General features: G+C 39.9%; 3 protein-coding genes across 3 annotated transcripts; 1 reads left to right on the forward strand and 2 right to left on the reverse strand.

The window, feature by feature from the left end:
* Positions 1–468: 468 nt before the first annotated feature.
* TRAPPC3L (trafficking protein particle complex subunit 3L) lies at positions 469–60,398 on the forward strand. The gene is made up of 7 exons (XM_053664833.1): positions 469–1,095; positions 13,524–13,597; positions 16,192–16,352; positions 19,185–19,282; positions 22,935–23,034; positions 54,663–54,848; positions 60,190–60,398. Exons 3-7 carry the CDS (start codon positions 16,311–16,313, stop codon positions 60,307–60,309), a joined length of 546 nt encoding a protein of 181 aa, XP_053520808.1. The 5' UTR covers positions 469–1,095; positions 13,524–13,597; positions 16,192–16,310; the 3' UTR covers positions 60,310–60,398.
* CALHM4 (calcium homeostasis modulator family member 4) lies at positions 4,738–9,098 on the reverse strand. Its single transcript, XM_037158124.2, has 2 exons — positions 8,541–9,098; positions 4,738–5,405 (listed from the first exon to the last, which is right to left on the reverse strand). The coding sequence occupies exons 1-2, from the start codon at positions 9,096–9,098 to the stop codon at positions 5,013–5,015; spliced, it is 951 nt and encodes a 316-aa protein (XP_037014019.2). The 3' UTR covers positions 4,738–5,012.
* Positions 48,182–52,472, reverse strand: CALHM5 (calcium homeostasis modulator family member 5). Its single transcript, XM_037158116.2, has 2 exons — positions 51,851–52,472; positions 48,182–49,326 (listed from the first exon to the last, which is right to left on the reverse strand). The coding sequence occupies exons 1-2, from the start codon at positions 52,388–52,390 to the stop codon at positions 48,937–48,939; spliced, it is 930 nt and encodes a 309-aa protein (XP_037014011.1). The 5' UTR covers positions 52,391–52,472; the 3' UTR covers positions 48,182–48,936.
* Positions 60,399–66,807: the final 6,409 nt, after the last annotated feature.

The raw sequence follows: 66,807 nt of genomic DNA on the forward strand, positions 1-66,807 counted from the left end.
CTCTCTCTCCCTCCTTCCCTCCTGCCTTCCACCCCCTTTCTTACTGGGTGTTTCTTGTAGAGGCTGCAGAGGAGAATCTATTTCCTTGGTTTGGCCCGTGACCCCCTCCATCTTCACAGCCAGGGATGGCTAATTTCCCAGGCATCACTCACAGTCCTTGACACTCCTCTTCTGTTGCTCCTTTGCCTTCTCTCTGACACTGATTTCTCCCTCAACGCTCATATAGGACTCTTGTAATTATATTGGGCCCACTAGGATAATCCAGAGGAATATCCCTATCTCAAGAACCTTAACTTCGTGTCTGCAATGCCTCTTTTGCCATATAAAATAAAAGGTGATGTTCACAAGTTCAGGGGACTGAAACATGAATATCTTCGGGAAAGCCGGTATTTAGTACACCACAGTATGCAAACTCTGAGGTACGTGGGCCTGTATCTCTGTGTGTGTGTGGGGGTTTTCTGGGTATTTCCTCAGAAGAGCTTTCTCCAGAGTGGCTCTTCAAAGGAGTCTGTGACTCCGTACACCCAGTCCCACAACTCAGTTGCCCTGCCCTATCTCTTCTAAGGAGTAATTAAAGTCCCAGAGATTTGTGTATGACCATATGGCTGATGACAGTGTGATTTCCTAATATTCACTTTGACCCTTCATAACTATGACCTACTGAAAACAAATGGATGGATTATTGTGGTGTTCTGCCACTCCCTGAATAAGGAAGAGAAGACCGAAGCTTCCTGGTCACACCTGTCTGTAGCTACAAGAATCAGTGCCACTGGCTGTTATGTAGCCCAGATCCAAAGTTGTGCCTCGGTGAGCATGGAAAAGTCACTTTGCTAAGAACCACAGTACCTTGAAGGGAAGCCCTTATATGTGCAGGAACAGTGGAAGTAGAAAAAGAGGGATTCAGATGTGACACGGCATCTTATTGTTGGAACTCAGGATGTTTTAGTTATTCATTGACAGGAGTAGGAGGAGAATTTTCCTAATGCCTCCAAGGCCCTGGAACTTTTATAGTCTGCCTCCTGGCACTGTATTGCAGTGGAGTACAGGGTCAGACATCACACGACAGGGATTGGCTTCTGGCTCCATCACCTGTAGGTATGTGACCTTTGGCAAGCTGATGGGCTTCTCCATACGTCAGTGACCTCCTCAGTGAAATGGGGGAACTTATTTTATTGGGGTCAGGTAGGCCTGGATTCCATGATTTACCAGTTATGTAATGAAACATCTCAATAGGAAAGCATTTCATTTGTCTAAGACTTTACACAAAGTTCCTTCACATTCTCTATCATTATCTAATGGTATTTCAGGAAATTCATTTTATAATATGTGAATCTGCATACCAGTTTGTTAGAAGTAGTAAATGGGGTAATTTGATTCCAGTAACTGGCATGTAATAATAAACACCATATTATTTTTACCACTACTGCCATCACTGCTACAGGTGGATGTGGCCACCTGCCTGGACCTTTGGGAAACAGCAGAGGACACACTACGTGAAACCCATTTCTTACCGGAGTTCTGGTAAACCGAGATTAGAGAACTTTCACTGTACTCGGTGGTTAGTACAGAAAAATAATTCACGTCAAGACTAACGTGATTTGTCCCTGGAAATAAAACATTCACTGTTCGTTAGTCCATGGATCACGGTTATAGGTTTGCGTCCCATAGAGCAAGGAGCCAGTTGTGTAGCTGTTCTGAGGACAGTCTGCTTTTTTTGACCAATGCCAAATTTCGGTAGACTTACTTAGAAGCTAAAATTATATCTTTATACTTTACATTTTGAGGTAACTAGTAGCTTTTTAGTCTTGCAGTTGGAAGGCTTTTGGTTGGCCATGACATTTCAAAGTTTTAAGGTAAATGTGATTTCCCTCTGTGCTACAAACAGAATGCAAGAAAACATTTGTAAAGTCATATTGCTGTTCCTTATTACAGTAGTGCTTTAAAATTTTTTAAATGGAATTGGCAATCAAGCACAGAGAAAGAAAAAGAAGATAAGTATAAATATAATTCTGCAATACAAAAAAACAAACCAAAACAAACAAACAAAACCAAAAAAAGTCAAGTAAAACACATCTAAACAGTGGAGTTGTATCTGTCTCCTGGAAAGGAAGTAACTTAAATTGTGGTGGGGGGCAGGGGAACTGAGAAAGTTGTAGTGAAAAATGAGCAAGTCTGTGCGATACCAGGCCACGGCATTTGATGTAGTAGTCAAAGGTTTGGTAACAACGTATAAGAAAGTATTAGTGCTTAATTGATTTAATTATGTTTTAAAGTTACATAAATCCATTAAACATGAAGAGGAAAAAGTACAATATTACTAATAAAAAAATTTTGTCTAACTGGATGTCAAACAAAGAATACTCTGGACAAGAAAGTCTGTGAGTTTATTTTTTTCTCAATTACAATTTACATTCAATATTATTTTATGTTCTGGGTGTACAGCATAGTGGCTAGACAACCACATACTTCACAAAGTCCACCTGATCTTTCCAGTTCCCACCTGCTACGACACATAGTTATTAAAATATTATTGACTATATTCCCTATGCTGAACCCTACATCCCCGTGACTATTTTGTGACCACAAATTTGTACTACTTGATCCCTTTTTCACCCAGCTCTTCAACACTCCCACCCCACCCCCACTCCTTTTGGTAACTATTAACTCTGATCTCGTGTCTATGAGCCCATTAGGGAACTTATTTAAAAGGGATACATACAATTACATCTCAAGAATGTGTACCATTTGATATTCACTGATGGTATAAAAACCTGTGAAACCACGTGGAAAAGTCAAAGAATACTTAACAAATTTTTGCTACAAAGCTATAGTAGAAGATCATGATTAAATGGTTCAAAATGTAAGTTGTATATTTCATACTCTGAAAGAATTTCCTATAGAAAGGGGTCCCAGGAACTAGTGGAAAGAAAGTTTCCTGGTGTTAGTATATAAACAACTCCTATCTTCTTTCTGATGATGTAATACTTGAATTTGATTTTGCTGTAAACTGAAAATCTTACTGAAGAGTACTTACTTTGGTACAATCCTTGAAAACTATTAAAATGATTCTGAATATGATATAAAGTGTTGCTTTAAGTAGTGTGTCTCAATATAGAGGAATTTCAAAATGTTTCAGGTAAATGGAGCCATAGAATTTCAGAGTTGGAGGAGAGCATAGTGAACAAAGTGGATGTGATCGTCTCTATTTACATGGCTCATTTATACCCAAGCCAAACAAGGACCCAATTTGCCTTCCACATGTACTTCTATTTTTTAAAGATCCCTTTGGTAATGTCACATAAATACTGTACACAGAGTTAGGTGCAAAGTGGAATGACTTTCCTTGGCCACTTGTAAAAGACCAGTATGTTAACATTCTATCAAAAGTGGAATGCCAGCAAATGTCTTTAGAGAAAACTCAGAATGAAATCAAGGATGTTTTTCTTCCAGTAGGAACAACCTGGGCCTAGTACAGTTCCAGAAGATTGTACACACACTGACCTGTATACATGTATATATGTAAACATAAACATAAAAATCCTATTAGATTTAGAAGGGACCTCAAGAATTTGTTCATTTCTCTGCCTTCCGGCAGGTAAGGTCTCATTATCCCTCTTTCATAGAGGAAGAAACTGAGCGTCAGAAAGACTGAGCTGCCCAGTAAGAGATGGGAGGAGGGACAGGTCTCCGGTCCTGGCAATTTGCTACACTATGCATCTCTCGTTGGTTAAAACAAAAATTGGTTCCCTTAAAACTTACTTTCTATTTGCTTCTATTAAGTTTGAGGGACCTATAATTTCACACAAAATAGACTTTCATTTTCATGATTATGTAAAATTAGATTACCGAGTAATTGATTTTCAGATAGTTCAGTTGCCAGGTGTTCCTGAAAGTGAATCTTGAAAGTCAGCTTGACTATATTGGCAGTTGGTCCATTGCTTAGTAAGCAGTCATTGTTTTGGTTTAAAAAAATAATTAAAGTTCTCATTTTCCTTATTTTGGCCAATGAACCAGTACTTTAATGTGGCAAAAATCAGGCACATACACTACATATATCAGAAATAATCAGTATAAACTAGAAAGCTGTCAAATCTCAGAAGTGCAAAGTCATGCAGAAAAAAAGTCAGGCAGGTCTCCTTTTCTGGAGTTCTAGATAATGGATATACAAACGTAGTTTACAGCCTTGCCTCCCCAAGTAGACCTTAAGTGCAAGCTGCAATTTGATCGTGAAAAAGCACAGATGGTGTCTCTGTACTGGAGCCCAGAGGGGAAGCTTTATGTGTCATTGCTATAAAAATGCTCCCACTATGGAGTTGCTACAAATAACATTTATGACACTAATGATGATACACTAATGCATCATCTTTCCCTGGTTATAGCAGCATGACTCAAGACCTTCAATGGGCTTCTCCCCTACATCTCACCAGCTTTGAAAGGACTTTTTATCCTGGTTTCCAGCAGGTCAGAGAGGTAAGCGTGGAGGAAGAAGTAGTGAAAAGTTTCTGAATACAGAGATAGGAAAAAAAAAGATAATCAGAAATTAGAGACAGGGTAACTAGTGATACAAGGCAGAGTGCAAAGAGGAAGGAAAGGGCAAGTCTCAGCGCTTATTTTATGGAAGGCACCGTGTTGAGCAGTTTGTTTCTACGGCCACATTTAATCCTCACAGCAGCTCTGTGAAGTAGCTACTATGTGCAGACAACAAAATAATACTCAAAATATTAATTTTAGCACGACTATTAAGTAACAGAACCAAGATTTAAATGTTGGTAGGACTCCCAATTCCGTATTATTTTAGTAAGACCAATATAGGCATTACCAGACCATCAGTGAAATTTCAAAAAGGGAGATTGGCACAAGTGTCAGACAAACTGATTTTGGATATAGCGTTTTGAATGGACTTATGTCAACAAATATTAGAAGACAGAGAAAAAGATGAAGAAATTACATTGAAACTTCATTATTGGAACAGAGTAGGTGTCAAGCAACCTGACTGGCAAAAGGTGCTATAATCAAGGTTTTAATTCAATACCTCTTGATTTGCCTTCTTCATTAACCTCATCTTCATGTTCCTGGTCCCCAAGGAAGCTATAGCGACCTTGCAAGTCATCACCCAAGCAGCGAAGAATGGGTGCTGACATATCTTTCCAGTCCTGACACGAAGGAATACGTACGTGCTTGACATCTTCACATCCAGGAACAAAGCCAAATAGTTTCTTTAGGCGCTGCTGGATGAGGAGGCGTGAGTGCTGCTCTGCAGCTTGTTCAAAGAGCTCCCTCTCGTGGTGCAGGTGGTTGGTCCAGTAGCAGTGCTGCAGAGAGGTGAGGGGCGAGCAGCACCTGACCGCGCAGCAGGAGACCAGGGCAGCGATGCTTGCCAAGGCGATCAGAATCCAGCCCAGCATCTTAATGTAATTATTTAAAAGGAAAACAGAAAACATCAGTGCATCGATTATTCAAGAAACAGCCATGGTCAGAAGGATTCTAATTCTTCCAAATTGAGAACTAAACTGTGGACAAGATACATGTTTTTCTAGTTTTTAACACATTAACAAGGTGCTGACCATTTGATATGGATACGGGTGTGATGGAGGTATAGGCCCAACCATTTCAACTTCATTTTGGGATTACAAGGGATTTTGCTCAGTTAACTTCTAATGGATTCTAAGTATTGTCCTTGAAGTAGCAGATGCTATAGCCCACAAATTACCCTCGCATAAAGGAACACAAAGTATGTGCTTTGCTTTTAGCCCAATCTTACTTTTCAACCATCAGATACAGGCTGATGCATTGTCTGAGGGCTTACTAAGTATTTGATAATGATGGTGATGAAAATGATATAATAGATAATAATGGTAGCCTCCTAAGTACCTTCAATGATGTGCCAACAAGTACTCATTAATATTTCTTCCTCAGTTGCTCTTTCCTTTTATTTTTATAACCAAAGAAGGAAGTTAGCAGACTCTTATGTCTCTAAATATACAACACCTTATTGTTTTCCTCCCGATTTCCTTCCCCCTTCAAATAGTCATTTGCTGACCAGTTTTACGACTTTTTTGAAATGTACCTGGAAACGAAAATGAACTAGATTTTATTTGCACTGTTTAGTCTCCCCCATTAAAGTCTGATGTGAATGGATGTTTTCTACTCTTCCAGTGCTTTTATTTTCTTTTAACTCTTCTTCTTTTTTCCCCACTATTTAGTGGTTGTTATATAAAGTGAGAGACACAACTTTCACACATTCAGGGAAGCCAGCAGTAGGCAGCTGCAGTCTGGGAGGTGGAGGTCTCTCCCACAGTTTGTGACTCACCGACAGGCCTGGAATTGCCCTCCACAGGGGCATAGCTGCACTCAGTGGAGGCTAAATCCTACAAGGTGATACACATCACAATTAAACTAAATGGAGGCTGGCAAGGTGGAGGAAAGGTTATCTTAGATGCCCATAAATTCATCATTATCATTTATTGAGCCCCAGGTTGATGGCTACCATGTGCTGTGCATGGTGATTGGTTATGGAGACTCAGATGTACATAATTCAAGATACATGCATTCTTTCAATGATATTTAAGCCTTAAGAGAGAAACAATAGAGCAAGCCAAGAAATATGGTAAAATATCGTCATTTTTGATACGTGTAACTACAGGCCTGAGGGGGCACAGTGAAAGAAATGAACTTGTTTAAAGGAGAAGAGTATTAGGGAGTACTTCTCAGAGGAGATGATGCTCACACTAAAATTATTAAAGAGGAGTTCAACAGGATGCAAGAAGTTGAGGAGAGGGCCAAAGAGACAGAAAACTAAGAACATAAAGAGTTCAGAAAACCTCAAGAAATTTGGATTCACAGGGTCCTAGGAGTCATGTGGAAAAGTAGTCAGGGGCCAGATATTGAAGGTCTAGTATGTTATGCCAAGAATTTGGATTTGTACTTGGGTTGGTAGGAAATCATTGAAGGACATTATGTGGAGTGTGCGAGGGCAGGCTCATCACAATTTGCATTTAGAAAAATTATTTTAACCTCGGGGTAGAAAGCAGATTGAAATGAAGTGAAACAAAGATCAGGAAGATATTTGAGTGAGGTATGGGTGGAGAAGGAATTTGAATTTGATCTTGTGGTCAACCCAGAGGAGTTCTACTGAAGACAGTGTGTATTTGTCAAGTGAGACTGATGTTTAAGGTAGCCAGAGAAGGCCCTGATGAGATGGAACAGCATGATGTGTCCAAGCAGCCATTTGTTAGCTCTGTGAACTTATGAAAGTTACATAAACTCTTTGAGCTTCGGTTTCCTTATCTCTAAAATAGGATTGCTTGTATCTGTCTCATAAGATTTTGAGGACTGGAATTAATATATAAAATGTATACTATATGATTAGCAACTAAATAAATATTAGTTTTGTTGTCACCAAAACAAAAAATCCACTTGCCAAGAGCACTCAGAACTGCAAAAACATCCTTTCATGGAATCTATATATCATTAAATAAGATATTTTAACCTTAAGAAAATGTTATCATTGCATATTACCTCTTAGTTTTTCTTAAGCAAGGATATTTTTAAAGTTAAAATTTCCCCATTGATTCCTTGACGTTTTGCTTATATTCACAGAGCTCCTCTGCCTGAGTTTTAGGGCTGGTATAAAAAGGTTGAGACAAAGTCCACCTTAGTGGGAATTCTCATTTTGCTTAAACTGGGCCATAGGCAGTGCTGGTATTCTGTGAGCTGACAGTATTTTTTTAGGTAAATATTGTTAGCACTTCTAAATTTTAATAACTGAAGAGTAATGGGTCAAAAATGTCTTTACAATAAGTCATTTAAAAATAATGTTTTTACTTTGTGGCAGTGATTTGAAAATTTGTTGTTTTTTTTTCTCCCTACGTCTTCTGGAGAAAGTGAGGAAAGCCACTGACTCTGTATTGGACTCCCCCGGCCTCCCTTGTCCCACTCCTCACACAGACCTGTCCAAGGACATGGAATTCAAAACCACCACTGGAGTTTTATTTTTAATTATGTTTAAACTTACTGTGATTTTAGGTATTTTAATTTATAAAAATTCATTTTAAGAATATGTATGTGGCTAGGTGAAATTTACTAATATGGTAATATTAAGTTTAATAACAATATCTAAAATTCATTGTTTTTGTGTATATACATTCTGGACACAGTGCTGAGTACTTTATATATATTAGCTCATTTATTCCTCATGCTGGCCCTATGTGGTAGATCTCATTAACATCCCCATTTTACAGCTGAGAAAAGTGCTGCATGGGTTAGTTACATAAGTTGCTTAAGGCTTTGCAGGTTAATAAACAGCAGAGAAACTTAAATCCCAGGGTGTGATTCCAAAGCCCAGTATCCTAACTGTATTTATATAGCTGCTCAGTAGAAATTACTTTGACAAATGGCATCTAGTTTGTGCCACTTGTCAAAGTGTTCTGTGTTCTATAGTCAGATAATATGAGAAGGAGCAGGAGTGTGAAATGATTCCAGGGAGTGTAGACTGTAGTTAATATGGGAAAAGGTAACAGAAAAAGAAATCAAACACTTACCTGTGACTGGTATCTGTGCAGAAGAGCTACCTCATCTCTTACCAGGTTCATGTCAGATGGAGCTGATTTGCAACATGGAAACCCAGCTAAGATCTCTTCCCGTTTGCTGGCATTGATGTTGTCAAACACTGGGTAATGGTCCACTGATACAAATTCACTTGCCGCACATTCGTAGTACGTGCCTGTCATCAGGGTCGTCACCAGCCACGTCAGTGGAGCGATGAGTGCCCTCCCGGTGATGCTGCAGAACCTAAGGCAAACCAGCTTGCGCTCCAGGCGGCTGATTCTCCGGTGTGGAGGGGCACATCTGCAGCAGTATTCGTTGGAAATTGCCCACATTTGGCTTCTCAGAGCATAGCCAGCAACCAGAAGGATCAAGGCAGGGATGACGAGGAAAGCAGAACCATAATAGAAATTTTTCCCAACCTGACAGGGACATCTGAATGTGAAAGAGGAAAATAGCTGTTGCCCACCAATAGTCAAAGCAGCGATTAAAGAGTTGATCAGTGTCCCACTTCTCTGCAGAGAAGATACGATACGGTGGAGGGCTGCACCCATTGTTGGGAAGCTCTTCCACAAATCAGCTGGTATCCCTTTCTGATCATTAGACTCCTCCAGCCATAACCATTTTATGGGAGCTTACTGGTTCAACTGGTTGTGTCAGTCAACCCAACATCCTTACATGTTGAAAGGATTCTAGCATCTTTCCTTGTGCACCCTGGGAGTCCTGACCTAATAAATGCACTTCAGATTACATTAATAGCTGCAAGAAATGAAGAGAGGGGTTCATCTGGTGTGAGGGACGGGGAAAACTTCTTCAGTGTGTCTTTCCGCTGAAGAGAGCATGGCTTGCACGCAGAGCAGACTACTGACAGCATTCCAGGTGCGGCTTTGTGGGACACAGAATGCTCAGCCCCAGCAAACAGCACTGGGAGCAAAACAAGAGACATTCTTACCTTTGGACTAGTCCAGGATTTTCTTACCGTAAAATTACGACATAAAGAATAATGAAAATTATCAAAAAAGAAACTGATCAAATATTTAGAGCTCTCTGGAGAGTCCATAACCCGAGAGTTCTGCCAGAAGTTCCCAAATGCTTTCCCAAAAAGAGAGGATCAAGGCTTGGGTACCCTTAAAACTGAATCACAAAAAAGCATTCCAACATTGTATAAAAATCTATTTGTATTGACAGACTATAATATAATAATGCGCTACTTAATGCAAATTTTTAATGTGACATCTTTTCTATGAAAATATGATATTTATGTATTAATAAAGTTATATATCCATAAAGAAAAAATAATTTGTAAGGTGTTTTCTATGTTTTCTTAATCACCAAATATTTTTTGGATACCTTCTATGTAAAAGCCACTGGACTAGGCCTGGCTGGGCTTATAAAAAGTAAGTAAGATATAGATTTCTGTTTTCAAAAAAAACACTCAACTGGACATGGTTAAATACATAATTAGTGAATTGAAACATAATGCTGAAGAATTTACCCAAAAAGCAATACAAAAAGACAAATAATTAAAATATGTTAAAAGCAAATGAAAGGACTCCACTCCAGGAAGACAAATAATCCAAATAAAAATGGGCAAAGCACCTGAATAGACATTTATCTAAGGAGGCTATCCAGAGGGCCCTGAGACATATGAAAAGATGCTCAACATCACTAGCCATCTGAAAGATGCAAATTAAAACCACAATGAGCTACTGCTTCACACTGGTGAGAATGGCCATCATAAACAAATCAATAACAAGTGTTGGAGAGAGAGACTGTAGAGAAAAGAGAACTCTGGTACACTGTTGACTCACTCAAACAGAGAAAATAAAAAAGGCATATTGATAGGAAAAGAGATAATAAAGGGAAAAAGGTGGTATAAAGAACACACAAAATAATGGTAGAAATGAGACCAAACACACCAATTTTACACACACAAAATTAAATAGCTAACAATTACTGGGTACTCACTACATGTCAGGCCTTATTCTAAGAATTTCATCCTATTCGATCCCCACAATCACCCTATGATAAGGTGCTAATATTATCCTCAGCTTTCTGACAGATGAGAGAACAGAAGTATACAGAGATAAGGGAAATTGCACAGGGTCAGAGATGAATAGGAAAACCAGGATTAGGACCCAGATGGTCTGGAACATGCTCCTGACCACTGTGCCAGAGCTGGACTTAACTTACCTGCAGAGCAATTCAAAAACAGTCTCCCTTCTTACAACCGACATACCTAAAACCAGGCCACACACAAAGCTTGGAAAATAAAGGTATTGAAATACATATTACTGAGAATAGTATTAATATGAGGCAAAACTGAACTAAAGGCAACAAGTGTCCAGCAATTATGAACGCTCCATCATAAAAAAGGGAAGAATCCACCATGAGATATGACACTTGTCAATTTGTATGTCTGCGACTGCATATCTTTGAAATATATAAACACCGATAAAATTATAGACTGAAATTCTTGAAATCATAGAATTTTAAAATATAGTCTTATCAGAAATGATTGATCAAGTGAACATTAGAAATGATATAAAAGATATGGTGAACAATATTAACAAGTTCTAAGATAAATATAGTATCCTATACCCTAAAGATAGACAAAAAACATTTTTACAAATTCCCAATAAATTATTTGCCAAGACATATTGATCATGTACAAAATCACACGAGACATTTCAGAATTAATATCTAATAACAAGGAAACCAATTTAAAAACCATGGTAACAGAATGCTACATACAGATTAGGGGTTGGCAATCTATGGTTCAGGGACCAAACTGATTTGTTGCGTATTTGACATGACTCTTGAGCTATGCATAGGTTTTACATTTTAAAATGACATGTGAAAATTACGTGAAATTCAAATCTCAGTGTTTAGTTTTATTGGCACATAGCCATGCTGGCTTCTGAATATCTATAGCTGCTGTCCCACCACAGCCACAGAGATGAGCAGATGTGACAGAGTTTTGGCCATAAAGCCTAAAATACTGACTATCCCACCCTTCACAGAAAAAGTTTGCTGATGTTTGCTATAGAGCTGTGAAAATAAATAAATTGACTAGACTGTTGGCTATAGATATGTGTAAATGTTAACAAGTAACTTTTTAAAATTATATTCGATTGATTATGCTGTTACAGTTGTCCAGATTGCCTCCCTTTTGCTCCCCTCACCCAGCACCTCTCACTTCTTTCGGCAATCACCCCCCCACCCCATTGTTCAGGTCCATGGTCATGCATATAAATTCTTAGGCTACTCCATTTCTTATACTGTGCTTTACATCTCCATGGCCCCTCTGCAACTACCTATTTGTACTTCTTAGTCCCCTCACCTGTTCGCCCCTTCTCTCCCTCAGGCAACCATTGACATCCTCTCTGTAACCATGATTCTGTTACTATTCTTGTTTACTTCGTTTGTTTTTTAAATCCAATTGTTGATAGATTTGTATTTTTTTCCATTTTGTTGTTCATAGTTTTGTTCTTTTTCTTAAATAAGTCTCTTGAACATTTCATATAATAATGGTTCGGTTGTGGTGAACTCCTTTAGTTTTTTCTTGTCTAGGAAGTTTTTTTATCTGCCCTTTGACTGTAAATGTTAGCTTTTCTGGGTAGAGCAATCTTGGCTGTAGGTGCCTGCTTTTCATGACTTTGAATATTTCTTGCTAATCGCTTCCAGCCTGCAAAGTTTCTTTTGAGGATCAACTGACAGTCTTATGGGAACTAACTTCTGTAGGTAACTAACTTCTTTTCTCTTGCTGCTTTTAAGAATCTCTCTTTATCTTTAACCTTCAACATTTTAATTATGATGTGTCTTGGTATGGGCCTCTTTGCATCCATCTTGTTTGGGACTCTCTGTACTTCCTGGACTTACATGTCTATTTCCTTCACCAAATTAGGGATGTATTCTTTCATTATTTTTTTCAAATAGATTTTCAATTTCTTGCTCTTTCTCTTCTCCTTCTGGCACCCCTATGATACGAATGTTGGACCTCTTGAAGTTGTCCCAGTGGCTGTTTATACTGTCCTAAGTTAGGAGGATAATTTTTTCTTCTTATTGTTCTGGTTGGTTGTTTTCTATTCCTTTATGTTCCAAATCATTGATTTGATTCTTGGTTTTTCATGCACTCTACTGTTTCCCTGTGAATTGCTTTTTATTTCAGTTAATGTATCTTTTGTTTCTGACTGGATCTTTTGATTCTGTTAAAGCCCTCACTAAGTTCCTTGAGCATCCTTATAACCAGTGTTCTGAACTCTGCATATGATAGATTGCTCATCTTCATTTCATTTAGCTCTTTTTCTGCAGTTTTGATCTGTTCTTTCATGTAGACCATGTATATTTCTTTGCTGCCTCATTTTGGCAGCTTCTCTGAGTTTGTTTCTATGTATTAGGTAGAGCTGTCATGACTCTGTGTCTTGGTGGTGTGGCCTGATGTGGTGAGTGTCCTGTTGGGCCTTATCACCAAGCTGGGTACTTGAGGTGTGCCCTTTGTTTGGGCCGAGTACTTAGCAAATAACTTTGAAGGAAAAATTCAAGCGGTAAGGTTTGTGCAATATGATACATTATGCAAAGTTTTAAAATAAAATAATTATTTTAATAATTTCATATTTAAAAATCAGTTTAACAAAGTCTATGGGGAGTGAGTAAGTAGAGAAGGAAACTGTAGACCATTCTTTCAAGGAACTATGTAGAAATGGTGGGAGCATTGATTGATTAGAAGTCATTGTTATGGTTTCAAAGTCTTGATGTAAAGGGGTTTTTTGATTACAAATTCTTAATTTCTTATTGTTGTTTATTGTTGGAAGAAATAATGATTTCATTTGCAGTACCTTTGTGTAACTTATGAAGGATTGTGAATGATTATATCTATGAGTAAACAATTTTCTATTGCGCTTTATAGCCTAATGGTCTCCACATTAAAGATAGCTTGCTGTGGCCTATCCAAGACATATAACATGTCTGCTTCTCAGTAGGTACCTGGACGTGGCTTTACCTTGTCTGAAAGTTTGTGGATGATCTCAGATGGTGATCATCTGGCTGACAGGTTAGTAGATGTTCTACTTTCTTAGCACCTTCTCAAGTCAGTACTCAGCTGCCCAGGTACCTCCCAAAGTATGAGTATAGAGGGCAGCACAGTTCACTATTTACTTGGGTTGATAAACATTGCAGTGCAGGTATGACAAGACTGAAGAACGTTTCACACTTCCACCCCCAGCTCTGAATTTAATTGTAGGACACTGAAAGAACTCTGAATAAAAGAAGAAAAACTTCTCCTCTGCATTATTTTAAAATGACTCCTCTTTCTAGTTTGCTGCCAGAGCAGACACTATTGACTTTCAACCAGTATGCCACAAGAATTTTAAAACATGTGATACCTGAGTATTTTCAGGGGCACTGACCTCTTTTCCTTCCTAATGATAATTTTTTTAAAAAATGATAACAGCCAACACAACAATAGCCATCCAGTGTGAATGAATCAAAATTATACCTTTTTTTTTTAGATTGGCAAAAAATATACTTTTTGGCATGCCTCAGAAATTTAGTAATTAGTTTCTGTGTGCCACGAGATACAAAAGGTTGAAAATCGCTGATCTACATGTTTGAGACAACCTCCATACCTTCTTCCATGTACGTGGAGGGTGGTTTTCCATAAAAAGAATGAGGCTGGGGGACACAGGTCTAAATATGATCATAAGAGCTGCTGAAGGCAACTGGGTTTCTCAGTCTGAAAACCAGCAAACCACTGCCCCAGAGTCAGCACCTACTGCTGTGGTTGTGCAGACTGTGCTGTTGCACAGTAGTCCTGGTGGCGACTCCTTCCTGAAGCCCCATAGTCCTGGCTTCAGGGCTGGGGGGAGGCTGTGCAGCAGGCCTACTGTTGCCGGGCCCCCCAATGTCAGTCTGAAGGAAGAGCTGGCTTTCTCTAATGTGCCCATGATGCCCTGAGTTCTCATGGTGGCCCTGTTGTCACCATAGCACAACCTTTAGAGTTTGGTAAAATTGATTCCTGTATCATCTCTCCCTCCCACCAAGTACACAGGATTTTACTATGCTTTTTTTTTTTCAGGGATTTCCCATGCAGAACTCAGAATTGCCCCAAACTGGGCCTCAGTAGCTTTTGTGAATCTACCCCCCAAATATTTTTTGTGACATACAGCGTGTGTGGTAAAAACACTGTTTTCTTTACTTGGGAGTCAGCAAATTTAGCCCAAATCTCTCTTTGTTGCCTATTGTCTAGTTAACATTGAAAAAATGTCTTAACCTCTCTGACTTTTAGATTCCTATCCTATGACATGGCAATGATTATAGTGCTGACTACTTCACAAACTGTAGGTGGATTGAAATGAGATAAAGAAAATGAAATCAGGTTGTAAAGTATAAAATTTATATAAATAAGAGGTGCTGTTAAACTACTACTGAGAAGCCCCCCTATACCTACAACTCAGCAAAAATGATTTTCCTGAGAATGGGGTCATAGAACATAGGTATTAATAGAAATCAAATATATGTTGTAGAATCCCATCCAATATATTCAGCTTCAAGAATAATCTATGGTAATTATTATTTATGTAGTATATTATAACATGCTTTATAGCACACACGATCTCTTTGATATTCACAATTATTCTGTGAGGTGGGTATTATTATTGCCATTTCACAGACGTGGAAACTGAGCCAGAGAGCAATAAAACGGCTTGCCCAAGTCACACAGCCAGTAAATGGTAGAGCTGCAGCTTAGCCTGAGCCTCCCATATCCTCCCAGGCTCTTTCAACGACATCATGCTCTTCTTCCAAGTCATCAGTGGTCTGTCACTTCACAGCAAGACATTTTCAGAACACACAGAGCTAATTGACTCAAGCCTAAGAAGCAGGAAACTACTTTCTTAAACTTAGTTTCAAGCTTCTATTTCTAGAAATGTTTTGATCCTCCACACCCTGCAGTTGTCAAGATGAGAGGGATTCTTGTTTCAACTTTAAATATCTGGACTTCTGCATAAATAAAGGGAGCTCTTAATAGCCAGAATCTCAAGGACTCTCAAAAGAAAGCTAAGGGCTTGCTTTCTCTGCCAGAATCGTCCATCATCCATTATTCATGGGTGGGTGTAGAACACCCATTCTGAACAACAGCTTTATAAGAAAATATCAGCACCCAAATGTTATCACTCCTTCAAATTACTGGTTATGGGTAAGAAGTTACCAGATATATTTGAATTTTTTAATCACATAAGATGGAGTCTATGATGCCCATTATTTGGGGGATAATGTGATACCCATTAGAGTCGGTTAGGTCTGAACCCAGGATTTAGTGCCGACAGATTGCTGATCCTGTCTTGAGTTCACACAGCAATCAATACAAAGGCGGAATAATGGCAACATTTAGATCTGTCTTGGAATGTGAAGGTTTCTGTTTGTGATTTTAAAACAGTGCTTTGGCATGAGAGCAAAACACCACTCTCATACTCCCTTGGGTTAAAGAATTTTCAGTAGATGGTGCTTCTGATCTGACTTCCCACTCTCAGTTTTTATGCCTCTAGATTACAACTCAGCCTCGCAAGTGAAGCAGTACTTATTTGATCAATAGCAAGGTACGTGGCCACCTCACAGTTCAGTTTGTGATTGTCCTCTTCCGTTCAGCAGAGTAAAATCAGGGGAGCGCATAAGTAGCGCTGGTGTCTCACAGCGAGGAGGAACTGGCCAACAGAAAGCAAGGCCGAAGGGAAGAAGTCGGAGGTACCATTCTCCATCTATCAAGCACGATGTCTCGTCCTGCACACAGAAGACCAGAATACCATAAAATAGTAAGATCTTTTTATGGTCGTGTTCTCAAAGCTATCTTATTCTACTCCAGAAAGAATTTTATAAATGAGTTCTGATTCATTTCGAGAGGCAAGGAAGATATTTCAGTGGAACAAGAGAGTGTGGAGTGGAGTGAATCATAAGTGACACCTCTGGGAATAGTTACAATAATCTCCCACATACTGTAACAGAATAATTGATTCTATATTCCAGGGTCTTATTTTCTGACTGGTTATATCTACAAAAGTGTCCAAGATTTCATAGTTTATGAGATAGAAAATGAAATGCATAGAGAATAGCTGATTATATGTTAAATTAACTAGGAATAGATAATCAAAAACTTGATGTGAAAAGATTGCCTTTAAAAATATATTCCTTAGTCTGAAATGTCAGGCATTATTATTGTAATTTGACATGTGCTATTATTTTTATATATATTTCCAGTTCAGCGTTATTTTTAAAACTTAATTAGTGTAGATCAGATTTGGATATCCTTTCTTGTTATAGGTTTGGACATCCAGAAGTTATGTAAGTGAAAGTTCATCATTAAGTTTGAAGCTCTGCTAATTATTTCAGGAGACTGCTGGGCATTGCATAAAATTAATTAATTTCAGCCGTGAGTACTTAAATCTGGACTATGGATGGACTCATGTCCATCCCGGTTGGAAATTCCTACAGATGCCCCCTCTGACATTCTGGGATCTTGATTTATTTTATGTGGAGCTCTCATATGCTAAAAAATATTGTATGTAGTTCACACTGTACCTAAATCACTTGATATTTATCCTGATATATCCAAAACCTCAAGAAGTAGTTAGCGTCTATTTTTCATATATGAAAATGATTGTTTCAAAATTGATAAAGTTATATTGACATTCTTGTGATAAGTTGTATGGATTTGAGACCCTACTGGACATGCAGTTCAAGGCACGACCTTTGGCCATGAAACCGAATGGAGAAAACTGACCCGATGGGCACTCAATTTAAAACTCAGCTGGAAGTAAAATGTACCTGATGCTCACTCATCAGAGAGAGAAAGAGAGAAATACTGTTTTTTCAGCTTGTCCTTAATTATAAGTGGGCACAATGCTGAGGCTATAGCATGTAGGTGGGTATCATTTTATCTCCTTTTCAAATCCTTTTGGTTTTTTTTTGTTTTATTGCTAATGACAATTATGTTATCTCTCTCTCTCTCTCTTCCCCCACTTCACTTTTGCTTATTGCAGTAATTTATTTTCTGCTGTGGCTCCTTATATACTATGCAGATAGTTCATATAGGCATTTCTTGTGACTTATTATTAGGTTCTTGGAAAATTTAAGTAAAAACAAAATTAAATATATGATGACTTCAATTTGTTCAACAATACTTTTGTTCAAATTTCTTGCTTTGCTTTACAGCCTTTGTTTCCTGGTAGAAATATTAATGTATTTATTACTTTCTTTTATCTTAATTGTATATATTCACATTCTTAATGTAATGCCAATTAATGTATGTAATATATATTCTACATTCATTTATGACATTTTGATTTATATTTTTCAACATAAATTATGTCTATTTGTGTTGTGTAATACTTAGATGCTATCCATTTAAAACTTCTTGGTGATAATAAATATTCTATCTGAGTTTTTTTAATTTGTCATAATATAAGCCCATAGGTATGAGAATGGTATTGGGCCAGTTTTGGAGAATGTGGATCAAAATTATATAACACTTTGTGTAATGAAGTCTCTTTGTTGAATAAAAAATTTTATTGTTTTGTTGAGCCATTTCTGCCCATGATAAAACCAAAACTAAATACATAATAGCAGGCCTTATTTACCCCTGCACATTTAGCTGTCCAAGATACTTGGGCCCAGAGGTAAGGACATCTCTTCTAACCTGGAATCCACGTCTGACCTTTCATGAAAATACAGATTATGCACAAAACAAGATAATATTCAACAGTGGTGATTCTCCCTACCCCCCTCTCCCTCCCACCTCTGTTTAAACATGCCTTTTTTGTGCACTTCGGAGATGTTTGCTGCCAGAAGGGAACAATCTCAGGCTCCATCCTGCCTCTGCCGACTGCTGGCGGATTGGGCAAGTCCCCCATTCCTCCTGAAGCCTCACTCCCTCTTCTGTAGGACTGAGAGCATTGGAACAAATTATCTTCAATAGCCCCTTTCCTTTCTTATATAGTATTCAATTGTAGATGCAAAACAGAGACATATAAATGGACTGATTGCACTTTGTGTTTTCTGTTCCCCATATTTTCAACCTATCCACACTAAACCAAACCTACATTATTCTCAGTTTTAGTTTTAATTTTTAATTCACTCTGAAAATGAGACATATTTTGGAGATCTATAAGGAATGTACAAATTTTCCTGTTTTTATTTTTTAAGTATAAAGAAAAAATCATAAATTTGCTGCTGCAGTTGGATTTTTCCTCATGTTCTCCCTGGCAGATCTGGAACCCATTAGGGAGGGCGCAGACTCACGAGAAGTCTCACCCAGTTATTCCTTCCCACTGCAAACATGGGCATCAGGTACCAAAGGCTATTCTAGAACAACAGCAATTTGTATTAGCAATAGTATTTCTGTAGAAACTTCCTCCATGAAAATATGTTGTAAGTTATATAATACAAGCAAATACATAGAAAGGTGTTCTCTTGTTAAGAAATTAATTTTATTTCACAGCTCTTTCTCCCTCCGAGTGACGTATGCAAATGTGGGTACAACAGAGGGTGGCAGAATGAACAGGTGACCTGGAAGGCTGCGTCTGACTGGAAGATAGAATAGTATGTTACTTGTAACTGCCTATAACACGAAACCATCCATTTTTCTCCAGAACAAAGATCTCTTTGTCCTCACCTATGGAGCTCTGGTTGCTCAACTGTGCAAGGATTATGAAAAAGATGAAGATGTGAATAAATATTTAGATAAAATGTAAGTAGAAGTCTTTCATTCACGTGGCATGTGCATTGTTTCTCAACATTCTCTGCATTTTGACCACCTCCTATTGTCCCGTCTTGCTCCATTTTACCAGCTCTCCTTCTACTTCAATGAATGACGTCTTAAAGCTAGACATAACTTCTTCCAGCTGCCATTTAGGTTGTTATAAACATAAAGTAATATACAAAGGGACTTTTTCCCATGAATATCAAGCATGGAGTATTTTCTTTTTAGTTGGAAATTATTTCTTTGTTAGTTGCTTGTAAGCAAAGCAGGCAGTAACAGTGAATTTTTTCTTTTAACATGACAGATCACCTAATATGATTCTTTTCAGAAGTCTTTTGTTCTAACATAACTCCTTCCAGTGTAAATACATGCTTACATAAGCACAGACCGCCTATGGAAGGATACATGAAAGGCTACTAATGATAGTTGCCTGAGAGAACTGGGAGACAGAGGGTTAGACAGCTAAAAGGCAGATTTGCTTTTTCCTGTTTATTGTTTGAATGCTTTTACCATTACTATGCTTTACTTAAAAAATATATTAGTGAAAACACTTCTTCCTAAAGTCCATTCTACTTGTCTTTATTAATGGGGATTTTTTTTCTGCACAAATTCAGCCTTCAAATTTCTCAGCATAATTATATGAACATCAGATTATTGTCTGATAATAAAATATCTGTCAATATTATCTAATCTCTTAACCATGGATCCTGGAAAGGATTCTAACAGGCAATGACTGACAAATCAGTACTAGTTAGAATATTCAGGTTGAATGGAAAATTTAGCCTAATTGTGTTGAGCATTTTAGCTTTTTAAAAGGCTTCACTATATTTTTTGTCGGAATATAGAAATAAAAACAAAAAAGAAGTAATAAAGTTTTTTTCTTGGTCTTCTTCCTTTCTACATGTTTGTTCTTCTTCTATCAGAAGGTTTATTTTTTCTGTCCTGTATTTATCCTGATTCACATACTTTCGTTTTTTCATTTCTTCTGAATTAGTCAGGAGCACTTCCTCAGGTGAACTCACCGGGTGCTGCTGAAGTCCTTTTACACTGAGGCTGTACTTACACATGTCATACACAGCATTTCCAGAAGGTACAGCAAGTCAACAAAATGCTGCAATTCACTTATTCGACTAAAAAATATTGCTGGTTAGGTACTACATCAGTGCACATTTTAACAAATCTGAATAAAATATTAGTTAAGGAATAAATTTTGAGAGGCTGCCGAAAGGACTTGCCTTCAGAAAAATGATTCACATTTGAATATCCTTAATAGCTTCTGCTGAGAGCATCTTATATTTTTATTTAAAAAATTTTAATATATCTTATTGATTATGCTAGTACGGTTGTCCCATTTCCCCCGCCTTTATTCTCCTCTGCCCTGCACCCCCCAACCTGCATTTCCCCCCTTATTTCATGTGCATGGAATGTACGTATTTCATACGTATAAGTTCTTTGGCTTCTGCATTTCCCATACTATTCTTAACCTCCCCCTGTCTATTTTCTAACTACCATTTATGCTTCTTGTTGCCTGTACCTTTTCCCTCATTCTCCCTGCTTCCACTACCCATTGATAATTCTCCATGTGTGATGTTCCTGTTCTAGTTGTTTGCTTAGTTTGTTATTTTTCTTTTTAGACTATCAGTTGCTGATAGTCTGTTTTCATTGTACTATTCATATTTTTGACCATCTTGTTTTTTTAGATAAGTCCCTTTGACATTTTATATAATAAGAGCTTGGTGATGATGAACTCCTTTAACTTGACCTTATCTGGGAAGCACTTTATCTGCCCTTCTATTCTAAATAATAGCTTTGCCGGTTAGAGTAATCTTGGATGTAGGTCCTTGCCTTTCATGACTTTGAATACTCCTTTTTAGCCCGTTCTTGCCTGCAAGATTTCTTTTGAGAAATCAGTTGACGGTTTTATGGAAACTCCTCTGTAGGTTAGATAGCTTCTTTTCCTTTGCTGCTTTTAACATTCTCTCTTTATCTTTAATCTTCAGTAATGTAATTACAATGTGCCTTGATGTGTGCTCCCTTGGGTCCAAATTCTTTAGGACTCTCTGAGCTTCCTGGACCTCATGGAAGTGTATTTCCTTTACCAGAATGGGGAAGTTCTCCTTCATTATTTGTTCAAATAAGTTTTCAATTTCTTGCTCTTCCTCTTCTGGCACTGCATGATTTGGTTGTTGGAACATTGAGGAGAGGCTTAGGAACCTCGGGGACAACTTTAAATGTTCCAATATCTGAATCTGAAAGCATCTTATATTTTTAATTCAATACAGAAATATAAAAAATATATGCCTTGCAGAAGCATACCCTTTGACCAAAACAATATATATGCATGCATATATGTGGCACTGACTATGATGTCCTGGCTTCTAATCACTGTTCCCAGGGGCCAATCCTGTGTATATGCATATAAGTTAGAAAACACTGGGAACATTTTTTAAAATCCTAATGCAACTATTTCTGTAAAGTATAGGTTCTGTTTTTTAAAAGTCTATTCTGTGTGATCTTCCTGACAAGAGTCAGAAAACATTTTTTTTGAAATGCAAGTAAACTAAACTGAATGTTGCTATCCACTCAGAAATATAAATATCTCATAGATTTAGTGAATGGGTGAACGCTCTGACATTAAATCAATCCATCCCCAACTGCCCAGTCACCAAATATCTGCCCCCCCTTTTAGACCTATGGAGCAAATGTGGCCTCTACAAACCTTGGTGTCTTTATCTTATTGGGTCATCTGTTGCTCTATTCAAATCATTTCACTTGTCTATGTACATGTTGCTGTGAAATTCGATCAGTTTTGTGTCAGTTGTTTGGAAAAGGCAGTCTTATTCTTTTTTTATTTCCACCATTAAGGTTATATTTCCTCACCTAGGCTGGAAGTTCTCAGGTTGATCTTACTGAGGGTGAATGCTCAGTCACCTTAGCCACATACTCAGATCACACCTCGAAAATGCTTTTACAATTGTACTTCAAGTTCTCAAGCTTTTTGTTGTGACGTGGAGCTAATAGAAATACTTTCTCCTGAGTCCCATAGATTCAGTGTCCCTGAAATGAGAAATGAATTCTCTGGACTTGGCTATTTTTTCTTTTTACTAAAATTCAGAGTCTAACTCTTGGCAACTACACTGGCAACAAAAAATTGATTTTTCTATTCCCCTTATCCCCTCCTTTCAGAGCCATGGCAGACATGCCTGCCCTCCTACGTGATAAAGCTGCCACGGGAAGAATGAGCACACGTGACCACACTTGTAGCAGACAAGTTAACTAGATCCAAGTTCTGTGTCCATCAACAGCTAATGATGAGAAAGTTAGTTGCTAATGAGAAACATTGGATCACAAACACCAACCAACGTTCTTTACCTTTAGTGTGCAAGGTCAAGTTCTGGTCAGCCCTGAATCCTCTTTGCTTATAGATTAGTTACTATTCCCTGGATGTGTTCCTTACTGTTTCCGTGACCTGTGGGACAAAGAAGGAGCCCACTGCCAAATAGCCATTTGAATTGTCACCCTGGTTAATTTGTTATCCACTTGGGCATGTGCTAACAAGATGAATCCATTCTTAAACACTGATAATTTTCACTAAGACTCAAATATTATTTCCAGACCACACTCTTCCCTTCATTCACAGGGGATACGGCATTGGCACACGGCTGGTGGAAGACTTTTTGGCTCGATCTCGTGTGAGACGATGCCACAGTTATTCAGAAATTATAGACATAATCGCCCAGGTAAGGACATTTTTAGTTCTGTCAATATGTTTTGGAAATCTTTGATATGTCCTGAGCTTGGTGGGTTTCTGCTCTGATTAAACAGGTTCCATCTGTATCCATTATTAGGTACTAAGAGGGAGGATTCTGATCAAAAAGCATTTAATTTCAGTACAGAGATAAAGCTATTGGGAACAGAGGTAAATGCTTCTAGGCATTTAAACATCTATTGATTTTTCTGACCAAACGGTATGTGTGGAGTGTACATCCCACTCTGGGGAAAGTGCTCTGAGAAGGTAAACAGCAGGGATGTGCAACAAGGCAGACTCACAACATACATGCCCCAAACCAACTTCTTTATGTAATTGTTTTCAGAAATGGTTTTCATCCGTCTCAGAGAATATTGTTCTAGCCATTTCATTCCAGGAACAATGTTTCCCCAAGAGAAAAAAATAAGACTTTCTACGAATGTGTGTGCACTAAGAACTTTCACAGCCCTAATATAGGAAGGACAACGTGGAAGTATCTGGGATTAGCACAGATTTCTGATATGAGATTGGGAAATGCACTTGGCCAGAACTCCTTTAATCTACAGGCCTATTCACATTAGTGGCAATAATAGTTCCATATAGCAGTTTATGATTCATTTTGATTTATGTATCCTGCAACTCATCTGAAGTCATGTTTTAATTTTAATCTTTTGTGTGTGTGTGTGTGTGTGTGTGTGTAGTCCTTAGGGTTTTCTATATGTAAGATCATATCATCTGCAAAAATATATAATTTGACATCTTTTTTCTAGTATGGGTGACTTTTATTTATTTTTCTTGCTTAATTGATGTGGCTAGGCCTCCCAGTACTGTGTTGATTAGAAGTAAAACTCAAAAATTTTCACCATTGAATGTGGCAGAGGGGAAAGGATGATCTCGTTCACAAATGGTTCTGGGAAATGGTACCCACACACATGCAACGGAGTTGGACCCTTGTTTTACAGCACACACACAAATCAACTCGAAGTGGATTCAAAACTCCCACCCCTATGCGAGATGCCTTCTGCCAATGAAGAGAATCTCTTGTTGCCCCCCTTCTTTCGTGAACAGGGGTTGTCCCTGGTCTTTCCACTTTTCTTCAAAGGGCTGACTTCCTCGCTCTTAATAATTTTCACTTCTCCATCAAAATGCTCTTTGGCATTGGGAATGATGTCACCCAGTTCAGGAGCTTTTTAACACAGAGGAAGAGTCAGTTTTTAGTTGTGTATTCACCCACAGATGCTTGGCTTATAATTAGCGGCTGTCATCTAAAGTTCAGGCCTTGGGCAGCTTTATCTCGTTAATCCCGGAAGACTCTCAGAGGAGGCAGGTGTTAAATGTTAGCGTCAGTTTGATGGGGAAGTGGGCAAGGTTAGAGGAAGTTTACTGTGGTCACACTCTCTGTGTGGAGCATAGCACAGGGTCAGGAACAGAACGCAGCGGCTGTGACTTTTGTTTGGCTGCCTTCTGAGACCCTGCATTTAGGCCAAACACTAACATCAGTCATCCTTCTGGGGGGCGGGTTGCGCTTGTATACCGTGGCTTCTGCAGAACTCATGATCTCTGTCCGGGTTCCAGGGAAGTAGAGGAAGAAAGGAAGAAGAGTGAGTGAGTCATCTAAGAGCTAGTTGGTGAAAGACAACACATGGGCACGGGTCTCCTGACCTCATTCTCTGCTCTGCACTTTTCTGCTCTGGAGGAGGACAATTGTGTAACCTCAGAGAGTAATGACTTTCCCACCTCTCTCGTTTTCCTCACTGTGCCTTTTCCACAGGGAAGCTATCTCTATCACTAAGCTTCTGGTAATTTTCTCGACAGGCTTTAGACCTCAAATTGCACCATCTAGTGGTATGAGAAGAAATCCCACGACAGAGACCAAACATTGATCAAAAAAATCTTTCGTCAGCCTTATGTTTTATGTAGAAATGGATGGCAGGCTACTTCGAAGTCATCTTCCTGCAACATTAAAATGTATCCATTTTTATTTTTCTTTAATTTTTCAATTACAGTTTACATTCAGTATTATTTTTTTTAGTTGCACATGTACGGCATAGTCGTTAGACCATCATATACTTTATAAAACGAGCTCCCCCAACATTGCAAGTGCTAACCTGGAAAAGAGGTATTCACTTTTAAATTCTGTTTTATCACCTACAAGTTTACTTTCTGTGGTTGTTGCCTCAAAGTACACCCAGAAATTTTCATTGTTAGCATTATAACGTGATCTTTAACAACTTTAGTAATACAGAGATTTTCTGAAGAAAAGCTCCAAGGAACTTCTGCCTGACACCTGTTCTCCCCTGACAAGAGCTCTGTGAAACTGACAGTTGGAGACGGGGCTGACCTTCTGTCCCTCTCTCATCAGCTCCGTTTTAGTGAGGATGACATCACCATGGATGCTTAGAAAAGCCAGCTTCCAATTTATTTCTTGTGACCTGATTCCAGTATTTTAAAATAATTGTTACTTTACAATATACCTTTGAAGATATTCCCATATTATGGTTTGTTGTTTTGAGAAAAAAGGGAAAAAGTGGAATTTGCAGTAGAGTTACCTTGGCTGATTTTAGTTGTAATAATGAAATATTAGAGAATTTAACTTTGATTTAACAGGAATAAATCTTTTTAAGTTTGTTATAAGGACAAGTAGAACATACAATTGTACCTCTCTCTAGTAAAGGTCTAAAAACACCTCATTAGGTAGGCAAAAATATATTTCATGGTTTTCAAACATATTGAAAATAAAGTTTTATTATTAGGAGAAGTTAATTAGAGATGAATTGATCATTCAAATAAAAAATTAAGATCGACAAGAACTATTATAATGTTGCCTTTTATATATTTTTAGAGAGGGAGGGGGTGGAGGGAGAGAAACATTGATCGGATGTCTCTCACACAAGCCCTCACTGGGAACTAGGCCAGCAACCTTGTGGTTTGTGGGAGAAGGCCTGACCAGCCGAGCCACGGCAGTCAGGGCCGTTTGTTGCCTTTTAAACATAATTGAAACACAAGGAACTCTGGTCTTCATCGGATTCAGAGCAATGGTCTAACCTAATCCAGGCGTTCTCATCCTGCTCAGCCACCTTCCCTCTGTGTGACCCTGAGAAAGTCTTTGAGTCTGACTGCATCTCAGTTTCCGTATCTGTCAGGTGAGACCTCTTTCAGCTGAAGTTCCTCCTGAATTTCGGGTATTGCTTTCTCTAGCTAAAATCTGGACATCGAACTATAGTTGTAAATAGCCGGGTGTCCTGGTGGGCGCTTCCGAAGTCTCCTTCACGGCATTCACACTTTCTAGCTACTGACTGTGTGAACCACCGCTTGGCCTAGCGCGGTGCCGCTCGTCAAAGCTGGGAAAATTCTTACTTTCCGGCCAGTGTCACGATGATGGCTGTTCCGAGGATAGAGAGGGGCTTTATAATTTGTCAGTGTAAACGTCACATCATTGCTATTGTCACAGTAGGGTGAAATGTTAAAAGAGTGAAAGAGATGGTATAAAATATGTTTAAAATATAAAAATACTTCGAAAACTTGAAATGCTTATCTTAAGGTTAAAAAACTGGAACCTGATCTTGTCCATATAGGAAATTCTACAAAACAAAAATGAAATATCTTCCTTTTGATAGTGAAGATTGAAATTTACCTTAATTAAATATTATAAGCAATGGTTTTTTTGGTGAGTGATATAAAATCAATGAAATAATTGAAAGGCAATGTTCACAGAAGGCAAAGAAGAGAAAATGCCTAAAGCAGGGAAGGAAATTTGAATGATGGCTGTCATGAACATGAACTCTAGAGCAAACACTTGGGACTATAACACAGAGAGGAATCTAAACACAGAGGGATTTTTTTAACTGGGGGAATCATTTTTATTTATAAAATGCTTCAGTTAAGATTAGAGTTGAGTCTATACAGAAGAATCCCAGTAAATCATACTGATCAAATTTTTTTGTCCTCATTCTCATCTGCATGCACAAAACTGCCCAGACTGAGCTGACACAAATTACTCAAATATTTTGAAGCCTGACCCTCCCCCGCAGTCACTTTAGAGTGTTGGCAGCTCCATGGCCATAGAATTGCAATCTCCATACAGGTTTGTACTCAGAAGCACTGATTTCATCCCTGAACAGGGACATTCACATCTGACTTAAGTAGACATTTTCAGAGGGGTGTGCCTGCATTGGAAGGAAAATCAGTGGGTCTGGTCAGGAAACAGGCATCACGCAATCATTGCAATGAACAAGGTTTAATATAAACATTATGAACTATTTAGAGGGTACTAGCTACTAAGAAAGAAAAAGATGCTAAGGAATACCCTATTGCTGAGAGAGAATTCCCGAAGAAGAAATATTTTGAAGGGGTCCCACATCCAAGGCTGCGGTTCAAATGTCTTTGGAGAAGCTATGATCATAGCTCATGGAAGGTGCAAAGGCCTCTGGGTTCCTAGGTTGAGACTGATGGACAGGAAATTTTGGATCAAAACTGAGAAGCAGGAGACCCTCACTGGAGCATAAGGGCTGAGGCTAGCAGTGAGGAAAGCATGAGCTGGAACATGAAAGCTGGGCAGTGAGTGCCGTGGGGTGACCTATGTGCTGCCAGTCATTTCCAGCAGGAGTAAGTTGAGAAAAGGCACTTTAGAGCCAGGAAAAGAAGTACCTCCCTTCCTTCTGCTCTATTTCTGCAGAAACTTCTACTGGCAAAGGACAAATATTTGCAAGATCTAATTCCAGCATTAGAAGCAAGGTGATGTTTGGAATTGAGAGGCAGTAATCCAACGACCAACACAGAGGCCTGAGCCATTGTGACTTTTATGTACATGCTGTGGGCATTTTTTATGTTGGTGCACCTCTAAGTGCAACTGGAGCAGATGGGTAGAAAGATGTGGCAAAGGAAGCTGGATGATTATTATTTTTCTTTAGTTATTTTTCAAGTACAGTTTTGTTTATTTCTCCCATCCCAGCCCACCCCGCCCCGTGCTCCCCACCTCCCTCCCATTTCCACCCCCCTTAGTTCTTGTCCCTGTGTCCTTTATACTTGTTCCTCTAAATCCCTCCCCTTTTTTCCCCTTAAATTCCCTCCCCTCTCCCCTCTGGTCATTGTTCCCCTGTTCTCTATTTCAGTGTATTTGCCCTTATTTTGCTTGCTTGTCTGTTTTGTTATTTAGCTTCCTGTTAAAGGTGAGATCATATGGTATTTGTCTTTCAACACCTGGCTTATTTCACTCAGCATAATGCTTTCCAGTTCCGTCCATGCTGTTGCAAAGGGTAGTAGCTCCTTCTTTCTCTCTGCTGCATAGAATTCCATTGTGTATATGTACCACAATTTTTTAATCCACTCATTTACTGACAGGCACCTAGGTTGCTTCCAACTCTTGGCTATTGTAAATTGTGCTGCTATGAACATTGTGGTGCATAGGTTCTTTGAAATTGATGTTTTGGGGTTCTTAGGATATAATCCTAGCAGTGGAATTGCTGGGTTAAAAGGCAGGTCCATTTTTAGTTTTCTGGGAAAATTTCATACTGTTTTCCATAATGGTTGTACCAGTCTGCAATCCCACCAACAGTGAACTAAGGTCCCTTTTTCTCCACAACCTCTCCAACATTTGTTGTTTGTTGCTTTATTTATGATAGCCATCCTGACTGGTATAAAGTGGCATTTCATTGTGGTTTTAATATGCATCTCTCTGATAGCTAGCGATATTGAGCATCTCTTCATGTGTCTCTGGATCTTCTGTATGTCCTCCTTGGAGAAGTGTTTGTTCAAGTCCTTTTCCCATTTTTTAATTGGGTTGGTTGTCTTAGAGTGGAGTCATGTAAGTTCTTTGTATATTTTGGAGATTAAACCTTTGTCTGAGGTATCATTGGCAAATATGTTTTCCCATACAGTTGGTTGTCTTTCTAATTTAATACTGTTTTCTTTAGCCACGCAGAAACTTTATTTTGATGAGATCCCATTTGTTTATTCTTTCCTTTATATTTCTTGCTCTAGGGGACATATCAGTAAAAAAAGTTGCTGCATGAAATATCTGAGATTTTCCTGCCAATGTTCTCCTCTAGGACATTAATGGTTTCAAGGCTTATATTTAAGTCTTTTATTCACCTTGAACTTATTTTGGTGTATGGTGTAAGTTGGTGCTCAAGTTTCATTTTTTTGCACGTAGCTGTCCAGTTCTTCCAACACCATTTGTTGAAGAGGCCATCTTTACTCCATTTTATGTTACTGCCCCCTTTGTCGAATATTAATTGACTGTAGAGAGTTGGGTTTATTTCAGGGCTCTCCGTTCTGTTCCATTGGTCCATGTGTCTGTTTTCATGCCAGTACCAGGCTCTTTTGATTACAGTGGCCTTGTAATACAGTTTGGTATTAGGTATTGTGATCCCTCCTACTTTGTTCTTCTTTCTCAAAATAGCAGCTGCTATTCGGGCTCATTTATGGTTTCATATAAATTTTTGAAGTGTTTGTTCTATGTCTGTGAAATATGCCATTGGTACTTTAATAGGTATTGCATTAAATCTGTAAATTGCTTTGGGTAGTATGGACACTTTGATGATGTTAATTCTTCCAATCCATGAACAAGATATATGTTTCTATTTGTTTGTGTCTTCCTTGATTTCTTTCTTCAGTGCTGTGTAATTTTTTTGCATACAGATCTTTTACCTCCTTGGTTAAGTTTATTCCCAGATATTTTATTTTTGTTTTTACTGTATCAAATGGGATTTTTTTCCCTTGATTTCTGCTTCTGCTGATTCATTGTTGGTATACAAAAATGCCTTTGATTTCTGGATATTGACTTTGTAACCCACTGCTTTGCCAAATTCATTAATTAGTTCCAGCAGTGGTTTGGTAGAGTCTATAGGATTTTCCATGTACACTATCATGTCATCTGTAAACAGTGACAGTTTTGTTTCCTCCTTTCCTATTTGGATGCCTTTTATTTCCTTTTCTTGCCTGATCGCTGTGGCTAAAACTTCCAATACTATATTGAATAGAAGTGGTGAAAGTGGACATCCTTGTCTTCTTCCTGATCTTAGTGGAAAAGATTTTAGTTTTTGCCCATTGAGTATGATGTTGGCTGTAGGTCTCTCATATATGGCCTTTATTATATTGAGAAATGCTCCCTCTATTCCCACTTTGCTGAATGTTTTGATCATAAATGGGCATTGTACCTTATCAAAAGCTTTTTCCGTATCTATTGATATGATCATGTGGTTTTTGTCTTTGCTTTTGTTTATGTATTACATCTACTGATCTGCGAATATTGAACCATTCTTGCATCCCTGGGATGAATCCCACTTGGTCATGGTGTATGATCTTTTTGATATATTGTTGGATGCGATTTGCCAATATTTTGTTGAGGGTTTTAGCATCCATGTTCATCAGCGATATTGGCCTGAACTTTTCTTTCTTTGTTGTGTCTCTATCTGGTTTTGGAATTAGGATGATGCTGGCTTCATAAAAAGAATTTGGGAGTTTTTCATCCTTTTGGATTTTTTGGAATAGTCTATGAAGAATAGGGGTTAGCTCTTCCTTAAATGCTTTATAGAATTCTCCTGTGAAACCATCTGGTCCAGGGCTTTTGTGTGATGGGAGTTTTTTGATTACTGCTTCAATTTCTTTTGCTGTTATTAGTGTGTTCAGATTTTCTGATTTTTCATTGAGTTTTGGATGATTATATTTTTCTAGAAATGTGTCCATTTTCCTTAGGTTTTCAAATTTCTTGGCATACAGTTCCTCATAGTAATTTCCTACAATTCCTTCTATTTCTGTGCTATCAGTTGTAATCTCTCCTCTTTCATTTCTGATTGTGTTTATTTCTGTCCTCTCTCTTCTTTTCTTGATGAGCCTACTTAAGTATGTTAATTATTATTATTTATTTATTTATTAAAGAGGGAGATGAGAGAAACATCAATGTATGGTTGCTTTCATGCACCCCTGCGCTGGCTGCAGCTTCACGCGCCATCCACTGAGCTACACCATCCAGGGCAAAGGGTTGTCTATTTTGTTTATCTTTTCAAAGAACCAACTCCTAGATTCATTGATCCTTAGAATTGTGCTTTTAATCTCTATGTCATTTAGTTCTGCTCTGATCTTGGTTATTTCCTTTCTTCTGCTTGCTCTGGGCTGTCTTTGTTGTTGTTCCTCGACTTCTTGCAGGCGTAGGGTTAGGTTGTTTGTTTGAAATGTTTCTATCTTCTTTAGGTAGACCTGTATTGCTATAAACTTCCCTCTCAGGACTGCCTTCGCTGTGTCCCATAAGTTTTGGGTTGTTGTGAGTTCATTTTCATTTGTTTCCAAAAACATTTTATTTTATTTTTTAATTAATTTTATTTAGTTATTTTTCAAGTACAGTTTTTTGTCTATTTTTCCCATCCCAGCCTCCCCCGCCCCTTGCTCCCCACCTCCCTCCCATTTCCACCCCCCTTAGTTATCGTCCCTGTGTCCTTCCTATTTGTTCCTCCAAATCCCTCCCCCTTTTTCCCCTTAACTTCCCTTCCTTCTCCCCTCTGGTCACTGTCCCCTTGTTCTCTATTTCAGTGTCTTTGTTTTTTTTTTTTCTGCTTGCTTGTTTGTTTTATTGTTTAGCTTTCTGTTAAAGGTGAGATCATACGGTATTTGTCTTTCAGCACCTGGCCTATTTCACTCAGCATAATGCTTTCCAGTTCCATTCATGTTGTTGCAAAAGGTAGTAGCTCCTTCTTTCTCTCTGCAGCATAGAATTCCATTGTGTATATGTACCACAATTTTTTGATCCATTCATTTACTGATGGGCACCTAGGTTGCTTCCAACTCTTGGCTATTGTAAATTGTGCTGCTATGAACATTGTGGTACATAGGTTCTTTGATATTGATGTTTTAGGATTCTTAGGATATAATTCCAGCAGGGGAATTGCTGGGTCAAAAGGCAGGTCCATTTTTATTTTTCTGAGAAAATTCCATACTGTTTTCCATAATGGTTGTACCAGTCTGCAATCCCACCAACAGTGGACTAAGGACCCCTTTTCCCCACAACCTCTCCAACATTTGTTGTTTGTTGCTTTATTTATGATAGCCATCCTGACTGGTGTAAAGTGGTATCTCATTGTGGTTTTAATTTGCATCTCTCTGATAGCTATCAATATTGAGCATCTCTTCATGTGTCTCTGAATGTTCTGTATGTCCTCCTTGGAGAAGTGTTTGTTCAAGTCCTTTTCCCATTTTTTAATTGGGTTGGTTGTCTTAGAGTGGAGTCATGTAAGTTCTTTGTATATTTTGGAGATTAAACCTTTGTCTGAGGTATCATTGGCAAATATGTTTTCCCATACAGTTGGTTGTCTTGCTAATTTAATACTGTTTTCTTTAGCCACGCAGACGCTTTTTATTTTGATGAGATCCCATTTGTTTATTCTTTCCTTTACATTCCTTGCTCTAGGGGACATATCAGTAAAAATGTTGCTGCGTGAAATATCTGAGATTTTCTTGCCAATGTTCTCCTCTAGGACTTTAATGGTGTCACGACTTACATTTAAGTCTTTTATCCACCTTGAATTTATTTTGGTGTATGGCGTAAGTCTGTGCTCAAGTTTCATTTTTTTGCACGATAGCTGTCCAGTTCTCCCAACACCATTTGTTGAAGAGGCTATCTTTACTCCATTTTATGTTACTGCCCCCTTTGTCGAATATTAATTGACTGTAGAGAGTTGGGTTGATTTCAGGGCTCTCCGTTCTGTTCCATTGGTCTATGTGCCTGTTTTTATGCCAGTACCAGGCTGCTTTGATTACAGTGGCCTTGTAATACAGTTTGATATCAGGTGTTGTGATCCCCCCTACTTTGTTCTTCTTTCTCTCTGTGTAAACTCGAGCAAACATGCCTCTGCCTGGCGCTGCACAGAGGGGGAGAGAGAAAGCTGCTCGCCCGCGCTGGTCCCCGCACTGGTCACCTACCACCGCAGAGTGTCCCGGCTCCCGGAGATGACTCCTCCGGCACCCAGGCCGCCACAACAGTGGCAGCACCGGAGTGCCCCGCCCCGGGCGCTGCCCCGCCTCGGCTCCTGTCTCCACTCAACTCCCCGATAGTCACTGACCTGTCACTGACTGGACCCTGAGCGTCCGTCACAATCACTGCTCTCCCAATTTTATAAATGCTGTGGATCTGTTAGTTGATCGCACTATTTCTTCAACTTTTCTATTTTTTTGGATGTGAAAACCAGAGCCAATCAGCACACAGCTAGTTAATAGAAGAGCCAGAAATAAAAAATCTGGATTATTTTTTTTTACCAGTGTGCGGTCAACTGCCTACAATTTAAGATGCAAAGTATTATAGACCAAAGAGCACAATTCTCAATGTGCACACTTTTCTTCTGAAATAGGCTTTCTGTTAAACACTGAAGTTTATTAAATGTAGCCACTGCCTTTTTTTTTTACTAATGTCTCTATGACCAAATCTATGCTCATGCTCACTTGCTCTCTCTCTGTCATGACTATAAAATCTACTCTATCTATTTTATTACTCTTGAAAGTGCTATTTAATGATATTATTGTCCAGATCTCCAGAAAATAGCTGACTGGCTACTACCATGCAACCTCTTCCTCGGAATTCAAAGGAAGCAAGATGCAAGGCAAATGTCAGGTTGAAACTTCCGACACCACCCTGTGCAATGCACATTGAGAACTTGACACTTGGTCTCATAGCCTGTGTAATGGTCTTATAGGTTTTACACTGACGAGGTCCACTTTCTGAAATGTTCATAGGTCTTAATGTAGAACTTAGTTCGCATTGTCGGAGACAGGAATTACAGTATCAAGATACCTAAGTAAACATAACAGAATTGCCTTGGAAAGGTAAGAGGACTCATGATTAACCTTCCTTAGCACATTTTTATTGTGAAAACAGAGCAACATCAGTCTGCATTTTAGCTTAATGCTTTAATCAGTGTGTAAAATATAATTTTGTATTGTGTTTTGTGCTTGTAGATCTTCCAAAAATTTGCTGGTGACCAGCTTCTTTTGTATATATTTCTGTTCCCCATCTAACTAGAGCAAAAGTGTTTTGCAAAGAAATGTGAATAACACAGAATTTTCTTGAGTCACGATAATATACATGCAACTTTGTTTTATTCAATAGTTTATTGTATTATCCATTATAATTATCCTTATTTCTGGGAAATTTTATTTCCCCATCACATCTATAAGCTTAAAAAGAGAATAATTCCAGACATTCTTAGGGTTTTGTCCACTGTGCCATGGCAAACCAGACCATTGTAGACACATGTTACATATGACTGAAGTGAATTTAGCCAGTGCTTGTAAATCTGCCCACACATCTGCACCCTGTTGCTCTTCATTTTCTTTCCAGAAGAGGGCAGTAGTCCACGTTCATCTTCAAATTAAAGACTCCGACTCCTTCCCCTCCCACTTCAATTCCCACAATCTGCTGTCCCGTATTTCAAGCAATATTTACTGCACTGCAAATCCAAATGTGGCTGGTTGCTCACGATAACAATTCCATAATAACAAGATTTGAACTGCAACAGAATGCTGGAGAGGAAAATATCTGATTTTTATTAAATAAAAATCATATTTAGACAGTGAATCCAACTTCACAATGTTATTGAAACCCTTTATTTTTTCCAGTATTCATACAATTGTAGAACGTTTCAGGATAGCAAGGAGGTTCTCTTAATAGTTTTATTAAGACAAGCTGATTTAGATAAAAATCGGTCATTTCCATTTGTGGAAAATATTTGAGATATATTCTAAAATTTATCATGGAGCCAAACTGTGTTAGCTAGACTCCTTCAGGTTGCCAGCCTTTGGGTTATGTCAGGTCATTGGGGTTGATTGTAAAGATATCCTGGGCCACAATGACTAGGCTTTGTGGAAGAACAGAAACTAGAAAATCCTTCCGTCTGTCTCAGGAGCAGGAATTTGCAGTTTCTTACCTACTTCTGGCCTCTGCCATTTTGGTTACTCAGTCATCCTCTGTTTATTTTGCTCTTACTAATTTCTTTTTTAATATATATATTTTATTTCTCAATCACAGTTGACATACAGTATATTAGTTTCAGGTCTAGCACATCGAGTATATTACTGAACAAAAAGGGGGGTTTGTCTGCCTGCTGCCACAGAAGCCAAACTTATGAGGCATTTGGTGGTAAAAAGGAAAAGAGGTTTTATTCAGATGCTATGCAGTCTGGGAGAATGGCAGATTCCCCATCTCCAAGCTCATCTCTTCCACAAAACCCAAAGTCCAACCATCCTCGGCAAGACCAAAACAAAAGCCGGTGCCCAGAGTTCCCGCTCCATTTGAATGTCCTGGATTGTGGAGCCAGCAGTTGGCTGCTAAGCCGTCATCCACGCAGCGGAGCTTGTTCCCTGATGCTGCGGTTTCGGACTGTCTCCCGGAGGCCACGGGCCACGTGGCTGATAACGCTTCTTTCTTCCTTTCCCCAGGCTAGACCGATGGGCCTCTCAGGTCCAGCACCACCCTTGCACCATTTTCACTTTTATTGCACATGTGACTGACTTTCCCACAGTCCCACCTCTAATCTGGTATCAGAAAGGATAGGAGGGCTTGTTTCTCTAATCCAATTATCTTGCTAGACTTATGCATGCTCAGTGTAAGAACTCCTTCTGTCTTTATCTCGGTCTGTGTTGGGGTCCCTCTTGTCATTCTGTCAACTCCACCCAGGGTCAAGGGCAGAGAATTGACAAAGCATATGCTTGGTTACCCAGGCAATGTGGCTTCACGTCCTGTGGAAGTGCAATGCAAACCAGGAGCTGCACTGCAGACTCAATGTCCTCAACATGCCTCTAGGTGATTTGTGAAGGCATCCCTTCACTGGCTGCCCAGCCTCTGTACTCGAACCTCCAAACTTCATCTACTGGTAACAAGGAGACACTTACATGCCTTACAAAGTGATCACCCCAGTAAGTCTAGTGCCATGTGACACCATACTGAACACCATACACACTTATTACAATATCATTGACCATACTCTCTGTGCTATAGTTACATCTCCATGACTGTTTTTATCACTGTCAGTTCGTACATTTAATACCTTCATCTTTTCTTTCTTCTCTTCACCTCAGTGCTCAGCTGCCTCATAGTTTCTGCTGCCTCGTGGCTTCTGCTTACTTTCTTTTCTATTCATCTCTTTTGTCTTCTGCCCAATCACATGAACTGTCTCTCTCCGGGTCTCATGTTTAGTCCCAAAAAGAGAGTCTCTGTCTAACCTGTCAATCAGCGGCCCTGTGCTGCACAGAGCGCTCATGCTAGGCCACTTTAAGGCCTGTAGCCCAGCTGTGGACTGATTGCCAGGGCTCTCAAATGCCTATTCTAGTCCGTTAGCTGTGGCCAGAACAGCAGGATAATGAGACACAAAACATGATCAGCATAGGAAACCCCTCAGGAAGGAGGATTGGGTATGGCGAACATTCTGAGATTTTCTAAAACAGGGCAAATTGTCATAGACCCGGTTCTTTCTGCCCGGACAATAGTAACAGTCATTTATGTGTCTTACTTTACCTATGAGCCCTCACTCACCTTCTTCATCCTACTGATGCTTCTGGTTGCTTTCCCTGGCCCCAGAGGTAGAATTCCTGCATGTACTAGTGTGGCAGGCTCCATGTCACATGCTGTCTATAATGTACTGAAGTAGAAAGAATGGTCTTTGCTATGCACTTTGCTGGTAACAATCAAGTAAGCAGATCTTTCTAAAAAAAATGTTTCCTCTAGGAAGCATTCTAAGAGAAACCATACCATGTGACCATTAGCAATGGTGAGGCAGGAATTTCTCAGAATAGTAAACTCCAAGAGATGCTTTGGTAGAAGGGAAATAAATTCTCCTGGGAAGAATGAGGTTGTCCTACAATATGTAGTACTAGGTCCTCTTTTGAATTTCTTCTAAGGGAACAAATCAGAAAAATTTGCTTTGCCCCTGTAATGCTATGGAGCTTTTGCTTTTTTCTCATTTTGAATCTTTTTCAGTCCTTTCTCTTGGCTTTTTGTATTTTTCAAAGATTGTTACCAGAAATGACACAATTTTTTTTATGTAAATAAGAAACCTGTCCAGAGAAAATGAATTCAAACCAGGCCATTCAAGTCAGAAATATCAGCATATCTTAGGTCTTTTTCTCTCTCTTAGAATCAGAACAGTTTTATTCCTTAGGATTCTGTAGCTTATTTTCCCTCTTTTCTTATTACATTTGGCTTCTTTTCCAAACAATGTACATTTTAAAAAGAAATCTCTAAAATCACTGTATATCCTGGCTGCTGAGGTTTAGATGAGTAGAGCATTGTCTGTAACCTAAGGTTGCAGGTTCAATTCTCAGTCAGGGCACGTACCTAGGTTGTGGGTTTGATCCCCAGTTCAGGCACATACAGGAAGCAACCAATTGATGTTTCTCTTAAAAGAAATGTACTTTTATTTCAGGTGAGGATAAAAAATCACTACATTTCACAATTCTGAGTATAAGCCTAACTGTGATGCACCCATTACAATGCACGGCACTTGAATTATGTTGACAACATAATTCAAAGCCTACGATGGAAGGCTTTCTTTTCTGTCCTTTGAGCTTTCATTTACCAGATGAAAATTTAAACTTCAGCTTTAAAGTTTCCTTTCGCCTGCTTCCCCCTCCCATGCCCACACACATACACACAAACCCCTCCCTCCTAAACACAACTTGCTTTAAGGGTTAGACTAAGAAATGCACCCTCAATGTCACAACACAGAGACACCTGGAACATTTTTATTACCAGACGATTTCTGCCCAGTGTTAAAATCTCCCACTAATGTGGAGAGCTGGTTTTCCTGATGGTCCTCTCAACATGTGACTCGTGCTTGCCGCTTTGACCTCATCAGGCCCGGAGCACATCACTGCTCCAGCAGGCTGTCCGCTTCTGCAGATGACCCTGTGCCCTGGCTGTGCCTTCCTCTCCTGGGACACGGAGAGGGGGCTCTGTGCTCCCCACACAGATTCCAAAGGCTGGCAACGTCCACTCAGCTCAAATCTACTTCACCTCAGGCAACTCAGTGCTGTATCCCAGATGCCTACCAGGAGATCCCCACAGCACAGAGCGGGAAGTGGGGAGGCGGGGCAGGGTGATTACCATTCCTTTCACTTATTTCAGATGACCAGCAGTTATGACCCTTTTAGTTACAAAGATTGCCCTATTCTAAAATATTTAGCACCTTGTCATGTGTTGTAGGAGACTAATTTGTCAATAGATGTTTGAGAGTTTAGCCATTATTGTATGTGTCTCCCATCTCCATAGGAAAGGTGGAAGTGGGGAACTGAGGTACTGCAGTGGTGGAGTCCTCAGAGTCCAGGCTGGACTTGGGAGTTGGGCGTTCCTTAGCGTGTGACTCCTCCAGGGAGCTGAGGGGAGGGAGGGAGCCGAGAGGAAGGCTCAGCATCGGCAGACCTGAAAATGCAAGTTCTCAACAACAGAGGAGCAAGGGTGACCAGGTCACAGAGCAGTGCTCAGTATGAGGACACAGGTGTGTATGCCAGGGTTCAAGTGCCATCTGTGCCTCATTCTCAACACCTTCCTGATACAACTACCTCCTTTAATCCCTCAACTGAACAATAGAAGCCAATCTGACTAAGCCTACAATAGAACATTTCTCTTTGCTATTAATTATTCACCTTCTTCAAAGGTTAACTCACAATGCAGGGGTAGGAGCCTTTTGAACTTTTCCACATTTTCCAACATATGTTATTATAATAAGTGGGAGCTCTTGATGAGCAGGGACCGAATTCCACGGAAGTCACAGCACCACACCACACAGCATTCCAGAGAAGCTGGCATTGCAGCTAGCTGAGTGTCAGGCCAGCTTCCTACTTAGCGGCATTTTTAAGCAGGGAAAAAGAGAGTGGAAAGATTAGAAGGACAGAAAAATTCTTTGTAGTTATAAAATTCTTAATATGTAAAACATGAATATTAACAACTAAAGCAATTTATAAAATACCTTCAGAATTATACCATTTGAACCAAAAAACTGCCAGATAGATAATTAAAAATAAGATTTTTAAAAATAAACATGACCATTTAGGCTCAATTCTCTTTTCCATGTAGGCAAGAACTGCCTTATAGAAACACCCACACACTTGAACTATTTCCCTTTGCACCTCTGCAAGGGGTGAAAGACATAGGAAGCTTTCTTCTGTGGGAAAGAGTGTATGTGCAGCTGCAGGGTCTGTGAATCTTGCAGACTGATTGGGTCTAACTAAGTGGATTACTTATGGTGGAGTTCCACTGTGAAAGCAAGGTGCCAGCAGGAAAATTATCCTTAAACTTTTATTATGACTACATTTGTGTTTCCTCTAGTGACAGAGTAGTATTTCTGAAGGTTCAACTCTCAGTAAATTGTACAAGTCATCTTCTCTTATAAATGTTCATCTTTTACTTATGATTATGATCAGTACTTACAGAAAATTTGACTTTAAATAGGCGTCTTGTCTTCTTGGCACTATTATGTTCCAGGAGAAAGTTTTCAATCTTCCAGATATCTGAACCCATGACAAGCTAGCTAAAATTTGTATAATGTTATTAACCAATGTTATCCCAAGAAATCTATTTTTTAAATGGTTGAAAAAGGTTAAAAAATCTAGTCTATCCTAACTCTCTATTGCAGATTCTTGGTGTTGTTTCCATTGCTTAACTTATCTGGATGAAACTCGTGAGACACTGATTTATAAAACAAATCTAATTGTGTGGACTTGTTGACCAAAGAATGTTCAACCTATAGCAAAGTCTTGTAAGAGTTTATTTGAGGCAGATTTTATGGGTATGTCTGAGAGCAAAATCTGAATGGATAGAGAAGATATTCTAGAGAATGGCAGTTTTGCAGCTTGTTTTATATGCTAGAATCAAAAGAAGAAATATAAGGACATGAAATTCATTGGTGGTAGATGGAGGATGTAGGAGAAAAGCAAAGTGGGGAAGGCTCTGAGACTGGATGAAAAGCCAAATGAAGAAACACACACTCCTTTAACATCGGCAGGTACAGGGTAGTTAGTAATGACCATTACAGCACATAGAGGTGGCATTTGGGGAACACGATAATAATGAGAGTTCTGTGGTCTTTGCTCTGTTGCCTTCAAAAAGAAAATTACCCTGTCATTTCAAGGGTATATTACCCAAGATGCATAAGAACAATGAAGAGAACTCACTTAAGGTCAAAGTTGACCTTTGCTAAAGTTGAGAAGCTATATGTCTGGGACATGACTACCCACTATGACTTTCCCAGTTAGGACTTTGTGATCAGACCATCATATGTGGTTACTTTTGGTCACTGAGCTTGTCAGACCTGCCATGTGGCCCCTCTGAACTGGTCAAGTTTGTTATATATCCCCCCTTTTATTTACAAACTAAAAATAGCAATAGCTTTGGAAGCATTACATAATGTACCTTTTTGCAATAAAATTCCTTACCAGATATGAAAACTATCGAGCAAATATTATGGGAAACAAAATCCCAAAAGAAAAAGCAAGATCTACCTATGTCTAAGGGTTCACAGACACCTTGGAAAGGCCTGTGAAACTCTGGGTCATCCCTGCTTGGTGTCCTTCGTATTTTGTGTCAGAAGTAAGATTTTGTCCAGACTTGGCCTGACCTCTCATCCTCCAGGGAAATGGTTATCAGTTCTGCTCTGTATAATAGCCTGGACATTTCCCCCACAAAGTCTAATGTCCAGTTCCCACCTTCTCTTTTTTAATTCTCACTGGAGACATACCTGTTGACTTTAGAAGGAGAGGAAGGGAGGGAGGGAGAGAGAGAGAGAGAGAGAAACACCAATGTGAGAAAACACCTTGGTTGGTTGCCTTTTTTACACACCCCCACTGGGGATTGAACCTGCAACCTTTCTGTACACAAGATGGTGCTCGACCAACTGAACTACCCTGCCAGGGCTCAGATCCCACCTTTAAGCAATGAAATCTTGGTCTCTGAAAGTAAGTCTCAGCACAAGAACTTCTTAAATGTTCCTCGAGTGATCTTAATGGGCATCCACAATTCTAGAGCAAAGGTTTTCAAACTGTGTTCCTGGGCACCCTAGGGTGAATGGTTGGAGGTGAGGTGTCCTATGAGGGCTGCCAGTCCTCCAGACCCTCAGTCCAGATTTTTCTAGAGTTATTTCTCACTTTAACTCTTTTAAGTATTTCAAATAAAATAAAATGTCACTGAAAAAAAAGGTGGAAAACACTAAAGAGATATAATAAAGGATAGTCTTGATTGCAACAAAACCCACCCTAAGAGTGGTTTATCCCGGGGGCAGGAGGTCAAGGGAGAAGCTGTGTCTGTCTTCCAGGACATTGAGTCCAAAGAAGATGCATATTGACTCAACACTAGTTTGTCACAACATATTTCTTTAACTGCTCGACGTCATATGCAGGGTTAGTGAGATGCACTCACGGTTACCAATTGTTTAAGGAAGGAAGCCTTTTTAAGACTGATTATGATCCCTCATGTTTCCTCGCTCAACACAAATACCAACAAACTGCCTGGGAGTAATAATCTTGTAGTGTTGATTCCATCAGCAACCATTATTATTATAGAAGTTCATCATTTTAATTTAAATTTATGGATAAAATACTGTCACGATGCAATTAGTAATTATTTTATAGGTTGTATACTCTTCCAAAGAATTGTTCTTAAGCAAACTTACTCAACATCACCTGAGTTTAGTTAGACTTTCCTTACTTTATCCTTCTTGAAATGATCCAGAGAATATGACTAGATGAATTAATGAATTCATTTCTCCATTTTTATCTCACTTTCCACAACAATTTAAACCTTTGAAAGATACTTTTCTGCCATTGGTGTGGCTATATGATCAGAACATCTCAAACTAGAAAAAGATAGCTAGTCATGTGGAATGAAAGAAATATGGGTGCTAAAGATGTAAAAATTAAAGTTTGGAGACTAGTCTAAATATTTGATAGAATCTCTATTGCTGAAAATTTCTTTTTTTAAATCAGTTATCATTTCTACCTAAGGAAATAAAATAAGTTAACTGTATTGCTATAGTGAACTAAAAGGATAGTTTGAGCACATTCGTCCCAAGTATCCAGATACCCAAGGTGAAAAAGCTGTGCAGGTGGGAAAGAGCTCAGGGCTCCAGACAGCGGCCAGGAAAGCTAGAGAGAAACATTGATTCCCTAGGGTATAGCAAGAAGCCAGGTGACTGGTGATTCATGCACTACTGGCTGTGAAATTCAAGACAGCAGAGTTGAAGGAAACTCCGAGATGTGCTAATCTAACGCTCTGATTTTAAAAATGAAGAAACCTGCTTCTTATGGTTAAATGAATATTTGAGAATACACCATCATCATGCAACATTTTATATGGTAGAAGTTGAGTCAGATAAATTTGGGAGCAGATTCAGTCTCTATTTCTTACCTGTTGCTTAACCTTCACCTTTTTGAACTTTAGTGTTATTTATAAGAATAGAAACAGTAACTCCTCTTTCCCAGTGTACTTGTGAGTTTTAAGTAGAAATCATGTGGAAAGTGTCGAGGTCCAAAACAGATGTTGAAAAGAGACAATCCCGAACGAGCCCCGGATAGTTAGGCTGACCAGGAACAGGGAAATTTTTACTTCCTAAAAGGGCTAACCACCAACTACACAAAGAGCCTTTTGAATTTCCCTAATAAGCCAATGGCAATCAGCTGTTTGGAGCTACCCAATAGCTAACAGCCGCATCTGCTTCTGTTCAAAGCTTGCTTGCATACCACTATATAAGGACATAGCTGTAAGCGCCTTGGCAGGGCTCTCATCTGCAGCTCTTCTGAGCATAGTGTTCTCGGACACTCAGAGAGCTCGCCCCTTCGCAGGTAAAACTTGGCCAATAAAGTAATATCTTGAAAATTCTGAAAGTCTCCGAACCTCTGTTTCTCGTGACGGTGGATGCAACAGAAAGTATGCAGCACATAATGGCTCTCACGAACATTAATTCTGCCTTTTCTCTGTAGTGGAAGATCAAAATTTAGAATATGGTGTCTCTTATAACTACCCAGATATCCTTTCTGTGTAACTCAATTTTAACAAACAACTGAACATTGAAAATAGTACCTGAAGCTGCCTAAAAGCAAATTTCTTTTCAGATTCTAATATGACATTTTACATTTGCAATATGTATGTTCCAACCTACAAAATCGACCAAACTAACCTAATGCTCTTGATTAAATTCTAAAAGGAGTGACTCCAAAGCCTCTGGCACTTGCCTTGCTCACCAGTAACACAGGCCTCCTTCTGGGGTCACTCTCTCTGCTCAAGCTCCAGCCTCACCAGCTCAGCTTGCCCTTGCGCCTCTCCTGAAATCTCATTATGGCTCAGTACACATTTTGGGCTCCATTAAGGCTTAGTCAGAAGTCACTGCTCGATGACGAGAAGCGGAGCCAGACCCTTGTGTCAGCTCCGAAGGCAGCCTCGGCTCCTGTGGGAATGCTAGGCAATGATGAGGTTGGGTTGAATATCTAATCATCAAAGCAGCAGCCACACAAAGGGGAACATTCTTGATTCCTGCAGTTTCCACGTAAGAGATGCTTATTGGAAGCTCCACTGCTCCTTGCTAATTCCCTCACAGGGGAGAGGCTGCAAATGTCAAGAAATCAGGAGTTGACTCTGTTCTGGTTTCGTGGAAGGGCAGAAGGAAAGGAGTGAGTAGGAATAGGTAAAACAAGAAGTACCACAAAATTCACTGAGTTTTTGAGAAATCTTCACCTGATGACATGCCTATCAGTTTTAGAGAGGAGTGAAGGGAGGGAGCGAGAAGGGGAAAGAAACACCAATGTGAGACAGAAACACCTACTGGCCATGTGTGGTGCAAGCCTGGACTGAGGACTGAACCCTCAACCCAGGCATCTGTCCTGACTGGGAATCCAGCCCACGACCTTCGGTTTTACGGGATAATATTCTAACCAACTGAGCTGCAACAGGAGGAAATTACTTGAGCTTTTAGAAACTATTATTGAATTAAGGAAATTAGAACAGGAATATAGCAGTGGCTTAGTGTTTGTTTGAAATAGGATACAAATAAGGTACACAGATTGCTCCTCTGGTTGTTATGTCTTTTATGTCTCTTTTATTCTCCTTTTCTTATGCCATTGGTCTGTGAAAAATTGAGTCATATGACCAGTAGAATGTCCTATATTCTAGATTCATTTGGTTGCTTCCTCATGGTGCTAATTAATTTGGGCGCTTTTTTTGCCAATATTTCCTATGAACTAGTAGTTAGGTCTAAATGGTTGATTACATTCAGACTTAATTTTTTTAAGAAAACTATTGCACAGGTGGTACTGTGTACTTCCTCTTGAATTGCTTCACATTGGGAGGCACATAATTTCCAGTTGTGTCATTTTTAGGGATGCCAAGATAGATAAATGGTTTTAAGTTGAATAGTTCTCACCCATCATCCTTTCTCCTAGCAGTTTTAAATTCATTTTTTATTACCTAGATCGACTTTGCTAGGAGTTGCAAAATGGTTATTTTCTAATTCTGAAAAGCTGTCTTTTAAAAAAGTCTCATTTTCATGTGTTAGTGTTTAGTCTGTCTGCTGCTTCATAGTGCCCCCAAATTTGGTGGTTTAAAATAATAAACATTAATTTGAGCTCATAGTTTCCTGGGTCAGGGATTTAGACAGGACAGAGTGAGAACTGCTATATATGGTCTGCAGCCTCAGAGAAGGTGGCTCAAAAGTCTAGATGCCTGGAACGGCTCCACTAGGACCATAGTTCTGGGGTCTGTGTCTGTCTGTTGGTTGGATTTCCTGGTCCTTCTCCATGTCATATCCACTGAGACTGGAATTTCCAAAAGTGTTCTTCACTCACAGGTCTGGCACTTAAGCCAGAATGACTGGAACAGTTGAGGCTGGCCAAGAGTCAGTTTTTCTCTCTTGCTCTCTCTCTCTCTCTGTCTCTCCCTCCCCCCACCCCTCTTCACAGCTTGGGGGTCTCAGAGTAATGGGAATGTTTGCATGGTGTCCTGCTCTCACCGGGTTGAACATTGCATGAGACCAAGGCATAAGCTGTAATGCTTTTATGATCTGGCTTTATTTCTACTACATTCTATTGGTTGGTTGAGGCCAGATTCAAGGGCAGAAGAATAAGACTCCATCTCTCTGTTGGAGCCATTGGACAGCCATATTTAATTCATTATGGTTATGTTTTATTAAACTAAAACCTACATGTACCAAAGATACTCTGAAGTTGATTTGGCTAGAGTCAATGTAAATGCAAAAAAGAAATTCTCACTGTAAAACTTTCTGTGAAAGTTCATGCTGACTCAAGAGAGCTCATGAGAGGACTTCCCACCAAGATGGAGGCTTAGGTAGACACACTGTGCCTCCTCACACAACCAAAAGGACAACAACAAATTTAAAAGCGAAAAACAACCAGAACTGACAGAAAATTGAACTGTATGGAAGTCTGACAACCAAGGAGTTAAAGAAGAAACATTCATCCAGACGGATAGGGGGAGTGGAGACTGAGAGCCTGGTGGAGAGGACTCTTGGCAAGGTGGCAGCTGCTGGACTGGGTGGTCCCATATTCACGAGCAGATAAACCGTGAGGATCAACTAGGGAGCAAGTCAGACTGCGCAACCCAGGGCCCCGGTGTGGGGAAATAAAGACTCAAACCTCTGGCTGAAAACACCTGTGGAGTTGAAGCGACAGCAGGATGAACTCCCAGCCTTACAGAAGGGTTCAGTGGGGAGACCCACAGGGTCCTAGAATGTACACAAACCTACCCACCCAGGAACCAGCACCAGGAGGGCCCAGTTTGATTGTGGGTAGTGGGGGAAGTGACTGAAATCTGGCAGAGAGCAGAGCAAGCAGCATTGTTCCCTCTCAGTCCCCTCCCCCACATACAGCACCACAACACAATGACATGAGTTGTCCTGCTCTGGTGAATACCTAAGGCTCTGCCCTTTTCTATGTAACAGGTACACCAAGCCAAAAAAAATGGCCCAAATGAAAGACCAGATCAAAGATTCAGAAAAAATACAACTAAGCAACAAAGAGATAGCTAACCTATTCAGATGCACAGTTCAAAAAACTGGTAATCAGGATAACCCAGGAACTCACTGGGTACTTCAACAGCATAAAAAAGACCCAGGCTGCAATGAAGGTCGCATTATGTGAAGTGAAGAAAAATCTACAGGGAACCAATAGTGACCAACAGGGCTCAGTCAACAATTTGGAACAGAAGGAAGAAGCAAAGATTCAAGCAGAACAGAATGAAGAAACAAGAATTCAAAAAATATAAGGAGAGGCTTAGGAACCTCCAGGACACCTTTAAAAGCTCCAACATCCAAATGATAGGGGTACCAGAAGGAGAAGAAGAAGAACAAGAAATTGAAAATTTACTTGAAAAAATAATGAAAGAGAACTTCCCCAATCTGGCAAAGGAAATAGACTTCCAGGAAATTCAGGAAACTCAGAGTCCCAGGGAAGTTGGACCCAAGGAAGAACACCCCAAGGCACATCATAATTATACTACCCAAGATTAAAGATAAGGAAAGAATCTTAAGAGCAGCAAGAGAAAAGGAGAGAGTTTCCTACAAAGGATTTCTCATTAGACTATAAGCTGATTTCTCAAAAGAAACCTTGCAGACAAGAAGGGGCTGGAAAGGAGTATTCAAAGTCAGGAAAGGCAAGGACCTATATCCAAGATTACTCTATCCAGCAAAGCTATTATTTATAATAGAAGGGTGGATAAACTTCTTCCCAGATGAGGTCAAGTTAAAGGAGTTCATCATCACCTAGCCCTTATTATATGAAATGTTAAAGGGACTTATCTAAGAAAAAGAAGATGAAAATATGAACAGTAAAATGACAACAAACTCACAGATATTAACAACTGTACCTAAAAAAAAAAGACAGAAACAAACTAAGCAAACAGCTAGAACAGGAACAGAATTACAGAAATGGAGATCACATGGAGGGTTATCAGTGAGGAGTGGCAGAGAGAGAGAGGAAAAGGTACAGAGAATAAGTAGCATAAATGGTAGGTAGAAAATAGACAAGGGGGAGTTAAGAATAGTATAGGAAATGGAAAAGCCAGAGAAGTTATATGTATGACCCACAGACATGAACTAAAGGGGGGGAATGTGGGTGGGAGGGGGTTTGCAGGGTGGAGGGAAATAAAGGGGGGAATGGGACAACTGTGATGTCATAATCAATCAAATATATTTCCCCCCCAAAAAACCCAGAGGGCTCATGGGAGCATCTCTTCCTAACTCTGAGTTCAGTGACATTACTTTGGTGACTTGAAATTGCACCATAGAAATTAGTAAATACTTCAAATCAAGCCTTTTTTTGGAGCCTTTGTTAAATATTCATCACATCACTGACACGCATTGTTTCAACTATTGCAATCTCACAGTCCCCACTGTCCAACTCTCCCACCTACACACACACACACACACACACACACACACGCCTCCCTGTCCCCATAACTCCAAGTTCCCAAGATTATGTTCTAGGGCCTTATACCTATAGGGAACTTTCCCAGTTTGGGAGACTGTCCCATAGTAATACCTGGTTCATCCCCAGGATTCTCTATCTAAAAGACAGGAACTCTCAATGATATAAGGTGTGAGCCACAGCATAAAGAATTCAGAATTTGCATTATTTCTGGTAAACAAAACTGTGAAACGGTTTTACACCAGCACTGCTCTAATCTGTTTCCCAGACCGCCAGTGTGGACTGACTGACCATTCAGCACGGTAAGCAGTGTGCCTGTGATACTGGCAGGGGCCCACAGAAGTGTCTTTAATATTTTTTTAAATCTGAAGAAAATAAATTCAAACATATAAAAAAACTGTATAGAAAAATAAAATCTGATGAAAATAAATGTACCTTTTTGGTTGAAAAAAATAGTTTAGTATAAGGCTGGCATGGCTCAGTGGATTGAGTGCCGGTGTGCAAAAAGAAAGGTCACTGGTTTGATTGCCTGTCAGGACACTCCCGGGTGGCAAGGCAGGTCCCCAGATGGGGATGTGCGAAACACAATAGATTATGTTTCTCTCCCACATCACTGTTTCTCTCCCTCCCTTTCCTGTCTCTGAAAATAAATTTAAGACATTTTAGAAATTATTTAAAAAATTAGGAAACCTAAGGGAAATGAATGAACTTTTTTTTGTTGAAAACAATGGTTCGATGTATAATATTTGTCCATTATACAAGTATATTTCTCTTTATATCAATACAGCCATGGATATATACTGGTGTGTGTATGTGTATTTTAATGTAGAAAGGGGTTCACGAAGGCAAAAGTACCTAGAGCTCAGAAAAGTCAAAATACAACCCTGCCTGCAGGGGCAAACCTTCATTGCACTTTGGAAACTTGTGAAAAGGTCTGAATTTTAGGCGTTATATCCTTTCCATATATCATCTTTGAGAACTGATGTCTTCAGATTCTGAGGAAATGAATTTTGAATGCTGGAACTTCATACAGCCTTGAAGAGCAGTAGGCTAGATTTACAGAACAAGGTCTGCTGCTGACCACACTGCTGATCCCACTGTGTAGAGTAGTCTGTTAAGAGTAATTGGCTTACCCAAAAGCTGCCACTTCTGCCCCCAGATGCCATGACCCATATTTACATAGAGGGGCAGACCTAGCTGCATGAGTCTTCTGGCCAATCATAAAATCTTAGAACTGAAGAGACTGAGCCCAACCCCCAGCCAGTGCAAAAGCACCTTTGTCAACGTCCTTGACCGACTAGTTGCTCAGCATCCGTTTGAGCACATCATGACACTGTCAGCACTTGGGAGCTGCAAAGCTGCTTCCCTTTGTGTTACCATCTTGTAAACAGAAAATATGAGAAAACACAGATATTCAGAGTTTGCTGTTGATGCAGTAAGAAGATGTCAGAAGAAATGAACCCTTGGACGCCTTGAGTCAGCAATGGTAGATGAGCTACACATTGTCAGTGCTGCCCACAAGGACCATTGTGGTCTCATCTTCCTCAGGGCTAAGTTCCAGGCCATCCTCCACCACCTTATGGAGGGTGCTGTAGTATTGCTGGCTTTGGTCGAAAGAATGCAGCCCTGAAGCAGCCTCCCAGGAAGCAAAGGTAGGCATGGGGAAGACTTCTGGCCTCTTGTTTTCAAAGAAACATTTCAGGTTTCTCTCACTCAGCTGGTTGGCATAGTCCAGGAATGCATTTTCCAACTGCTCCTTCTCCCTTTGTGCATATGTCTTCCAAAAATTCAGCTGCAGGTAGCTAACTTTAGATCGGCAGCGAGCATAACAAGTAGTGAGCAGAGAGAAGAAAGATGCTGAACAAATCAGGCACCATCCTAGAATCTTAGAAAGAAAGAAATATTCAGGACAGGTAAAAGCAAAGCCACTTCTCAGGGAGCTGGGGATATGACTGGGAAGCATTTCGCTAAATTAAAACCGCAGTCACGGCTGTATCTCATTTGAAGTGCTTCATCTTTTATTTTAACAACACTTTTTAAACAGTCGAATGCAGTTAGAGTTCACCTAATTATCTTCATTTTACTTACTCATCATGAGTGGCATGCAAAGAAATAGCCAGATGGCAGGCAAATAGAAAAAAACAAAAAGTATAGATTATCCTCCAATCTGATGAATCAAGCCTTCAAATACCATTAGATATCAGAGGAAAAAAAGTTTTTCAAGGGTAAATGTGGTCATTTGAGCAAAAGACCAGTTCCTCAGCCACGTGTTTTCAATCATTGAAAAATGTATACACAGGCCTAGTGACTGATATTTCCCAAGTTCTATTGTTTGCAGGGAGCAGCAATGCTTTCTGAGAGAAATATCATTCCTCTTCATCCACGACACAGCGAAACAGACGTAATACAATAAGGAAACTGAAATGGTAAGAATTGAAACCCTGGTAAAAGCTGAGGAAACAATCGCAGTCATTTCCGACCTTCAGGGCTCCTGGTTCTGCATTTTGATATTTAGGAAAAAGAAACTCCCCTCTAAGTATACGCTGGTTCATCTGGGTTTTCCCCTCTGAATATTAAAAACCGAAGTCTAAACTGTTCAAGTTATCTCTTAAACGCCTTTGCTGTTCTAATTACTTTTAAACTATTGGAATGGATTTCATATTTAGACAACCAACAGAGGTCTTTTTAAGTTTCTCTTGACATTTTAGTAAAATGACCCTTAGTGTTTCTCAGCGGGAGGGCCTATTTGAAAATAAGAAAAAATATCTGCAAGGATTCTACCTGCTACTACACTCTACTTTCCTTAGAAAAAGAGCGCCACCCAGCTGTGATGGAGACACAAGCTGGATCCAGCTTGTGTCTCCATCCCACCCATGGATGGAACACTTGTTTTAGCCCCACCCACATGCCAGTGAGTAGTCCAGACTGTTTGTTTCTCCTGCTTATCTGGACCACTGAGAGCACCTGCTATTGATAGAGCTCTCCTTGTCCACATCTCTCATGCACCCGCCCCTAGGTGTCAGCTCCAGGTCCATTTCATTCTGCCAAAAAGTAAACAGGTCAGTGTGCCCAGCTAAGCTATGACAGCAGGTGCAGGGTTTTCTTGTGTTTGTGTTTAGAGAAGAAAAGCTCACGCGCTGATGAGTGTTTGAATCTGGCACTAACTGAATGGAGCCTGGTGCCTGGGGACATAAATTATAAATCCCTCATTGTGTCATAACACTCATAATTAATGCCTTCCTTCAACAAAAGAAGGAAGATGTCTGGGAGCCTGGCATGTTCTTATCTAAGATGTACTTTATGCATGACACAAAAGACTTTGGGTATGTTTGGGTTTATCGGTTTATACAAAGTATATGACAGTACTGCCAACTAGCTTTGGAATGCATGATTTTAAAAAACAGACGTTGCCTTGTTGTATTGTTGTAAAGGTAAGTTCTGGTTGAGAAAATAAAATGCTACTATTCTCCATGCATTAATTCTGAAACAAATAGCATTGCTGAGCAATTGTGGATCTGTTTATCTGCTCTTATTGCTTGGTTTTGGTTTGGGGAATGCACTTCCTTTTACTCCCAAGTAGGAATTCAGCCTTTTTGGAGGCCGAGACAAGGTTTCACATCTGTATTTGTGCTCATGTCCCTGTGAGCATGACAAGTTACTTCCCTATGTCAGTTGGGTAATGCTATCATTTCCTTCTGTTAAATGAAATAATGCCCCAAATCTTTAGCTGCTAAAGTCACATAAGACTTCTCCAGTTGTGTAGTACGAAAAGCACAGGACGTGCCCTCCCCAGAGAATATGATTGCTTTTCACTGCATGCTGTTTGAGGATTGGTGATTCTTATGTTATATGGGAAAATTTCTTAATCCTGGCAATATTTATACATGGACATAGAAGCTGCCAGAAATCAATCAAGGGAATCTTGCTATTAACTATATTACATACAACTTTGCAAAGTATTAGCTCATTTGGTTCAGCTATATTTTAATAGACCAATGCTGTATTTGTAGGTTTTTTTCCTCAGAAACTGGTTTAATAATAAATAATTGATCAAAAGCAGTAATTTCTAATCACAGCTCTGTCTTTAACACTCAATTCTAACTTACATCATACATTATTTATAAAGGCAACCCAGAAAGATAGTTTTAATGTACTTAAGTATTTATGAACACACAAATCCCAGAGGCTATTTTCTTTTTGGAAATGCAAAAGACAATTCAATCAGCAATGTTACTAAGCCATCCAACCCCTAAAAGCTTCCCCTGAGATTGGCCTCACACTGCACCAGGCTTCAGTTTCATTTGTATCAAAGTATTCTGGCAGGATTCAGACTCAGCCTGGGCTGGAAGGAGAACTGAGAGAATACTTCATTCAAGCTGGGAGGAAAAGGCAAGAGGGTCCTTTTTTACCTGAGACTGGGCTTGCAGGGACAGTTTCAGCTCTTCATTGTCTGTGGCTGTCATGCTGGTTTGGCCACAGGACACTTTATGAAGCTCTTCCCAGCATTCTTTGGGCCTGTGCTTGCAAATCAGTGCCAAGAGTCTTGAACTGTTTGTCCCACTCATGGCACATTCGTAGAAAGTCCCATTGAGCAAAGCCACAGACAGCCACATCATTGGAGCCACCAAGGAACTCAGAGTGATCTGCCCCAGGACATAGAAGAAGCGGCAGCCGTGGCCTCTGGGGAAGATTTTCCTGGGATTCACGCAGCAGCCTGTGAAGAGTCTCCAGGACCTGTTGTTCAGAAAGAATCCCAGGATCAGTAAAACCCAGGCAGGAGCAAAAAGGAAAACCAGCCCGTAGACCACATTCTCGGTGCTGCAGGGGCACTTAAATGCCACAAGTGAAAAGAGCCGCTCACTTCCCAGGGTCAGCAGAGCCATGAAGCTGTAGCCAATCACAGTTTTCTGGTTCAGGACAAACTTTAAAATCCCATTGAAAGCATCCATTTTGGAGATAAACAAAGAGGGGAAGTGGTTTGCCCTTATTTATTGGCAGAGACGCCGTGGCCGGCACTGAGGGTGGAGCTCGTCCTTCATCTGCAACAACAGTCCTCCTTCTCAGACTGAATTCAGACAGATAAGGAAACAAGGTCATTTCCGAGGAATGAATATTTCCCAATCCTGCTCAAACAATGCCTCCTACTGCTCCGTGCTGGTCTCTGACACAAGGGCCAGGACGCCCGAGAATTAACTTCACAGGGCAAAGCCTCCATTGTTATGTTATTTCCACGCATGGAAAATCTAAAAGAAATTCTCACTCAGACAAATAAAGGTCTAGGAATTTTCCAGCCCGAGAAATCGACACTACTAGAAACGTGTTTCAGCCAGTTGGTCAGGAGCCAAACCAATCTCCAAGCCTGGAGTTTTGTGCTGACTTTTTTTTCTTGGTACTTGACTTAAGGGGTGGAAGATTCGCTTTATATCCTTTAAAGCTGGCTAGTGTCAGAGACCTGAAGCAAATTTCAGATGTGGACTATTAGAAATTAATATGAAGAAGTTTAGGTAGCCTTTGGATTTTGAATAAAAGAGAAAATGAGGAGAGTACTCATCAGTTCTTTCCTAGGTTCTGAGAGTGATCTCCTTGTGGGTATCTCTGCCTGTGGCCTCATGCCCAGCCCACCCTCCGTCCTAAATTCACCCTCCAAGCTGACATGTGGGGAGCTTCCTCTAACACAGAAATTTAATTCTGCCTTAGCTCACTCATGGCTTTGGGCCTCCCCTCGGCCCACAGGTTGATAAGCGCCAGCCTCCCATGAGCCCTATCGTGCTATTCCATGCCCATGAACTGCTCCCTCTACCTAGAAACCCCCACTCCCCCCGATTTTGTTCCCCTGAAAAAGTCTCATTCAGCATTTGTGAACTGGGTACAAGTTTCTCTCTCTGTGATTATTTCCAGAATTGCTTCATAATAATACAGAGTGGGGCAAATGGAGGTTTGCAGTTATTCACATGGAAAACAATACACTAATAATAAATACTAACATAAGAACAAAATCTGTGTTTCACATACTCACAACTGTGAACCTACTTTTACCCCACCCCGTACATAACTGTGCGGCAGGGCTTACTACACCATTGCAGTTGTTTGCTTAATATCGCAGCCCCCTTTTAACTATAAGCTCTTATGAAGTAGGAACTACATTTTATTAACCTGTATTCTGGGTCCAAACATGCTATTGAAGTCAAACAGTTATTGAACTCACACTGCGCCAGATACTATACTAGACAGGCAGTGCTCACTGGGTATTTATTGAATGAGTGAACGGATGAATAAAGAGCCTTAATTAGAGGTGCTTCTAATTAGAAATAATCAAGGAAATTATTTCTGTTTACCACCTACACTGGTGTTACTTTTAAAATTAAGTTAATTAAGGCACCTGAAGACAGTAACCCATCAAGCTGCCACCTTCCCACGAACAAACCTCACATCCCAGGCCTGTGTGTTGTGAAAGGAAAGGGCCCTGGACTGGTAGCCACAGAACCAGGGTTTAGTGTGGCCTTGACCGTGTGCTTTTACTTCTCCAAACCCCAGTTCACTCATTTGTGAAAATGGGAATGAAACAAATGATCTTCAAGGTTTCCTCCATGTCTACACTGAACATTTTTGAGCCTTTTAAGACCAGGAGACATTTTGAGAAGCTACTTCATGACTCGTTTTGTGCTTCTGACCACTGCTCTTCGCTCCTTATGCGAGACTTGCCATCCTTAGTCATGTGACAACCCCCAGTTCCCAAACGTACTTCTGAGTCTAAGCTTACTGTGGCGTCCTTCACTTTATCATTGATAATATGGCAGATGTGTCCCTTCTAAATCATGATCTCATGTACCAGTGTGACAAATATATTGTCCTAATTCATGCTAATAATTAGTCATACTTCAATCTCCTGCCTTCCTAAAGGACATTTATTTTTGTCCTTTATTTCTCCTTTTGACATTTATTTTTTATTTTGAAAAAGATTTTATGAAATAATGCTTAACGCTTTTGTAAAGTTATATTGTTTCCTCAGAAACTAGTCCCTTCAGATCACCTAGTCTAGTTCCATGAAAACACAAGGATTTAAGATTTACACTAGTCATAGTGTCAGTATGTTTCTGCCCGATGTGAACCCTGCGGGCTTCGCCGTTCCTCAGCACTGCCTGGAACAGGGTGTTTGGCTGCCCTACTCATAGACATTTGTTCTAGACCAAGCTTTTGTAATTTTTTGCTCTTTTTCATTAGGTTGCTTTCAAGATGTACTTGGGAATCACACCAAGCGTGGCCTGTAACAATTCAAGCAGAAATGAATTTTCACTGATTCTAGACAAGAATCCTCTGGTGGAGTTCGTGGAAGAGCTCCCTGCTGGGCGGTCCTCTCTGTGCTACTGCAATTTGCTCTGTGGCATTATCAGAGGTGCCCTGGAAATGGTAAAGCTCCTACTTCATTTTGCTGGGTACATTTGTTCCGTAGCGCTGGGTAACAAATCACCCCAGAATCCAGCAGCTTAAACAACCAGTGTTGATTATCTTACATAGAATCTAAGGCCCAGAAATGTGGGAGCAGCTTAGCAGGGAGGTTGTGGCTGAGAGATTTTTGCAGCTTGATACTCATACAGTCAAGCTGTTGGTCAGGGCTACGGTCTCTGAAGACTTGACTGAGACTAGAGAATCTGTTGGTACTCTTCAAGCCCACTCACACGGCCTCAGTGCCTTGCTTGCAGTGGGCTAGAGGCTTCATGAAGTTCCTTCTTGCTAAACAGGCATCTTTGTCCATCTAATCACAGTAGGTGCTGCCAACCCTGGTGCACACCTGAAGGGGTGAATAACAGGAGGCGGGGGTCATCGCAGGCCACTTTGGAGCCTGGCTTCCACACCTACATTACCCTTCATTAATGACTTAACTAAGGCAATTATTAGCACCTGCTAGAGTCAGGCACTGAACTTACAAAGATGAACAAGACACTGCTGGTGCCTTTCACGAAGGTTCTGTCCTGTAGAGAAATAAAATTTATAAAGCAGTGTGACTGAGGGTACAGGAGCACCTGGGTTGGGGCTGGATGGAAGGTCAGGAAAGACTTAAAAAACTCTGATCTGGCATCTGAAGGGTAGAGAGGAATTAGGTGAGGTGGAAGCCTTGGGTAAGAAAAGCAGAGGGAATAACATTCCAAGTAGAAGGAGCAGCAAGTCCAGAGGCACAAAAAAAGTTTCCTTTGAGAAACAAGTAACTTGAATTAGTTTAGTGTGACTGACATGTAGATTGAAAGGGGGCTCATCATGGGAAAGGAGATACAGATTTTTTACAGAGGCCTGATATATAAAGGGATTCACATGACAAGTCGGGAATTAGATTTTTGTATTGAAAACAGTGGAGACCCATTATAGTTTTATAAGCAGGTGAATGATATTTTGAAATTTGTGTTTTATTTTATTTCAAGTACATTTTATTGATTATCCTGTTACAGTTGTCCCAGTTTTTCTCCACTTTATCCCCCTCTGCCCTGCACCCCTCTTCCCTCCATCATTCCTCTCTCCTTAGTTTATTGCCATGGGTCGTACATATAAGTTCTTTGGCTTCTCCATTTCCTATACTATTCTCAACCTCCCACTGTCTATTTTACCTACTAATTATATTTCTTATTCACTGTAACTTTTCCCCTATTCTCCCCCTCCCTGCTGATAACCCTCTGTGTGATCTCCATTTCTTTGATTCAGTCCCTGTTCTAGCTGTTTCCTTAGTTCTTTTTGTTTTTGATTTTTAGGTTCAGTTATTGATAGTTGTGTTTGTTGTCACTTTACTCTTCATAATTTTGATTTTTTCTTTTTCTTAGATAAGTCCCTTTAATATTTCATATAGTAAGGGCTTGGTGATGATGTACTCCTTTAACTTGACCTTATCTGGGAAGCACTTTATCTGCCCTTCCATTCTAAATGATAGCTTTGCTGGATAGAGTAATCTTAGATGTAGGTCCTTGCCTTTCATGACTTGGAATACTCCTTTTTAGCCCCTTCTTGCCTGCAAGGTTTCTTTTGAAAAATCAGCTGATATTCTTTTGGGAACTCCTTAGTAGGTAGCTATCTCCTTTTCTCTTGCTGCTTTTAAGATTCTCTCCTTATCTTTAATCTTCAGTAATTTAATTATGTTGTGTCTTGGTGTGTTCCTCCTTGGCTCCAACTTCTTTGGGACTCTCTGAGCTTCCTGGATTTCCATGTTTATTTTCTTCACCAGGTTGAAGAAGTTTTCCTTCATTATTTGTTCAAATAAGTTTTTGATTTCTTACACTTTCTCCTGGTACTACTATTATTCAGATGTTTGAGAGTTTAAAGTTGTACCACAGGTTCCTAAGCCTCTTTCCATTTTTTTTTAAATTTTGTTTCTTCATTATGTTCTGGTCAAATGTTTATTTCTTCCTTCTGTTCAAAATCTATTGATTTGAGTCCTGGTACCCTTCACTTCACTGTTGGTTCCCTGTATACTTTTCTTTATTTCACTTTGCACAGCCTTCACTTCTTTCTTTATTTTGTGGCTGTACTTAATCTTTTCTGTGAGCATGCTAATTACCAGTGTTTTGAACTCTGCATCTGATATGTTGGCTATCTCCTCACTGCTTAATTCTTTTTCTCGAGTTTTGATCTGTTCTTTCATTTGGGCCATGTTTCTTTGTCTCAGTGCACCTGTTACATTGTAAGGGGTGGAGTCTTAGGTATTCGCCAGGGTGGGGTAACCCACATGACTGCACTGCGGAATTGTCTGTTGGGGAAGAATCAGAGAGGGAATAGTGCCACTTGCTTGGCTCTCGCCACACTTTCAGACACTTCCACTGCAACCCACAAGTGAATTTCACCTTTTTGGTGCTGATTCCTGGGTAGATGGGTTTATGTGCAGTTTAGGACCCTGTAGGTCCCTCCAACAGACACTCCTGTGAAACTGGGAGTTTCCCTCACTGCCACAACACCCACAGATTTTTACAGCCAGAGTATTTGAGTCTTTACTCTCCTGCACTGGAACCCTATTTTGTGCAGTATGTCTCCCTCCCCAGTTGTTCCTCCCCAGTTATCCACATGTGAATGTTGGACTTCTGGGTCCACCAGCCACTACCTATCCTGTCTTCTCTGCCAATTTCCACCTTGCCACTCATCCTCTCTGCACTGGCTGCCTAACTCTGCCCCTCCTACCAGTCTGGATGAATGTTTCTTCTTTAACTCCTTGGTTCTGGACTACAATACAGTTCAACTTTCTGGAAGTTCTGGAGGTTTTTTTCTTGTTAATAGGTTGCTGTCCTTTTTTGGTTGTGCAGCGAAACAAAGTGTATCTACCTACACTTCCATCTTGGCTGGAAGTTGAAATTTGTGTTTCAAAAATCTCATTCTTTATCAACAAAGTGAATGTGGACAGAAGAAATTAAGGAGGGAGGGGGAAGCGGTTGGGAAGCTGATCATGGTAACCTCAAGATAAACCAGATAAAGCCCTGGCAGTAGGAGGGGAGACAAGACCGATTTCAACAACATTAAGAAGAGCAGATTTAAGATTCAGTAATCAGTTGACTAAAGGGACAGGTGGAGAAAAAGACTCAGGAATGATTTTTAGGTTTCTGAGCAACCTATAGGGTGGTTGTACTCTTAACCAAGAAAGTAAAACTAGAAGATGTACCTCTGGGGACAGGAGAGACAAAGTGAGAAGCTCATTTAGGCAGTTGTTGGGACCGATGTGTCCACACACACCAGTGATGACACGCTAAGCAGTTGTTACCCACACCTGCAGGTCACAGAGAGATGTGGGCTGAAGGGCACAGGAACTCTCAAAGAGCATCTAGAGAGAGGTTCGAGTAAAAAAAAGTCACAGATGGAACCCTAGGAAGCAACAAAACAAAGTAAGTTAGAGAAAGTAAAGGCAGTAAAGGACACCAAGAAGGGGCAACCAGAGTTTGGGAAAATACCAAGAAAGAGAGTATTTCAACAAATGGGAATGCGTAGCAAGACCGAGTACAGTAGAGGCTAAATAAAGCAAGTCTGAAAAATATTCACAACATTTAGGGACCAAAAGGTCAGGAATGACCTTGGTAAAAGCTGTTTTGGGGAAATGAAGGGAGAAGACATTCTGTCAAAGACTGACAGCCCAAGAGCAGCTTAGCAGAGGTACTAATCAGGGAGTATCCTTTTTCCAAAAGCATAGTTATTTTGAATAGTGAGACCAGATTGCAGCCCAAGGCTAGACACGTACTGGCTTACCAGTAACACGGCCTGCATATAATTTCAATAATTTGTGATAATTGGGGAAGGACATAATACCAGGTAATCCAAAAGAGTAAAGCAATAGAAATAATGTATTAGTCACCACTAAATTCCACATTTCTTTTTTTAATTTAAATTATTTTATTGTTGTTCAATTACAGTTGTCCGCATTTTCTCCCCACTCCTTCCCCCACCAAATTCCACATTTCTACTCTACCATTTTCCAAAGCCTGTCCTAAAATCAATGGCCATGAATTCAAGTAAGGTAGAGTTCTGGCAGTTTATGGGATGAACCAAAAAAATAAAATAAAATAAAATAAAACCAAGTTAAAGATAAGATAAAGAAGTCTTCATCTTTCATGGATAGTTGTTGACTATATATGCAGAATTACACCTAGGCATCAGACCACATGTGGACCCAAATACCCAAAAAGATTCACTGTAGTCTTCTTGTTGTTTTAATTGATTTCCCATTAAATTTTGAGAAAGATAAAAAAGATATTATAAGGAAAAGGGTGAATTTATCTTCTATATTTTAACGTGCCATCTATCCTCTTCTATTGGGTGGGGGGCTCACAAAGACATGGTTTGTGCACCCTATTTGATCCAAGTAACTTGGCATACTGAGGTCTGTGGTTTCACAAATGCAGGGTGGTTGGCCAAGGAATTCTTAGTGAGAGAAGGGAATGAGTCAGGTAAGGTTATAATTAATTAATTATATTAATTAATTGCTTGGTAGGCCCAGGCTTTTCCACTTATTAGTATTTGCTTCTATTGTGTACTTTCTCTTATTCATTTCCTTTACTCTCAATCACTTAAAATAGCTGAGTGGTACCTAATGAGGGTAGGTGAGCAATACCGTGCTGCTCTTATGTGAATATATTTTGATGAACAGAGAAGTTAGCCCTTTGGGTTTACTTAAATGTCTGGGAAATGGGCTATGCTTTACAGAAGAAAAGAGGGCCTCAGTATCAAATATTCATGTCTGTATTTTCAATCTTTAGTTTTATATTCATAATTTATTTAGTCTGTATTTCTTCAAATCTGTCAAAGCTATAAGTGATTGCTAAATATTGTTAGGGCAAGTGATATGCTATTCAGCTAGGGCTTAAATATTTATGGCAAGACGATTGGAGAGGATTCTTTTATTCTTGGAAGTTCTGCTTGCAAGGCATATTGGGTCAAGGCTATCAGTGAGTTGAGAATCCATGTTCTTCTTGAGATGGAGTCATGATGCGGCTCAGTGAGCAAAACTTGGCATGGGCCCACATCTCTGGGCTTGCCCCAGAGCCCTCCATGTTGGACCTGGCCTGGACTGCCCATCTCTTTGCAGACGCACAATATGGAGTTCACACATAGCCAGACCATATGGGGAAGACACACAGTCAAGGGCTCTTCATCCACAAAACAAGCTCTTTTTATCATTCAGTAAGGAAAGTCAGCTCCTAGTGGGGTAAATAAAGCTGAAAAAAGTGATGGAAAAATGTAGTGAATTTTTTTCCTTTAACCTAAATGACATGAGTTTTTTTTTCTTTCCTAGGTTCATTTGGATGCTGATGTTGCATTCTTGCAAGACAGACTAAAAGGCGACAGTGTAACAGAAATAGGAATAACATTCCTGAAAAAGCTAGATGAGAAAAAATACAGACGGAAAAAATGAAAAATAGCATGCAAAATGCCTCAGGCTGACTAGTTGAGGAGTTAGTGGTAGCTAAACAAATACAGCCACTGGAATTTTGAGTTGCTTAATAGCATGGGCTTTAAAAGGATTATAAATCAGCCAGAAATTTGAAATGCTGTGCACTAGGGTAGGAGGCTGTTTTTTCCCATTTGCTTTTAAATCACGCGATTTCAATCTCATGTCAAGATTTCATATAGAAATAACTTCTTATAAGATAGAAAGCATGAGTTGCACATATTACATAGTCCAGCATAAGAGGGTCTATTTGTTTCATTTATTTATGGCAACAAAAAAAGTACTCTGTCACCTGTACAATTGGTATAGTTATCTCTTCTCATATGAAGAAATGGGTGAAATGATACAATAGAATGTCCACTATATCCAGTTTCTAGGTCCTGTGCATTGCATTCTCTGTGCCGATTGGTACAGCTCCATTTGTACCAATCTTTGATATTTATGAAAAAATGGGATTTTTCTCTTATATTGGCTTGGCTTATAACTTCAGCTTTCTGAAGCTACACTTGATCTGTAATCAATAGGGCAATACTATTTATTAGGATTCTAATTCTGTAACATTTAGAAGTAATTATTTTAATTCACTTAATTTATTTAATTTTTAGATTACTGGCATTAACCTAATTCTTTCCTCTTCTCATGAAATATTACTGATGGTGAGGCCAGAAAATTACTACAATGAGAAATCTAATGTTCTTTGAGAATGTTTTCTTACCTCAAAATTTATTCTGTTATAATTTTTACTGTCATTTTTATCACCTAAAAACCTCATAGAATATATTTTGTCTGGCCAGAATGTATTTAAAATTCAAAATTACTGGATTAACTAAACAACAATCTTCACCAGACCATCAGCATACAAGGACAAGCTATATAGCAGTCCTGACTTTGCTGGATTCTGCAGAGAAATCAAATTAAAAATAAAGGTTACAATTAGTGTGGCACCATCAATTAAAACTGCTATAAGAGCTGTGGTAGTGACGGCCTCATCTGGGACTCAGGAGCCTGAAGATGAGGCCCCGTTCTGTTTGCAGTGGCCTCAGTTGATGCTGCCTAGTAGCTGGTCTTGGGTAGGGTGTATAATCTCTCTCTATCTTGCTTTGCAAAATGAGAGGATAGCACGTGAAAGGATCTAAAATTATGACAATAAACAAACAACATCAGTAACCACTGAAAATCCACCTTTTCAGACTTTAGAAGACCATGGGGAAATTGTTCCCCACCTACCCAGCTATCTCTTCAGAAAAATGTTGAGGTCAGCACTAAGAAGCAAATAGGGCCACAGGGGCAGCTGCAGCATCAATGGAAGGACCTTCAAACCGGTTCCACAGAAGACCAGGAGCAGAATCTGGAATCTTGATCAATGCAGAGAGTTTGTTTATCTTGGAAAAGCCAAGGGGAAAGAAAGGTTTGGGGCAGAGAGACAGCTTAGTGATTTCAAGTAACGTCACCAGATTGTGGTACGCATGCAGGTTCCTGAGGAGGCCTGCCTGTTACCTATTTAAAGTTGCCAAGAACCAGGAATACCTCCCTCAGCAGCCTGCACACTTATTTATTGCATTCTCAAATCTCTCCAGTCCATCTATTAGTTATCAGAAGCCTGGACCTCTTTAGCAGTTGGAACAGACTCTTACGAATAACTGCAAAGGTCCCACTTCTCCCTGTGTATGGAGGACCTAGAGTCTTCCTGCAACCCCTTTACTTCCTTCTTTGTTCTCTCTTCCATTTCATTTATTTCAGTGATGCTTCATGTGATGGATATTTGTTGGCTGCCTATACCTTTCTGCCTTCTGAGAGAATGACAGTGTTCTGTTCAGTTGCTCACCATTTTATTAAGCACCAGAGCTACGATCTCAGAGAAAGTCATCACCTGGCCACAGTGGTTCATTCCTGGTTTAAAAGCACCACATTGACAGCCACATATAAGGCAGTCAGGACATGACATGCCCCAGACCACATAGCAGGGATGACTGGACTGAAGTGAAGAAAGTCTTGCCTGTTATGTGAGTCCATAAATTTACTGTAATTTTTCAGGGAGTAAGTTGGGTTTCTGTTACAGTAATGCAACAAATTTCATTGAATTATAAATATGTGATAAACAATTTGCAATATACTGGAGAATATCAAAGAGAATTGTTCATCATTACATTTGTACATAGTTAGTTAAATGCTCAACAAAATAACACTTGGGTTCACAATAGCTCCCCTCCTCACAGAGACGAAAAGGTTACAGAAGGGAGAAAAGAGGAAGTTGAGTTATAGTTTGCAAGTACCTAGCCCACAAGTCCCAAGAAAGGGAGATCCTATAGAAGGCATTTATATCCATGCACTGTGAGCTCTTTAAAAACAAACAAAAAACCAAACCAAAACAAAAAAAACCTCATGCATTCCAGAGCCTTGCTTCAACTATTTCCAACAGAAACTTACATTACATTAGGAGTCACTCGAGAATTCGAAAGTCAGAACAATTCTCTGACTTCTGGAGCCTCCTAGTGGCCTAAATCTCTCAAGGCCTCAGATGGTACATAGTGACTTGCTGCTATTTCAGTGCACTGTGTAAATCACTAGCCTTTAATGACCTGAGAGAAAATTCTAATTCCCAATATTCTGTCCATGCCAAGCTATATAAGCCCCTAGAAATGCTGCTTTCTTGGTTTGAATTCAGTTCAGATTTGTATCAGGTCCTAGGCACTGTAACTATGTGCTGTGGCACTTAATATTCCCAACCGCCTGTGAGGCATCGGATGACAAAGAGGAGGTGGGTGGGAAATGAAAAGGAGCTAAATTTGGCAGTCTTTTAAGTGCGTGGTGATGAGGCGCTGGCAAGGAGAGGAGAGGGAGCTGGCCAGGGCTCCAGCCTGGGAGGCTGAGCGAGAGCCCACAGGAGGCAGAGCCAGTGCAGGAAAGAAGCTAATAAGTTTGGAATATTTTGAATTTGAGGTGCCTTTGAAACATCTAAACAGCTCCAGGAGTTCAGAAGAGAGGAGATCACCATGTGGATACCAGTAAAGGTGGTGGGTGTAGACAACAGCCTCTGGGGAGAGTGTGGACTTGAGAAAATACGAGAGCAAGAACAGAATCTGGAGAAAAAAACACTATTCAAGAAGCAGCAAAGAAAGGAAAGCATGAACGAGGCCAAACTTTCAGTCAGAGATGTACGTAGGAGAAAGTGGTGACACTGAAGCCAAAAGAATTGCAAATACAACAGAGTGATTAGAGGTATTAGATGACACAGAAAAGCCAAGGAAGGGGTGTTGAATTTGGTAAGGAGAAGGCCTTTGCCCCAGAGTGATTTCAGGGCCAGAGGGAGGAAGCGACCTCACTGTAGTGGACTGAAGACAGCAGGAGGTGAGGTCCTGTTTCTCCAACAGGCCGCCAGTGCGCCCCTCATCCTCCCACCGGCAAACTTTAAGAAAACAAGATGTAGTAGATAGAATGTCCTATGGACTGTCTGACCATCTCCCCCAATTTTCATATTTGGAAACCCCAATGCCTAAGGTGGTATTATTTGAAGGTGAAACCTTTGGGACAGAATTAAGATTAGATTTAGTCATAAGAATGAGGTCCTTATGATGGGATTAATGTTCCAGAAGAAAAACATAATTTACCTTTCTCTGTCTCTCTCTCTCTCTCCCCTGTGGGGATTCAACAGAGTAGCCATATGCAAACTAGACAAAAAATCTGCTAGCATCTTTAAGGCTCCAGAGGTGTGAAAAATTAATCATTTCAGCCAAGTTTATGGGATTTCATTACAGCAGCTCAAGTTGATGAAGAGTGCCAGTTTTCCAAATGCACAATCTTACATTAAAATGTTTACCTGAATGTTCTCTATCTCGATTCTTCTCCTATATTTCTGTTGGCTATTGATTCTAAATCTCCTTCATTCCCCTCCATGGTTGGCCGTTTTCTCAAAGTAGACACAGCATCTGGGTAGTGTGACCCTTGCATAGAAAACCTCTCCTCTTCACCCTCTTCCCCAATCTGCTCCTTTCCCCACTAGTCACTCCACCTTGATGTCCCAGAAGCAGATGTCTGGTATGCCCCAAATTCAACTCATTATGTTCTCTCACCTGCTGAATCTCTTTTCCTTCAATATCTCATTTCCTAGTTAACTACCTGTTGGAAAAACTGAAAGCCTCATATCCATTTTCTACTCCTTTTTTACAATTTATATCTAATCTGTCACTAAGTTCTTTTAATTCTATATCCTAAACTCCTTTTCACTCCCCACCCCTTCATTTAGGGGCTGATCTGCTTTCTAACTTGTTTCTTACCTCTAGTTCCCAATTCCATTTTACTTTCCACACTGGAATGCAGGGATCTCTAGAAAATACCAATGAGATAATGGTATAGCCACACTACACACATCTCAGAAGCTTTCCTTTCTACAGGATATAGCTTCTAGGACACACTATCCTCCTTATCCAGGAAGTGAAATCCAATTCATCAACCTCCCGCATGTCACTTACTCATTAAAGTCTACCCTTACTGACCTATCTCCCCATCCCACCTCTGGACTGAGTGAGTTGCCCCCAATCTCTGGTTCTTCAGTATTGTTACATATCTCTCCCCCATAAACCAAGTATTTTCCTACATGTCCTCCTTCCCTATTTATCTGTGAGTTCCTCTTTGGCAAACAGTGTATCTTTTTTATATTTGAATTCCCAGAATGTGGCACAGTCCCTGACACGCAATCAACACTAGATAGTCCTTTTGGTAGTGACAAATATACAGAATGAATGAATGAATGAGATGACAGTCTCTAGGTCTAATTGGCCCATCTTGGAAGATTGTTCATCACTTTATATTATTTATTTGGCCTCGTATTGTTTATGTCAATGTTCTATAAAATACCAATATAAAGGACATAGAGTGTGACCTTGAAATTGCAGACTTCTTTGGTCATGAAGCTATCCAGGATGTTTTAGATACCACAAATTAACACTAGACCATCTCTCTGATGTGAACACACATAATCTTTACACCAATCCCATTGCATTGTAATCATTTGATCATAGGTCTGCTCCCCACCTCTATACACTAGACTATGATCATGTAATGAATGCTTGATAAAGATTTATTAAGTGAAGCTGGCTCTTCTTTTACAACTTTCAGTTATATTGTAAAGAGAAGGAAAGGCTAAAATGAACAAAATCTGCTCAACCACTGGAATATTGTTTTTCATACTTTAAATCAATAGAGAAAACAAAATAGTCATCAGAAGTGTTTAAAGTGGTCACGGCAGGTTTTGTTGCATCCCGGAACATAAACAGATTCCTCTCTGCGAGCAGATTACTATAGCTCCACTCACTCACAAGACTATTTTGAGTAAGTTCAGAAACACTGGGATAGCTTCAGCGGAGTTAATGTCATGCAGACCTTCCGATCTGTAGGTGTAAGCACCGTATTTTGGAGGCCACTGGAAGAGAATCTGGCACCGTAAAAGATGTGAAGCACCAATTAGTAATATTGGTAGCATCGACCGATTCTCTCCATATATTTTAGCTATTACTTTAGTCATTATCTTGTTTCTCTGTTCTTTTTAATTTACTTTTAAAACAGTGTATTCATGCAAGCAGCTTAAAGACTCAGACAAGAGTGTAAACCCTCTGCCTAGCTCCCCATTTGAGTCCTCCACCTTTGCTTTCTCCCATATCCTGCTTCATACCACAATCTCCTTTTTAGTCTTGTAAACATTTTCCTTGGCATTTCCTGCATTACCATATATAATATGCTTATATAGCCCTTTCTGATTTTTCTCTTGAGGCATGATGTTTTAATTTCCCCATAAGAAACATGAGGCTCTCACACATACAGCCTGTGTTCTAACCACATACACAGGCAGCTTTCTTGATCCTCATTCTTCCTCATTCTCTCTTGATTCCTCATTCTTCCTAGGAAGCTGTAGTTGGGTCAGATTCATAGTCCGTGGTTGTTGTAGACCGCTCTGCCTAGTTTTAGGAATTGTATCTCTACCCCTTGTGGCTAAGGGTGAGAGACGACCTCTGGAGTGCCAGCCACAGGACACAAAGATTGTCTCTGGTAGCAAACGCTGCCCCAGTTCCTCTCCCTGCCCCCAGAGCTTGGTCAAAAGTCAATGACAGGTAAGACCCCTCACAGTGGGGAGCAACCTAAGCCAGACTCCATCACTTGGGAGGCCTTCATGGAAGGACTTGGGGGGGCTGCAACAAAGAGCAATGGACTCTTATCCCCCCACCCCCAGCTTTGTCAAAGCCCAAGTCCCCATGTTCTCTGGGAGAAGCACTTCGTGGTTCCAGTCCCCTTAAGCCTGAATACCTGATAGGAAGAGGTGCAGCTCCTTGCCTTGCAGAATTGTGTCCTGGGGAAAAATCTGGCACCACAAAGACTTGCTGATAAACCTGTGAAATCTGCTCTGCTAAGAATGCTTTCATTCATATGATAAAGGTCCAAGAGGAAATGAGTATGTCTCCCAAAGTTCCT

Source organism: Artibeus jamaicensis, unplaced genomic scaffold, assembly GCF_021234435.1.
Source record: "Artibeus jamaicensis isolate MK-2021 breed Jamaican fruit bat unplaced genomic scaffold, CSHL_Jam_final contig_387, whole genome shotgun sequence".
Classification (NCBI taxonomy): Eukaryota; Metazoa; Chordata; class Mammalia; order Chiroptera; family Phyllostomidae; genus Artibeus; species Artibeus jamaicensis.

Bases quoted from the DNA above. Each gene is read 5' to 3' on its own strand.
- TRAPPC3L (XM_053664833.1), top strand. From the start codon at position 16,311: ATGTCTCGTCCTGCACACAGAAGACCAGAATACCATAAAATA. The intron at 19,283-22,934 runs GTAAGTAGAAGT...CTTCATTCACAG, and splicing joins AATAAATATTTAGATAAAAT to GGGATACGGCATTGGCACAC. The intron at 23,035-54,662 runs GTAAGGACATTT...CTTTTTCATTAG, and splicing joins TTATAGACATAATCGCCCAG to GTTGCTTTCAAGATGTACTT.
- CALHM5 (XM_037158116.2), bottom strand. From the start codon at position 52,390: ATGGATGCTTTCAATGGGATTTTAAAGTTTGTCCTGAACCAGAAAACT. The intron at 49,327-51,850 runs GTAAAAAAGGAC...TTTCTTTCTAAG, and splicing joins CCCTGCAAGCCCAGTCTCAG to ATTCTAGGATGGTGCCTGAT.
- CALHM4 (XM_037158124.2), bottom strand. From the start codon at position 9,098: ATGGGTGCAGCCCTCCACCGTATCGTATCTTCTCTGCAGAGAAGTGGG. The intron at 5,406-8,540 runs GTAAGTGTTTGA...AATTACATTAAG, and splicing joins TGCACAGATACCAGTCACAG to ATGCTGGGCTGGATTCTGAT.